At 31.8% G+C, this 52,165-nt stretch overlaps 7 protein-coding genes across 9 annotated transcripts; 4 read left to right on the top strand and 3 right to left on the bottom strand.

Annotated features, from left to right (window-relative positions):
• The first annotated feature begins 1,346 nt into the window (after window positions 1–1,346).
• LOC114170638 (actin-like) lies at window positions 1,347–4,280 on the top strand. The gene is made up of 5 exons (XM_028056162.1): window positions 1,347–1,690; window positions 2,653–2,727; window positions 2,840–3,233; window positions 3,352–3,965; window positions 4,097–4,280. The coding sequence occupies exons 2-5, from the start codon at window positions 2,668–2,670 to the stop codon at window positions 4,160–4,162; spliced, it is 1,134 nt and encodes a 377-aa protein (XP_027911963.1). The 5' UTR covers window positions 1,347–1,690; window positions 2,653–2,667; the 3' UTR covers window positions 4,163–4,280.
• A 1,830-nt stretch (window positions 4,281–6,110) lies between these two features.
• LOC114169203 (U-box domain-containing protein 33-like) lies at window positions 6,111–10,823 on the top strand. Of its 2 annotated transcripts, none has more exons than XM_028054243.1 (7): window positions 6,111–6,473; window positions 6,674–6,792; window positions 7,060–7,172; window positions 7,403–7,874; window positions 8,481–9,032; window positions 9,576–10,298; window positions 10,482–10,823. In XM_028054243.1, the coding sequence occupies exons 1-7, from the start codon at window positions 6,311–6,313 to the stop codon at window positions 10,662–10,664; spliced, it is 2,325 nt and encodes a 774-aa protein (XP_027910044.1). In that variant the 5' UTR covers window positions 6,111–6,310; the 3' UTR covers window positions 10,665–10,823. The 2 variants fall into 2 exon arrangements, with proteins under 2 accessions (XP_027910044.1, XP_027910045.1); XM_028054244.1 differs by having other exon boundaries at window positions 6,113–6,473; window positions 7,046–7,172.
• Window positions 10,824–11,525: 702 nt separating this feature from the next.
• LOC114169204 (epsin-3-like) lies at window positions 11,526–13,396 on the bottom strand. Its single transcript, XM_028054245.1, has 4 exons — window positions 13,025–13,396; window positions 12,748–12,870; window positions 12,491–12,652; window positions 11,526–12,375 (listed from the first exon to the last, which is right to left on the bottom strand). Exons 1-4 carry the CDS (start codon window positions 13,129–13,131, stop codon window positions 11,775–11,777), a joined length of 993 nt encoding a protein of 330 aa, XP_027910046.1. The 5' UTR covers window positions 13,132–13,396; the 3' UTR covers window positions 11,526–11,774.
• Window positions 13,397–17,335: 3,939 nt separating this feature from the next.
• LOC114169472 (probable protein phosphatase 2C 4) lies at window positions 17,336–20,527 on the bottom strand. The gene is made up of 4 exons (XM_028054632.1): window positions 18,724–20,527; window positions 18,520–18,633; window positions 17,847–18,111; window positions 17,336–17,747 (listed from the first exon to the last, which is right to left on the bottom strand). Exons 1-4 carry the CDS (start codon window positions 20,359–20,361, stop codon window positions 17,632–17,634), a joined length of 2,133 nt encoding a protein of 710 aa, XP_027910433.1. The 5' UTR covers window positions 20,362–20,527; the 3' UTR covers window positions 17,336–17,631.
• Window positions 20,528–32,350: 11,823 nt separating this feature from the next.
• Window positions 32,351–33,871, top strand: LOC114168539 (mitochondrial import inner membrane translocase subunit Tim9). Its single transcript, XM_028053403.1, has 2 exons — window positions 32,351–32,629; window positions 33,440–33,871. The coding sequence occupies exons 1-2, from the start codon at window positions 32,535–32,537 to the stop codon at window positions 33,624–33,626; spliced, it is 282 nt and encodes a 93-aa protein (XP_027909204.1). The 5' UTR covers window positions 32,351–32,534; the 3' UTR covers window positions 33,627–33,871.
• Window positions 33,872–37,591: 3,720 nt separating this feature from the next.
• LOC114169806 (probable serine/threonine-protein kinase PBL9) lies at window positions 37,592–40,684 on the top strand. 2 transcript variants are annotated; one of them, XM_028055120.1, is made up of 8 exons: window positions 37,592–37,829; window positions 38,029–38,097; window positions 38,377–38,702; window positions 38,833–38,868; window positions 39,116–39,251; window positions 39,330–39,472; window positions 39,563–39,686; window positions 40,032–40,684. In XM_028055120.1, exons 1-8 carry the CDS (start codon window positions 37,607–37,609, stop codon window positions 40,466–40,468), a joined length of 1,494 nt encoding a protein of 497 aa, XP_027910921.1. In that variant the 5' UTR covers window positions 37,592–37,606; the 3' UTR covers window positions 40,469–40,684. The 2 variants fall into 2 exon arrangements, with proteins under 2 accessions (XP_027910921.1, XP_027910922.1); XM_028055121.1 differs by having other exon boundaries at window positions 37,597–37,893.
• Window positions 40,685–42,149: 1,465 nt separating this feature from the next.
• Window positions 42,150–44,848, bottom strand: LOC114168165 (serine/threonine-protein kinase PCRK1). The gene is made up of 3 exons (XM_028052901.1): window positions 44,113–44,848; window positions 43,211–43,333; window positions 42,150–42,985 (listed from the first exon to the last, which is right to left on the bottom strand). Exons 1-3 carry the CDS (start codon window positions 44,734–44,736, stop codon window positions 42,413–42,415), a joined length of 1,320 nt encoding a protein of 439 aa, XP_027908702.1. The 5' UTR covers window positions 44,737–44,848; the 3' UTR covers window positions 42,150–42,412.
• Between the last annotated feature and the right edge of the window lie 7,317 nt (window positions 44,849–52,165).

A 52,165-nucleotide genomic window follows, 5' to 3' on the forward strand; every position in this document is an offset into this window, starting at 1 on the left:
TAGGATGAATATGGCAAAAATATCAGAGGTAAATATAAGAGAAGTTATACTTTATGAATTATTGTATATTGATTTGTGATTAAAGTTGAGTTGAATTTGAAATTGAATGACTAAGTTTATACATTCGTGAAACTATAAATTTGATATCAAGTAATTTACTTAATATTGTAACAAAAGTTATATTTGGTATCAAATTCTTAATATCTGTGAATTCCTTTTTCTCAGTTAACTATACCAAATGGTAGGGTTAAAATATAAAATGTTAATTTCCGATAAATATCCAACAAGAATTTGTGTTTTTCATTCATAACTCATATTTTATAGGTTTCATTACTTTTTTGTTTTGTGATTTTGTGGTTGCTTCTTTGACTCGTTTCTTGATTATAGAACGAAAGAAACAAGGTTGTGCTAGGTTCTTAAGACCAAGCCCAAAAAGCAGAGAATCATTATAAGAGTTGAGAATTGGGCCGAAAAGTTTGGGCTTGAGTGCTTGTTCAACCTTCAATGGTTTAAATCAAGGTTTGGATATACATGTTTTTTTTTTTTTTTTAATGAAAAACTTATATAACTTTTGTTTATCCCATTTATGTTTTCAATGGACAAAGTGTGACCACGAAAATTTTCATTTATTTTTTATTTTGCAGTTTAAGAAAAGTCTGTCCATCAATTTTTTCTTGAATATTCTCTCTGTAATAGAAAACGAAACAAAATTATCCAAATACGTTTTTGCTCATGTAATTTGCACAATTTCGTTAATCATTTAAGAAAATAATAATAATAGTTTAGGCACTTCAATTAAATATGCAAAAGTAATGCATTTAAAAAAAATGCAAAGGTAGGAACTCCATGCATGCGTCTCATTTTAGGTTTTAGCGAAAAGTTATTTAACTGTCTACGAAAAATATCAGTAACATAAAAATTAACGGTAAATAAAATTGAAAATCAGTAAAAAGAAAAGCATAGGCAAAAAACAAATGGCTGAAAGCAAAATCAAACTAATAACTAGGTAAAAAAATCTATTAGAAAATCATAATATTTTTTATTATATAAAATCCAAGACGTTGATTATATCTCTTATTTTGTTTGTCAAAACTTCTAAGATCGAACAAATGAGGTGGATATAGTGTTATCCTTCTATCTTTCTTTTTCTTCATCTTCTCCGCAAATATGGTTATTGTTTGATACCCACACACACAAAAATGTGATGTTAAATATTAAACATAATTTTCCTTTTCTATTTTTTCGGTACTAAATAGCTTTGACCGGCAAGGAGAATTTAATTAAAATCCAAAAACGAAAATTTATGCCCATAAAAAAAGTGTGTGACCGTGAAGAATGGAAGTTAAAGCCAAATTTAGGGTATGCGAATAGAAGCAGATGAAGTAGGGCACATTTGAAGAGTCACCGCTCGTTAGATTTGGCAAAGAGGCAATAAGACAAACCAGCTTTATCCGATGAGCCATAGATCGAAGGGGACACGTGTCGTGCGGTAATTGAATTGTGGAGAAATGGAAGGAACGGTGGTGATGCGTTACGGGTTTGTGGTGTGGGAGGGTGAAATCAGGGCTTTAAAATCGTAAATTCTCAAAGGATATTACATCCGTTCACAATTCAGTTTTGAACCTAAAGAGCGGGTCGCTGAGATCGGAGAAACCTTTCTTCCAAACGCCATCTCCATCTCCTTCTTCAGGTCACACTCTCTTCTCTCCTCTTGCATTCGCCGTTTCCATTTAATCACCGTCGTTATCTCGCATTATGCTAGTTATGGTGGAATTCTGATTCGTATGTTCTTATTGTCTCGAGTTTTTTTTATAACGAGTCTATGAAATCTGTGTTCGGATTATGGAATCGGTGGGATTTGTTGAATTGTTTATAGTTATGCAGCTTAATATAACCTGTTTGATAATATCGCAATCTTCAAGTGTCAGAAATGGCTGTCTGATTGTGTTTAGACAAGTCTCGTTAAAATCATATCGAAAAAATAGCTGCTGAAGTTGCGGTTTCGTGTAATCCGCCGAAATTGCAGAAAAATATAGCTGCCGCGGCTGCATTGTTATGCATGCTGCAAGTTGTTTTTAAAAATCTTGAATCTAATGTGAAGGTTCAAGTATTATGTCTCTTCTTCCGATAAAATAAAATAATATATATAATAGTATTTATATAGAATTTAATTGTGATTCGCATTGAATGTGTATATTTTAGTGTGAATAGTTTATGTGTTATTTGCATTAAAAATAAATATTCAAGATTAACGAACGCTGAAATGGTTCTCCACTCTAATTAAATTGAATGTGAGAAAAGTTTTGAAGTGTATCAGGTTTATTTTTTAAGGAAGCTTCTCATTAAACATTTTAAGAAAAAAATAAAAAATGGAATTAGTTTCTATTTAAAAAACAATCTCAGACATAAATTCCTGTTTTATTAACTAAGGGTGTATCTAGATTCTTGGGTTATTTAGATATAAAAATTTTCGGATGACCATGTGAAGTAAAGATATCAAACAAGAGAATGATTCCCGTGATTTAGGCCTCTTTAGGTTATATCATAAATTCCCGAGATTGCATTGCATGTGCAACATTTGTTTAGATTGTGTATGTGAAATGTCTCTGTTCTCAACGTGCTGAGCGGCTTTTTTTATCTTTATTTTGTCAGATCTTTAAATAGAAAATGGCAGATGGTGAGGATATTCAGCCACTCGTCTGCGATAATGGAACAGGAATGGTCAAAGTAAGATTCCTTGATGGTTATATTTCTAATACTTTTTGTTTCATGAAGTGATTAACGGTACCTTTCCCTTTCATTTGATTTACCGCGAGTCTAATGTATTCCAATGTTTTAGGCTGGATTTGCCGGGGATGATGCTCCAAGGGCTGTGTTTCCCAGCATTGTTGGTCGTCCCCGTCACACTGGAGTGATGGTTGGCATGGGCCAAAAAGATGCATATGTTGGGGATGAAGCTCAGTCCAAGAGAGGTATATTAACCCTGAAGTATCCCATTGAGCACGGTATTGTGAATAACTGGGATGACATGGAGAAGATCTGGCATCACACCTTCTACAATGAACTCCGTGTTGCTCCCGAGGAGCACCCAGTTCTTCTCACAGAAGCACCTCTCAACCCAAAAGCTAACCGTGAAAAAATGACCCAAATTATGTTTGAGACCTTCAATACCCCTGCCATGTATGTTGCCATCCAGGCTGTTCTGTCCTTGTATGCCAGTGGCCGTACAACTGGTTAGTCATTTCTTCTTCGAGAAAAATATTCTGTTCCATGTTAGGTATTGTGTAAAATTGTTAAGCTGGTCAATCATCTTTAATGCTCTAAGAAGGCCCTTTTTATTAATTTGTGCAGGTATAGTTCTGGACTCTGGAGATGGTGTCAGTCATACTGTCCCCATTTATGAGGGTTACGCTCTTCCTCATGCCATCCTCCGTCTTGACTTGGCAGGACGCGATCTCACTGAAGCTTTGATGAAGATCCTTACAGAGCGTGGTTATTCCTTCACTACCACAGCTGAGCGTGAAATCGTAAGGGATGTAAAGGAGAAGCTGGCTTATATTGCCCTTGATTATGAGCAAGAGCTTGAAACATCAAGAACTACCTCCTCTGTTGAGAAGAGCTATGAGTTGCCCGATGGACAGATTATCACCATTGGCAATGAGCGTTTCCGGTGCCCTGAGGTTCTCTTCCAACCATCCATGATCGGAATGGAAGCTGTTGGCATTCATGAGACCACTTACAATTCAATCATGAAGTGTGATGTTGACATTAGGAAAGACTTGTATGGCAACATTGTTCTCAGTGGTGGTTCTACCATGTTCGCTGGTATTGCTGACAGAATGAGCAAGGAAATCTCATCTTTGGCCCCTAGTAGCATGAAGATTAAGGTCGTTGCTCCACCTGAGAGAAAGTACAGTGTCTGGATTGGTGGCTCTATCTTGGCTTCTCTCAGCACTTTCCAACAGGTAAATAATTATTTAAAGACTAGGAGTTATTTTAATTGAAATCAAATATTCCTGTGAATAATATATACTGCAAATTGCACAATGTGGGGATACTAATATACTAATATAAGGACATCATGTTTGAAATGCAGATGTGGATTGCAAAGGCTGAGTACGATGAGGCTGGTCCATCAATTGTACACAGGAAATGCTTCTAGTTTTTATATTTTATAAAAATTTTGGGTTGTTAAATCAGTTAGTGGATTGATGACGGAGTAAAATTCTTTGATTTTATATTTTTTAACATTGGCAATTGAACGGTTGATTTTTTTGGCACGCCTCTCCTCTTACTCTTATACTTTCATCTAGATGATAAGGATAATCTTAATTATTATAATGGGCTAGCAAACTAAAAATTACTAATATAGCTGCGGCTATCAGATATATACCTTTTTTAATACAGTTTTTAGTATTAAAATTTATTAGACACATTAAATTCGAGGATGAAATATATTTTAGTTTTTTTTAGACAATTTATTATATTGGTTCACTTTTAATAATAAATTTAAAACAATATAATACATAAATAATTTAGTCAATTTTTTTTAAGTAAAATAAAATTAATTGTAAAATTGAAATTGTTTAATTTAAAGGTCGAGTCACTTATAATTGGAAGAAAAGTTTAGATCATTAGGGCTGGTGTATTGAATGCATAATAAGAAAAAAAAATATTATGATATGCTAAAATACGACTATGAAATGATGAAAATAAGTCAATTTCAAACCATATCAAATGTTTAATACACAATAAATTATGTTTAAATGAAACTCTTTTTTTATTAAAATTACATTTATTTTTCTCAAAGTTGTCTTTTAATTCAATTTTTTTTCATAAGTTATGAAAATGATTATAATTAATTAAATTTTAAATAAATTATGGAACATGATATTTTATTTATATACCTAATTTTAGTTTTGTAAAGAATTTATATAAGATTTTAAATTTTAATTAATATCTAATAATTATTTAAATTAGTATTTTAATAAATAATATAGTTTACCTTTTTGTGTCAGAATAATATATATATATATATATATATATATATATATATATATATATATATATATATATAATTTTATTTATATAGTTCTCTCCCATTAGATCTAACTGAGCCGTTTGAGGGATTTTCAAAGGTATGAGTAATTCAGTTTTATGTATCTTAATCAAAACTCAAGTGAAGAGTAGAGAGGAGGTTTTGCTTGTAAAATATTGATGGTGCGACTATGTATGATAAAATATATTAGCTTATAAAATATTAAGTAAAAATATAATGTTCTCAATTTTCTAAAAATGTGAAAAATCATATTCCTTTAGATCCTGTCGACGAATGGTTAAACGATTAAAACATACTGTTTTTGTTAAATATAAAACTTAATGAAAAAATGTGATTGAAAATAAAACAAGTGTAATCTAAAATAAATAAAAAATGTTTTTAGATAAATCTGAATACACACTTATAAGTAGATTTTATTGGATAGAAATCAATCTTAATTGTAAACAATTCTTTAATAAGTAAGAAATTTATAACCATTCATTCAATTTGATTATAATGTTTTTTTAATGGTATAGTAAGAACCAGCTCCCTACAATGTTGTGTAAAATACATTGTTATAATGGATTACTTCACAATACAAGTAACATTTATAAGAAAATTATAACTACCTAAAATGCTGCCTAAAATACATTGTTAGAACAGCTCAGTTTACACTTAACATTTATAAGGAAAACACTAAATTATTACACAAATCTTATTCCTACTTATAAAGCTAATCAATCTTCTATTCTTCACTATTATAAATTGACATCTAAAAAAATCTTTTATTTTATTTTATTTTCTTCTGTCTAATACCAAAACCTTTCTTGACTAACTATTTTATTTATTTATCATCCAATCAGAATCTATCACACACAACAACTTTATCAACTTTTATAGAAATGAACTCAACTTTTTCACAAGTCTTAAAAAGATTAATCTACCAAAAAGCTACCTAATTTTTGTTTCCTTGAGACCACACAGCACAAGCAAAAGCGCGCACACACGAAGTGATGACATACACGCGGCATCATCAAGTCAGTGCAAAAGTCAAGCTTTGTTCTTTTGAAAATGATCCATCAAACACACCCTTCAATGGAAAATCATCACTGAAAAAAAAAAAACAAATAAATATCCATCAAACACACCCTTCAATTTTCCCTTACTCTAACTTTTTCATAAACTATGGTGGACCTTCTTCGACCTTCACATCTTCTTCTTCTTCATGCCTTCTGAGACGCTCTGCACTTCTCAACTCAACCACCCCACCTCATGGCCATGGATGAGTATGAATGTGATGAGAAGGTCCACGTGGCAGTTGGGAAGTCCCTTAAGAAAGGCACCACTTTGATTCAATGGTGTTTCACCCATTTCAGAAAAGCACAGATATGCTTACTTCATGTTTACCAACCTTCTACTATGATCCCTACACTGTGTAAGTCTTCGTCTTTGATATTCATGTATGTGCATTTCTTTTGAATTTGGATATCTTTCTCCTTTGAGTTTTGCTGTCAATTTAGCTCCTTTTCTATTTGGGCACTTTGGTAGTTGAATTATGGTATATTGGTTATTTATTGAGAAATTTTCGTCATATCCCATGATTTGATTCGCGTAAAGTTGAAATCTTGTGTGCAGTGGGAAAATTGCCAGCATCCCAAGCTAGTCCTGAAGTCGTGTCTGCTTATAGAATAGAGGAAAGGGAAGAGACCAAGAGGCTTCTGGAGAAGTACTTGAGCCTTTGCAGTGCAGCTAAGGTATTAATTTTGATGCTGATTTCTGCATGTTGATCTTCACTATGGTTAATTTTTTTGTTGATTTCACTTATGATGGAAGAAGCTGCTTATTTTATGGCTTTTGGAAATGTTATCATGCTGTTTTTATGTTTTCTCCCTTCAGAATATATGAGTATCTATAACTGAAATTTGCTTTTGTTAAAATTATCTCATTATGTACTATATGTAATGCAAGTTGTGAGAAGACTTGAATTATTAATGGTCTTTGTTAAAGTAATTTGTTTTCAGGTTAAGGTAAGTAGTGTCGTTGGTGAAGCTGATCAAGTTCAGAAAGGGATTGTGGATTTGGTTACTGTGCATAATATCAGGAAGCTTGTTATTGGAGCAATAACCCCAGAAAAGTAAGTGATGCCATTGATCACCAATAAATTCTGTCAGACAGAGGGAATGATTATTCACTTCTATAATCCTTCATAGTTCATAAATGTTGATGCTATTCTCTTATCTCTGTGTTTATTTCCTATGCTCTTATAACTTGAACCATAAAATATACTCCTGTTATTTTCTCACCTTTTCTGTCATAAAAGGGGTTAATAATCTTTCCTTTTTACAAAAAAATGGAAAAATGCAGTTGCATGAAAATCAAAAGGAATTCTAGTAAAGCAAACTTTGCTGCCAAAAATGCTCCTCCATTCTGTGAAATATGGTTTGTCTATAAAGGAAAACACATATGGACAAGAGAAGCTTCTGAAACTCCTTGTTTTGTACCTTCGCATGCTCAACCTGAGACTACAACGGCAGAGAGCTTGAGTTGTAGATCTTTTCAATATGGTACAAATGAATTAATCCATTCAGAATGTCTTCAATCAAATTCTGCAAGGGCTACAAGAAGTACAGTTCCAAATGTAATCATTGAAGCAGAATCCACCTTTTCATCCAAATCATCCAGTTGTAGTAGTCATTGTTCTCCCCAACATTCAGAGCTCGAGGAAGAAACAATAGATAGTCAACTTATTGAAGTTAATGCTGCAACAGACAAGGCCCTTGTGGAGCTGTTGAAGTGCAGAGCGTTGGAACTCAAAGCCATTGAGGCCATTAGTAAGGTAAGCATGGCCTAATCTAGAAGTTTTGGGCTTCTGATTGTACAGACAAATTATTGTTTGCCATGAGGGTTCAAGTATACTTTCGTACATAACTAAGAAACATTGGTAAAGAACTAAGGCATGAAGACTCAAGAGAAAAGCCATTTGAAAGATACTAGGATTCTGTAAATAAATTTTCTGAAACATGAATGTTTAGTAAAACTTGTAGAACAAACCAGTAAGTAGGTAGCAAGAACTGGTTTCAACAGATTCATTAAAGTGCCAAAATTTATGAGTCCAGACTCATAACTGGAATTTTTTTGGTGTTGTCCTCTGCTTAGCATTAACAATACATTGATGTTGGTACTTTAAAAATCTCTTTGATATATTTCAAAACATCAAAATCAGAACCAAAAGTGTATTTTAAAGACATAACACAGGAGAAACACAGAAAAACCCAGAGAATCCAAATTCCAAATTTATTGTTGTGAAATTTCATGGACACAAGGCAATGCACTTTCACTACATATCTCCAAATTAATGGCTAGTGGTGATATTTAGTATATAGTTTTTTTCTGATATTTCTCAGGGCTTCTATTCCAACACGAGTTATTAATCTTTCATCAGGTGAACTTGTTTGAATCTGCCCATGCACATGAAGCAAAGCTCAGAAAAGAGGTTGAGGATGCAGTGAGCGCTACAATAAAGGAGCAACGGATGTTGTTGGAGGAGAAAGAAGAAATTGCTAGTGAACTGGAAAGGACCACAAGAAGTATTTCCCTTCTAGGAAATTGTGCACATGAAATCAACAGTAAGTGTGATGAAGCTGCAAAGGAACTATCACTAATTCAAGCATCCTTCTCAAGCTTGCAGAATGAAAAGCAGGAAATCAGGCGACAGAAAATGGAGGCTCTGCACTGGCTTGAGCGGTGGAAAAGTTGTGGACATGTTGGAGCAGATCACTGCGATGGGATTATTGGATTTGCCGAAGAATTTCCAGAGCTGGCAGAATTTCCATTATCAGATCTCCAAAACGCTACATGCAACTTTTCTGAGAGTTTCAAAGCTATGGAGGGTGGATATGGTTCTATTTACAAGGGAGAAATGTTGGGTAGAACAGTTGCTATAAGGAAGCTCCATTCACACAACATGCAAGGATCGACAGAGTTTCAGCAAGAGGTCAGTTTTCCCATAACAGCCTTTCTGCTTTGAGATATGTATCATAAATTCTTTAGAGTATCAGTGATGAAAACAGAATTTAGAGGCTTTTGTATTTTCAATTGGTTTCACAGCTGCAACAACCACAATTCATCTCCTCAATAATCCTTTCAAAAGGTAATTTAATTAGGCCCGTAATAGCTTGTCTTATAAACACTTAAGTAGTAGATCCCAGACCAATCCTATGAAATATATATCCTTGCATAACTTTGGATGATATTGGTTTTTGTATCATAAATACCATCTAGTAATTTCACCACTGAGAATGGTTATATGAATGGAAACAAATCAATGGATTCTCCTTCTCCATCACCATTATAATGAGTTAAAGTATCCTCATCTTTCGTAACTGGTTTTAGTTACAAAATGTATGAATTCTATGAACTGTGGAAAATGAATTTCTGTCTTAATAAGTTATCCTATTTCTTCTTTTGTTTTGACTGTCTAACGTATGCAGATAGCATGCTTGTTTGATCCAACCAATGTTTATGCTTGTGTGACCAGGTTCGAGTTCTTGGTAGGCTCCAGCACCCTAATCTGGTTACTTTGCTTGGTGTTTGCCCTGAAGCCTGGTCCTTTGTATATGAGTACTATCCCAATGGAACTCTTCAAGATTACCTATTCCGAAAGGGAAGTCTTCTCCCTTTGACATGGAGTATCCGAGCACGATGGATTTCTGAAATTGCCAGAGCTCTCTGCTTCCTACATTCTTCCAGACCTGAAACTATTATCCATGGCGGTCTGACACTTGAAACTGTCCTTCTTGACACTGGACTTGGTTGCAAGCTATGTGAATTTGGGTTCAGCAGGCTGGTGAAAGAGGAGTCACTTTCTCTTCCTAGTTTTCACTTGAGCACCGAGCCAAAGGGTTCTTTTTCATATACAGATCCTGAGCTTCAGAGAACTGGAGTACTAACTCCTAAATCTGACGTATACTCTTTTGGACTCATCATTTTGCAAATTCTCACTGGTAGGACACCAGTTGGATTAGCTGGTGAAGTCCGCAGAGCAGTTTCATGTGGAAAATTGTCTTCGATTTTGGATTCTTCAGCCGGAGAATGGAATTGCACCGCGTCAACACGGTTGGCTGAACTGGGATTGCAATGCTGCCAACTGAACAGCAGAGACAGACCAGAGTTAACACCTTCTCTAGTGAGGGAACTGAAGCAATTGTATGTTTCAGAAGAGCCACCAGTGCCATCTTTTTTCTTGTGTCCAATCTTTCAGGTAACTGTTCCTTTTGTTATTTATAGAACTAGATTTAGTGGTAATATTAATGCAATGGCTCAAATGAAATACATACATAGTATTGGCTATAATATTAATGCAGTGAGTTGAAGAGAAAATTTACAAGATCTTCATCACAGTTGTTGTATTCATGTGGGTCATGTTTTTTGGTGCATTCTTCAGGAAATAATGCATGATCCGCAAGTTGCAGCAGACGGATTTACTTATGAAAGGAAGGCCATAAGTGAATGGCTGGATAATGGGCACGAAACTTCTCCTATGACTAATTTAAAGTTGAGTTACTTGCATCTCACTCCCAATCATGCACTTCGACTTGCTATTCAAGGCTGGCTTTGCAAATCTTGAGGTTCCGTTATTAATTCATCTATCAATGTTGTAAATATCTACATATCTATTTTTTACATCATTGTATGGCCTTTCTTTATTGCATTCTAATTCAAATCAATCACTCTTTAGGGTTTAATCATACAAGGCATGTTAGGGTGGGAGAGATTGTAGGTTCAACTACTCATGTTAACAAAAACTAACAACTAACATTTACCGATTAAAAGGAAAAAAAAAGAATACAGGTTTGTTGGTTTCTATTGTTTGTGCTTTCCAATGATCAGAGATGATAAAGCGGATTAAGTCTAATGGGCCAATTTGCTTGCTCGTCATTAATTTAACAAGGTGATTAACATTTTTAGTAAAGATACTAGTTATCTCCATTTATAGGATTAGATATTAATCAATATTTTAAAATATATATGGGTGTGGTGGATGATTTTGTCATGATACCAATGGCCAATAACCTTATCCTTCTCTAATCATTATATATTAGTCCATTCAATCATGCTTTTGGTAGACTAATAGTGATGGACTGAAAAAGATTGATATTCTTGAATTTTGTAGTGTATGATTTACTGACACAGTAAAATCTTATGAAAATGCTTTAATCTATCTTGAACTCAATCAAACCATTAATACATTCTTAATAAACAAGATGCCATTTTGCGTAGTTAATGAATGGCTGTCTGTGTCCCAACTTGAAGACAGTTCTTTGAGCGCCTATGTGATTATGTTAAAGTAAGGTTGAATGTCTGCACAGATTATGGTCTCCCATGTGTATTTATAGAAGAAAAATATAAGAACAATAAATTTAGTTTCTTTTCTAAGTTAAAATTAATCGACACTCCAAATTTGGAGGAGTGAAACGATAGAATTTTATTAAAGGTTAAAACCACTTAGCTCATCATATTTTTTTTTTCTACTTGCATGAAAAATTATCTGAATAGATTCAAAATATGGAAAAATACATTACAAAATGGCAAAAACTGTCATCTTTGTTCGGTAAAAAACCGTGATATGGAGGGGAAATTCTGGCAGTAACACAATGGTTACCCATATTCAGGAATGGAAAATTCAATTTGCAGACAACTTGGACTTGTTGGCTTCATTTAAATCTCCAAATTTGCTTCAACACCCTTGTAGTATTCCGTCTCTAGCAGAAAGCAGTGAGGCAGTGCCATGCAATTCAGTTGAATTAAAGGGGTGTTCATCTTCTGTTCTGATGATTCCAATTCTGGAATCCTCTTCACCACAATCCAAAAGGGGTTTGGACTCACCTTTCATGTTCCATAGATGGAACTCCTCCTTTCTAGGCTCCTTGTTTTCTTTAGCATTTGTTTCTGATTTCTGAAGCATTTCATTGTTGCCTAGATCATCCTGGTATCTCTTGTCTTCCACACTATCCAAGGACTTGAAAGTTCCACCTTCATGGCCAAGAGATTTCACAGCTACTGTGTCCACATCCACACCATTGTTTGAACAAGAGGACTTGTTTTCCTGATCTTCATTGTTGTTCAAGTCTGAGTCATATCTCTTGAGTGTTGCTGGCATTGATTTCTCACGTAGAATACCTTGTGCTGGAGTTGACCGATGGGGAAAACTTCCAAAACCTTCGATTCCTCGAGATAACCTTCTAGCTTGTTTTCTCTCTTCCTTCAGAAGAGTTACTTCTTCCAGCAGATTCACTATCCTCTCTGATTTCTTTCTGACAGTTAGGCCCCAATTAAACCTGCAAACACTCAAAATGCACTCATTTTGTCTTGCAGGACCAGTTTCAAGAGAAGGAAAATTAACAAGCATATATTTTTCTGTAAGAGTTGCAAAATAAGAACATACCCACTTACCCAGTGTCATCAATATACTGAAAACTTTTCATCTGGCTGATGACATTTTTGTCACTCTTGAATTCCTCAGCAACACTCTCTGGTCCTTGAGTCAACAGGTGCTCAAGCACGATCAGGGAATTGTAAGAGACCCTCCAATTCTTCTTTTCAAATTTCAGGAACCTGTTTCAGATTTCTAACAGTCATTCATCCATGATGGGGAAATTGACCCCAAAGTAGGAAGCATGTTCAGGAAAACAAAAGGGACCAGGAAAAACCTTTTATGCAGAATCTCCACAATCCTCCAATAATCATCTAGCTCAAAAGCAGCCCTTGAAATTGATCTGAGAGTTCTGGAATCTGGAGCCCATGGATTTCCACTAGTTGCCTCTTCTGTCATTCTGCAAATGGTAAAACACATCCACAAAGAGAAAAAAGAAAGATGTATCAGAAACCCTGGAACTAGTCTTGTTATGGAACAAATAAAAGGGTGATCATTGATCAAAATGACAAATGAAAATCTCACTGATGATGTCGTAAAAGAATTAGACTTACAGTTCTGCAGGGGTGACATCTGTTAGAGCTAATCTAGCAGTTTTGATTTTCTCCTTGAGGAAGAAAGAAGCTTGCTTTTTGAATTCATGGAACAAGGGCGTGCTCATTTTGCTGGTGCTAGTTTTGTTCAACGATCCTGGACATATCTAAACTTATTCCATTTGGGATGGCACAGAGTGAAGAAAAAAAAGGGAGAAGAGAAAGTGGTTTTGGTTTGAGTTACGACAAGTAAAAAAAGCTGAAGTTACAAGTTACAAATTATTCAACCAGACACCAAAATCAACACTATTAATTATCAAAATGACGTGAAACTGCGGCAATACTGATACCTCGAGGAAAAAATAATCAATCTAAACCGTACAGTGATTTATGAAAACAAAGTATGAGTGACTTTTGTGCTTGGACTTTGCATACACAAATTTAATTATTTTTTGCAGATTACGCTTTGTCAAGTTGCAATTACTCTAGTTTTTGATTTTTTTTTTCCAGTATTTGAAATTACAAACGCGTACGTGAGAATAAGTCAACATCTTGGGGATTGTTGGGGTAGTTATATTTGAATTTTGAAATTGATTATTGTGAATAAGTCAAAGTTTAAAAGTTTTTCCCTCTTTCCAGAAGGGTTATCAGTACGTGGGTGCTGGTTAGCCAAACATTAATGTCAAAATCTTGACATTGTGGACCACAATACCACATTCATTTTCATATTTTTTATTACATCATATGTTATTTATGATGAACATCTACATCGATTATTTAAATATAAGGCCAATCTATCGTATATAAATGGATATAAATCTCATTTTATAAGGTTCAATTAGAGATAAAGTCTATTTCTTAACATGATATTAAAGTTTTCTGTTAGAGTTTGTTTATCCAAACTCAAAATGTATATGTCTTTGCAAGAAAGGGTATATTGGATGTTCTATTTTATATCATTTAGGGATAAAACTAATTTACGGTATATTAATAGGTACAAATTACATTTTATGAGATTGAATTAGATTTAACGTCTGTTTCTTGACTATTTATGTTATTTTGTTAATATTTTACGAGCTTAAGCCATGGACACAGCACCGTACTTCATATGGTGAAGGGGTTGAACGCAGGTTATGTCCAAAGAAGCATGCTTCACGAGAGTTTCTGAGTTTTTTGGACATGGCAATTGAAGTGTTGAGAGGTCACAGTCAATGAGATATAGTTTATTGTGAGGATCCATTAGGGCATTGGAAATTTCGCCCAAATTGATTGAACAATGATTTCTCAGTTGTGGCGGCATCGAATGACACGTTCCTATTAATTTTATAACCCTAAAGACCGTCTTCTACTAAATTTCTCAGTTCTTGAATTGACTAGCATTACCAAATTATTGTTAGTTTTGGAACAAAATAGAGAAATTTCTGGTGAAACAACAAAAACATAATCAGCACTTTGCACTGAGCACCAATTGGTGGAGCCTGACGTAATTGCGTTATATACAATGGGTTATTATATTGCCTTCGTCTTATGTTTTTGTTATTTAACGTGACGTGTATTTTGAAAAATAATAATTTCATAAATTGACTTTTTTTAAATAATTGCATAAATTGACTTTTTTAAAAAAATAAAAATCCTTGTTAAGAGTGGCAAAACACGAGTTAACTCAGGAAGGACAACGATGTTTTTTTACTGAATGTAACCAAGTACAATAATGTTAAAGATCTCAGGTTAACTAAAAAATAAAACGAATTTATAATATATAAATAAATATAAGATTAGATTAGATTTAATAACTCAGGTTTTTGAAAAAAAAAATTAGGTAATTACATTGCCCACGATACAGACCTAAAGTGTTTATTGATTCAAACATGAGTCCAAACTACATGATTTGGACTGGAGAATTGATACTTTATATATTCTTTTTTGATATTTAAATGGTTAAATATATTTTTTGTCATTCAAGTTTTAGTAAATTTTGGTATTAGTTTCTCTTTAAAATTTTATTCCAATTTAGTTCTTTATTTTTAAAAATGCGTAAATTTAATTATTCTTACTAATTTTTGTTAAGTTTACTTGACATTTTAAACACATTGTATGATAATATTTGAATTAATATTGAAATGAAAATGTGTCAAACAGTTTAAATAATTCAAATACTATAATGAAATGTGCTTGAAACGTCAGATAAATTCAATACACAATTTGGTTAAAATGATTAAACTCACGTATTTTTTAAGATAAACGACTAACTCTAAGTTTCACTTGAGGATAAAAACCTATTTAACACTTATCTAAAAACTAGCTATATTGGATAAGAAAGAAAGGAAAAATGAATTTATTTATTGAATTAATAGGATGAGTTATGGTGAGGGAGAGAGAATGCGAAAAATTGGATTTATTGCAGATGGATGGTTTTCTTCTCCATCAAAATGAATGCATATGAAACAGTGAAATGGAATTTAATGACACTTATAAAGTGACAGATAGTATTCATTTGGTGCGTATTTAATTCTCTCTTAAATGGTAGTTACCAGTTACTACAATTTTTAATTAATTTCCTACCTCGGTAGTATAAGTAGTAGTAGAAATAGCACACCTACGTGTCTTTACAAGGATTACCAATCTTAATTATCAATTTCACTTATTTCAAAAATCAATAAAGGAGTAGGAAAAGAATGAAAAAGATAACAAAATTAAAGGAACTTTTTTCATTGCTATTTTTATCCTTGAAAAAACTATTTTAAAATATTTTTCGTGGAAATTGTATAAATTGACAGGCTTAGATGGTTGTTTCCAACCGTGTATTTCAATACATTATTTTTTTCAAAATTTTAAATATTAACCATTTTTATGAAATTACATTAATTTTAAAATTTCTGATATAAAAATAGTATTATAAAAAGTTTTTAGTTATCATTCTCTATATAGGAGTGGACTCAAAAGTGGCCACATTAAATTGCAAGACTAATCTTTTAAGGATCTAAGAAAACCAGTTAATAAGTAACTCCCTAAAATATTCAAAAAACTATTTGTGTCATACATTGTAAATTTGGTAAAATTAGGTCAGATATAATTCTTTCAGTTTTTAATATTAATTTTAATAACACTCAATATATATGACTTTTACCTTTTCTAGATACCAATTGTCATTAATAATTATTTATGCATTTTTATTTTTTTAATTTACATGTATTTTTAGTTCAAAACATAAATAGACAATACTTTTATTTAATGAAATCAAACACGGTTAAATTTTACTAGTACTATCACAGGAAATAAATCATGTACAAAATCTAAGATGATTATTGTATTTTCTTTTATGTTCATGTTTTAATAATAACTTATAAGGTAATTTAATTTATAAATTGCAAAATATTTACCCCGTGGACCCTCTCCAATTGACATGGCCTTAAATTCCTAAACCACAAGGCATTATTACAAAAGTTTGATCATCACTTGAATTGTCGTTTGAGTAGGAGCAACCTGCAACGCGCAATTCAATTTTTGTCCCAGCTCATAAATTAACTATTGGGATGAGTGATTATATTATATCATATATATTTTTTGTGTGTTGCATTGAAATTTTAAAATTGAAGTAATGTTTATAAAATAATGGAGAAAATAAACTACAGAGATATGAATTCGATATACTGTCAAAAGTTTAATAATGAATGGCTTTATTTAGAAACATAGCATTCAACCTTTTATTTATGCATAAGAAATTATTTGGTCAAAGATAGTTTTTGAATAGACTTGCGTACGGTGATAACTGCAGAAAATGGACTAATGCTTATTTTGGTGGAGATTGCTTACTTTCAATTCATGGTTCATTGAACCCTTTCGTGTGCAATTTGTAAGTGTCGTCAACGACTGAACCCTTGAATGGTGGAAAAAAGAAGAAGAAAGAAGAATTGAGGTCAAATTCTAAAATTCAAAGTTGATTGCGATAAACAGCGTGCCTAATACGAAATCGCACCACATGTTTCCCTTTTATCAGAAATGGGCAACAACAGAACAAAGCATCATCTGGTTTAAATTGGACACACGTAAGAGAGGGAGAAAAAAGACCCATTTGGGTGAAGGAATATCGCAACACCAAAAAACAAATGCCATATTGCAAATAGTGCTTGATCCACATCAAATTGAAAAGGCAAACAAAACCTGCATGAACCTTGGGGCCATGCTGTAGTAGGCATTTTGGAATATGTTGTATTGTTTTTTATGTTTTGAATGGAAAAAGATGCTGATGCACAGATAACTAGCCCTGCCATTTGCCAACCAGAGTTGCAGAAAGTGATGGAGGGGCCTAGTGCTTTCTGCACGACCAAAACATTGTTAAGGAATGACTTTTATTACAAAAATTACAATTTTATGTGAGTTATAATCAACAAAATCATCCAGCTTTTACAACTTTACAGTCCTCACCACCCACTTAATTGCACAGCTAAGTACTCTTCTCAGACCTTAGTTGTTATTTTACAAAAAGGTGAGTAGGGAGGGGAAAAACAGCAAAAAGGATTCCTCACCCTTCGGCACTATATATAGATATAGATATATCTCATACCTCTCTCCCTTTCCATTTTTTTGGTATATGATAATATATATGGTTTTCATTTCAGTATACTTATTTATACACATGATCTCCATATTCTTCCTTCCAAAGAAATAACAATGATGGAAACATCATCATGGTAACGGCGCCTATCACCCTGTGGAATTTCGAGCAACTCGTGAAAGACCAACCCTGAAAATAAACATGCCAAAAACATCAGTTTGTAGAATCAAATTGTGAGATTTTTGAAGTGAAATTGTGGTTTGTTGTTGTTGTTGTTGTTATTAGTACCAGCTTTCTTTGCAGCACGAAATAACACTTCTTCAACCAAATGCTGAGCCGGGTCTCCCTCGGGTTGCAATGTGATGAAATGCTCAACTTCAGCCACTGCTTCTTCGTTTGACAAGTACTGATAGAGCCCATCGGAGCATAGAATCAAAAATTTGTCCTTTGGACCTAATCTGTGGTGTTTTAGATATGGTAGACAGCTGATGTAAGAAGAGTTTCCCACGTAGTCTATTCTAAACATCTCTAGAAGTGCGTTGTTCCACTTGGGCTGCAAAAGATTACCACCACAAATAAGAAAATGCAGAAGAATAGTGTCCATTTAGAGCATACAAAATGCTGCACACATTTCTAAAGATGCACTTCAATATTCCGCTTTCTGATAAGAGGAACTAAGTTACCAATGTGTGACTAATTTTTCACTCTGCGATCTAACTTGAGTATCACAACTAATACCAGTAATAACAATTTTATAAATCCTTATAATCCAAGGATCAGGCTAGTTATTGGATTAAGTAACCTTCTGTGGCAACAAAAAGAAATGTCGAAGAGGGTATAACTTGTTATAGCAATATATGAAAACCATTTCATTTGTTGTTGATTCCCTTGCCGTTCATGTTAAAGACACATATGAATAATTGAATACATTTGGATATATCAGTAAACAATAGGTACCAACCTGTTTGAGAAACCCGGCACCAAATGCTCGTGTAACCTTGAGAGAACCCTTAACACGGTCATTTACAACAGCACACGGATCATCCGGGTGCTCCTTTTTAATTCTCTGGATTTCCTGAAATAGAAAGCAGAAACTCCCAATAAAGACATGCAGCAAAACAAAAAACTGCTAAAAAAGGTAATCAAACAGAGGCAAACAACTTACTTCTTCAACACTAGTGCTATGATCTTTTGTGAGCTGAATCGCACTAAGACTTGGAACCAAGTTGGAGTTATCAACATCCCAAGATTCAAGATCATTCATCGTCTCCTCATTGATCCTCTCCAAGTCCTGTCTGATCTTGCCGAGCCAATAATCAGGCTCAGCCTTCTGAGCCAGCACAGCGCGGCTATCCCCCACATTCATGACGTAAACATCCTCCCCCTTCATCAACATCACAAGAACACAAGAACCCATCAAGGCAAGTTCAGGATTCTCCATCACCATCTTATCCGCAACATCAAGGTAAGACTCCTCAGTCTTCCTCAGAGCCCGTGAAAGAGCTTCCAAAACATCCGCATGATTAATAGAACTTGCTGCTCCACCACATCCTGATCGGCTTGAATTCAGTTGCTCCTTCAATCTCCGATCAAGCTCTAACCTCTCCCTGTCCCACTCACACTTCCACCTCCGTTGATTCTCCTCCCACTTATTCGCAGCACCTTTGTACTTGTTCCTCGAATTCCTACCTTTCTTACTAGTACTCTTATTACAGTTACTATTTTCATGTTCAACACAGTGAGAGCATGCATCTACTGCATCTGCAACGTCTGTGACATCCCGCAACACCTCCTCTTTAGGCGTCGAATTTTCCGGGGCAGACCCATCATCCCACAACAACCCTTTCAGCTCCTTGTGCACCGCCGTGTAGAGATTCGAGAGAAGGTAATCGGGAGCATCGGGTCCGTTGAAACCGTCATAGATCCCCACGAAAACCCATCCGTGTTCCTCAGACACAACAACATGGACACGATCTTCCCCTGCTTTCCCCTGAGCCCACTGAAGATTCTGACTCTCCATAGATTCATCGTCCTCCAAGCTCCCCTCACTGCTCAAATTCACACTCAGATTCTCATTATGCTTCTCCGCCGCAGCCACCATCCACTCCGGCTCCTTTACAACCACTCCTTTGATCGGAGCCACAACCGAGTTCTGCCCCCGAGAGAGAGTCTTCGAAATCGCCCTCTGCAAAACACGAATCCACCGACCCTTCCTCGTTCTCACTCTCAAACCCAATCCCAACCCTAAACCCATCCCTCCGTGCGAGAAGCTTCTCGGGAAATGATCCGATCCGTTTCCCTCCCTCTCCATCGGCCCCGAAAAAAGCCCACGATCGATGGGCCCCGACATGAACCCGCGCTCGATGGGGCCCGACATGAAACCCCTCTCCAGCGGGCCCGACCCCGGAAACCCACCACCGCCCAGGTTCCCCGAGAATGGCCCCGAGTTCACCAGGTTCCGCGGAATCGGTTGCAGAGGAAGCGACGCGAACGACGTTGAACTCTCGAAAGCCGCCGCTCGGTCTATGCAACCGTATGAGTACAAGTCCACGAACGCCGTCGATAACGGCGTGGATGTGTTAGCGCTCACCGAAGCGCCAGAGATTGTTCTGAACGTCGTTGTTTCCTCCGAGTGCACCTTCGATGACGATATCCGGGTCGGGTCGGGTCTAACGTAGCAGAAAGAGTGACCCAAACCCTCGTCCAGAGGCTCCGTTATTAAAATGGATATATCCTGCTTCCGACGTCCCCCACCGTTATTTCCGGTGAAGCACACCGTTAACTTCCCTATGCCGTTTCCCATCGGAACACAAAAACCACCAAAAAAGAAAAAAAAAATAACACAAGCTCTAACGTTTCTCTCGCTGTTACTCGCTACAAGACTCTGCTCATGGTGGATTGGTAGAGAAGATGAAGAACTTGAGAGAGAGAGAGAGAGAGAGAAGAAGATGTGAGAAGAAAGAGAAGTTGAAGTTGAAGTTGAGATGAGATGAAGAGAGTTAGAGAGAGAGGGCGTTGACTTTGGAATAAAGTTTTTTTTTTTAATAAGAAAATGCACTTGCTTTTTTTGCTTGGTGATTTTATGCACAGAAGAAATTAAAAATTGGGGATATTTTTGGAGTGGGGCGTTGACTATGTTGAAGATAAAGTAAAACTCAAAGGTTTATGTCCGGTTTTGCTATCTCGTTCAATGTTCGCGTACGTTTTGTTTGGAGCGTGGAGCGCACGCGCTGCGGCAAGTGGACGAGATTCGCGTGGGAGGGTCACGGATGGGAGCGATGAATGATTCTGATGGCGAGAGCGTTGTCGTGTTCGTTTGTTGTGTCTTGGGAGAAAAAATGGAGGGTGAAATTTAAATGAGGGTCATAAATTCTGGTTTAGAATCGAAAAGTCAACACGGGAAAAAAATGTTTTTAAAGCTGTTTTTTTTATCAAGATCTCGTAAAGCGTGACACGGGCGCCGTTGGATCAAGCGGAGGGTGTCGAAGACATGAAGGTTGACTGTCCACGTGTCTCTCTCCGATTGCTCTCGTCTGATAATTTGTCAACTTTAGGTTTCCCGAGAGCTCGTAATATATATATTTAATTTATTTGAAAAAAGAAAAAATAGAAATAAAAAAATGTCAAATATTTCGGCTTTTTGTTTTAATTGAAATGAGAAAAGGGTAATGTAGAGAGAGAAGGAAAAAAAGTTGGGTAACCTTAATTGAATGTGCTGGTGGGGTGGTTTGATATTAGTAATGCTGCCATCACTGCATAGCCTGAATATTTAGGTAATTTGACTAATGTTGATTTAAATGTAGCCCATTACTCCATTGACTTTTTTTGTAATTACAGATTGAATTCAATGTTCATATTTGGAATGTGTTTCATCATGTTTGGCTCTCAACCCATACTTTATTTGTTTATTGTATATGTAATGTTGCATTACAATTTCAAGACATTTTTTAATATTTGATAGTAGAGTGGATTATTAGCCTAGTTTTTAAAAGCTTTTCTGAGAGTGGACTTTTTAAGTACATAATGTAAACATATTTAGGTGCTTCCACGTCAACAATTAAATTCTGTAATGTAATTAAGTCTTATAGAAGAAAAAATGAACTTGACTTTTGCAATCTGCCAGAACATGGTTCTCAAGATTTTTCTTACTTTCAAAGTCATATAATTTGTCCTTCCCAGTTACACAATTCATGAAACGGGTTTTGGGATATGGTATATTCCACTAAAAATTTCTTCTTTTTTTAAGGATCTTGTTGTAAATATTTTAAATATAGTTTTACATAATACTTTTACTAAAAAATTATCAATTTTTTACTTGACTAAAATTTATCAATTATAAAAAGTACTTCTTACCTATCTTCTTTTATTTAATTTAACATCGGTTTTCGCGATTTCTAGATAAAATTCCGAGTTATACTTGCATTGGTTTATTATTATTATCATTACTATCATTGATTAGAAAGAAAAAGAGAAGGGTCTGAAATCGATTATAGTTTTGTTTTGACATTATATTCAAAACCGCGTGTCATGATTAGATTTTGCAGTGTAATTTTCACTGTAGAGGAAATTTATATTGAAGAGGCAATAAGGGTCATCAGTTTCTAATGATTTTTTTTCCACGATATTGGAGTATGAACTTAATTCATAAAATATATTAATTTATTTGTTTAAGATAATAAGTTTTGAGTTTTCTTTAAATTATTTAACTTTATCATTTTAATAAATATAAGATTTAGATTTATATTAAGATAATCGACAAAATCAAAATTTATAATTAATAAATAAAAACATGGATGAGGCCACCATAGTTTTTGCGTGAAAATTAAGTTTTCAATCTAATTTATAAACACTATACTTATCTAACATGTATTACTTGTACCGTTAACTGAACATATTATTTTAAATAACAAAAACTAAATATGTTTTAATTATTAATCGCATAAACGTAAAAATAAAATCTAGAAGTTTTAATGCCTATTTAAACATTTTCCTTTTAAATATTTGAGAATGTTAATTTCGTTGTATGTTTTTGAAAATAACATTTAAAAAAAATCAAAGCAAATATTTACTTACACTTTTATTATACATAAAAAAAATTGTTTAGTTTTCAGATTTAGATTTTTATTTTTACTTTTACTTTTTTTCTAGTTTTCTCAAATTTTGGAGTTACACACCTCTTCTTATTGAGAACTAATTTCCAATAATTAATTAACTAAAATTAACACCAAACCATTTAACTTGAGTTTTTCATTAATTGTTTGACATTTAATTTTTTTTTTAAATTTGCATGTTCTAATTATAATTTGTATTTCTGATTCTAAAATTAAATAAAAAATGAATGAAATTTTAATTTGAAAATTACATACAAATTACATTAAAAATGATTGCACTAAAAATCATATTTAATTTTATTTGTATAATTTAACTTAATTAATTAGTTGAATTGACTAATTACTTAAATTTGGATTTAAATTTTTAGTAAAGTACCGTTTTCACCCTCCGTTACGTTCTAATCTTATCTTCCATTTGGTACATTTCAATTTATTTCAATTCCTAAAACTTTAAATTACTTTTTATATGAAAAACATTAGAAATTAAATACAATTTACATACCTATTTATGAATTGACATAAGTTGTATACTATATCACAAAAACAATATTATAAAAATTTAAAATCTTTGATTTTAAAACCTAACCCTAAAATTTCCCCAGATCATTTTTTTTTTATCTTGCTTCAAAGTGTGTTATACCCAGTCAAGTTAATTAACTTTTGTTACACTTCAAACTAATAATATATACTACATTTGTTCCCTATCCATTTACTAATAAGTTAGTTCAAACTTTCACATCTTAAAGCACTTTTCAACAAGTTTTGACATAAGTATTAAGACATCAACACATGTTATGTTCGCTTCAAATCAAAAACATATTTATCTTGAAGCTCACAAAGAAAGAAAATTATAGCATGATACAAAGTTTTTGCCGTGATCTGTGAAAAAAAAAATGTTAACTTTCAATCCATATAGACAAAGTTTATTAGTTTACTTTTGCTACGAATAATCAAGATTTTTCAAAAACCATGATGAACATTGTGATGTGTCGGAAAATTGCGCACTAAAAATCAATATCTTCAAGTGAGAATTTTTTGGTAATATAAATTTAGGTTAAATATATTTTTTGTCTCTCAAGTTTCGATGAAATTTGAAATTAGTCATTTTTTAAAAATTTTGACCAATTTAATCATTCATTTTTAAAAATGCGAAAATTTAATCATTTTAACCAAATTTTGTTAAGTTTATTTAACGTTTCAATTACATTTTATAATAGTATTTGAATTATTTACACCTTTTGACACATTTTCGCTTCAGTGTTAACTCAGATATTATCATAAAATGTGTTTAAAATGTCAAATAAACTTAACAAAATTTGGTAAGAAAAACTAAATCCACGCATTTCTAAAGATGGAAGACTAAATTGGTATAAAGTTTCAAAAAGAGACTAATTCTAAAATTCACTGAAACTTGAGAGACAAAAAATATATTTAATCCTATAAATTTTTGAAAAAAAATTACAAACATTCTCGTGATACACCACTTACTTTAGATCCGATTCATCCAATAAGCTTATTGAATTGGGTTGATAATTTTAAAAACAACTTATTTTTATAATATTTTGTTCGTTACTCTCTTTTTTTTTATATTAATCAATGTAGAATTTTAATAAATACTCAGATGAAAACCAACATGAAAAAATACTACTCACAAAAGCATTTACTGTTTACTGCATAGAATGAGAATAGATTACTTTGTTCTTTGAATAAATCCTGCGACCTAGAAGGAAGTCTGATTTGGCCGTAGTAATCTTCCGAAAATATACCAATTTGGTTGTAGATGGAACATATAAAATTCAGACACTTGTCAACTCATAAAAATCACTGTGTCTTATTACCAGACAAATCAAATAGACAAATAGTTTTAGGTAAGTGATTGCTTCCTAACTCCAATCCTAAATAATTTTTAAATGTAGGGTGCCAAATTCTCCCACGTATCTTACAATAACAACAAACTATTCTTGGAATAAAATGTTTCACATTCTTTTAAATATTACTAAACACTGCACAAATCAACTGTTAAACAGATGAATTCATATAAAAAAAGAAAAACATTAGAAAGAAATTCAATGCCATCATCATTGATTATTTGCAAGTGGCAAGACCTTTCCCTGCCACCTTCTCCACAATCCATCTGCATGACCCACCTACCCTTTTTCTCTTTTGTCTTTTTATCAACAGTTGCACAAACATGGTCGATTCAACAACCAAAAAAAAATCTAAATCTGTACTGTGATCAACAAGTTAAAAGTCATGAGTTAATGTTGGCTTCTCTCAAACGAGTTTAAAGCTGTTAGAATTTTAAAACAAACCAAGGAATGAGTTACTTCGGAAGTAAAATTCACATAGCATGATTCCTTGCCTCTTGAACTTATTGCATTACTTGTTATCATATCGTTATCGCACTATTAATTAATATTTAGTTTCATACTTAATAATATTTAATAATATATCTAATAAGTCACACATCTTTTAGAGTGAAGATCAAACACAGTTTAAATAATTCTTCTTTCTTTCACTCTCTAAGACGTCTTTAAGAACAAGACTTGTTGAAAGTCCAACATCGACTAAATATAAGGACAATTCACAATATATAAGTAAGTACAATCCTCACCTTATAAGCCGGTTTTGTGAGGTTGAGTTAGGCTTAAAACTCACTTCTAACATGGTATCAAAGGTTAGAGCCTATTCTAGTGAATTTTTTTGGACCTTTTGTTCCACCCGATATCGAGATGACGGTTTTGTGGAGTTAAGTTAGGTTTAAAACTCACTTTTGATAAAAGTTAGACCCTATCCTAACAAATTTTCTTGAACATTCTGTTCTACCCGATATCGAAACAGTTTTGTAAAATTGAGTTAAACTTAACACACTTCTAACAAAATCGTGATCGAGTTTTATGTGAGAACAACTCCTAACTCTCGACTAAAATTAGTGTGAAAATATATATATATATATATATATATATTTAAAATCTCATAAACGATTTTATAATATGTAAAATGCAAATTTCATTTTATATACTAATTTTATAAGATTGAATCTAAAGTTCAATTTTTGGGGAAAAAAAATACTGTGGTAGTTCATATTCGTTTTGATAATGATATCACAATCCTTATACATGAGTATTAAATTTGAATGCCAGATATTATATGCCTCAAAAAACTGAACAAGTTGCGCATGCAAACGATGTTTAATTGGAAGAACAATGGCAATTGGAATTTTTTTAAACTTGTCTAGAAGAAACACTATGGGCTAAGACATTGAGTCAGCTGCTTGGTGAAAGGAATGTTAATAATTATTATAATCTAGCTTTGGATCCTTAAACTTGACTTCAATTTAATATTATTATTATTATATGCTATTAAAAATTGTTCCACTTGAGAGAATTTCAGACTCCAACCATTGCTGTCATTCTACCTTTTTTTTTCAGAAAGAAAGAAAAAAACATAATTAAGGTTAGTGCGATGTCTCTTATTACATGGTGGACCTTTTTGGTTCTCTACCCAAAACAATTTGGTTTGCATCCTAATGCTCTCCACTTCAACCATTATGTCTAATATGGATTCATGCTTAATTATCTTTCACATTCTTCTTCTTTTTTTATTGCAATGTCAGTATTTGCTTTCCCTACAGCACTAAAATATGATTACCCTTGGTAAAACCCTAAAGTAATTTAAATAGTTAATCATGATTTGCTCAGAACTCAAGAGATATATATATATATATATATATATATATATATATATATATATATATATATATATTTTTTTTTTTTTTTAATTTAATTTTTCTTGAGCATTAAAATGCAATTGATTAATGCGTTGAACACAATTCGATATATAATAACCACTTTTCATTAGTCAAATTATCTTCATTCTCTCACCTTCTTTCCATAGCCATAGATTGGTCTATTCAGGATTTTTGTTTAGAGGCCAAAATCTCCAAAACTTATCTAGGTGTCAAATAATGTTGGATCCAAGATTTATAAACTTCAATTTCAAGATTTCTTTAGTGGATTTTTTTTTTTTTTTTTACTTAAAAGTTTTGAAAACACCGTTTGTCTTGAAGAAAATCATTGTCTTCTGCATGAATATAATATTTACAACTGCATCATTTATATAGATTTTATATTGTTGTAAAAAGTTTGGATTGTTTGTTGCGTTTAATAAACTTACATGTAGAAGTATCATCAATTTTTTTTTTAATCTTTTGTATAAAACAATTTTTGCAAAATTTTTTTATAAAAAATATTTTATAATTTTATAATTTTATAAAAAATAACTATCCACGCATAAATTAAAACTTGACTCTTTCTCCCTATACATACATAAATTTCAAAATTATGCTTTAAGAGAGTTGACCTCTTTTTCATGGTTCACAAAAACGTTTACCAATTTTAAAGGACAAGAAATCAAATGCCAAAGTTGAAAGTCTAGACATCTGAATACCAGTACCTGGACTTATTGTTAGCTGAATTTTCTTTGTTCTACACTAAACAAGCTTTTTTCTTTTTAAATAATTTTACATATATTTTACTTCACTCTTTCTTTTTATTTTATTTTTGTTAAAAACAAACTCCTAAATGGTTCAAAAAATTGATTTTCAAGTTATCGCATTATATTTTTTTTATACAAGTTCTCATTTAATACACAAATAATATTCAGAATCCAAATTAAATTGTATTGTCCAGTGATTACAGGCATTGAACTACCGTGGTCATCAAAGAAATGTATTCTTATTAAGTATTTTATTTTAATTATTTTTAATTTATTATTTTAATTATCATTAAATCATTTGTTTTAATTTTTTTTAATAATGTGATATAATGATCTAATCGTAATTGAAATAATAAATTAAAAATGGATAAAAAATAAGTTCGATTATTCCAAAGTGATTTTAAAAGTTCATTTTGTGAACAGACATTGGAAATTGTGTTTGATGGTTGAATGGGCAAAGAGAATGTCGGAAGTTCAAAATTTGAAAGTCAAGAAAACTGTGTGATGTGCCAAAGAAAACACAACTAGAAATAGAAAGAGCAATAGGAAAGAGTGTTGAGAGAAAAAGATGAAGATAGAATGAAGAAGTTATAGTGAGAAAGAGAGATATTTTATTATTAGAATGCCAGCCATTGAGCATACACAATCCATGAGATTTGACCATATTAGGCAATAGCTACCCACCATCGTCATTGTCAATCTCAATCTCATTCTCATTAGCTTCAACAATTACAATTACGCGTTTTCTCTCTCATTTCATTCTATCTATATGCCATCAACAACTTTCACACTACCATTTCAATGTTTCTTCCATCATTTGTGTCACCCTCTCAAATAGTAAATTCTTAACTTCATTCAAGGGAACAAAGGTAGAGAAAATGCTCTTTTTTTTTTGGAGGGCACACTTCCATTTTGCCAAGCCATTCATGGATCTAGGGTTTACTAAGGTTGGACTTATTGCTGTTTTTTAGTTGCATCATAGGGATCATCTTTAGATATAGGTTAAAAAAAGTAGGATTGTTATTGGGTTAATATAGCCTACATTTTTTAAAGGAATGGATAAATATACAAATCGTCACTTATATATTTGTTTAATTCTAATGTAATAAAATGTAGTTATTAAAATTGCGGGTATCAAAATGAATTAACTCAGTTCATATGAATTGACTCATTACTGATATGTTTGTTTCGGGTGAAGTAATGTGTACCAAGATTGATTTGCGGATGTTTGGCATGTTTGTTTGTAGAGAGATTAGGTGAATTGCCAGCGTGAAAATGTGACTTACCACTCTCCTAAAAAATGTGAATAATGGAAGAAAAAATGAGCTCATACCGGTGCATCTATGTATATGTCCCTAAGAACTTAAGAATTCCCTAAATTTGTTTTTTTTTTTGGCTTTACGACCAACTAATGAGAAAAGTAATATTACTTTAATTTAATTCTTTATGATAACTTTTTTCAATTTAAATAAAAAATTAAATTTCATTTTAACATAATTTATACCAATTACTTTTAAATTTACAACGCAATTTCTCTCAAGAGTATTTTAATAAACATCTAATATTATCCATTATAACATTTTTTTTAGTATATTATACTGATGACATCATAGACAAACTTTCATTATCTCTCACTTAATCTAAACAACCCCGACTTTACCCCATTTTCCTCCCATTCAAATCCATTCTTCCAAATTCATCTTTTAATACAAACACACCAAGTTAAAATAGAAACAAGTCAGCTTAACTCGACTCTTTCTTTAATAAATTAAAAATTTTGTATCTCAACTTGACTGATCACAAGTTATGAGTTCGATGGATTGACTCATTTAATGATGATTTGTTATTCTAATTTATTTTATATATTTATCGTAACACAGTAAAAGTGGATTGACTAATTTTTTTTATAGTATTATAATCAATATATTCACTTATTTAGTCGAACATTATTATAAAGACACCAGTTAAAAATTAAGATGTCAACGACAAATAAATAAAATAAATATTTAAACTATTCAAATATTATTAAACAATATTCTACTATTTAACTAAAAGTAATAAAAATTATAACAAAAAAATGGTAAAAAGCAATATTGTTGTTAGTGAGTTATAGATTAATACATTTAACTTACTCCAATCCATTTAACCTAAGAATCAAGTTAATCAAGTCTAATTTGATACACATTAAAAAAAATCTATCTCGTTTGATCTCATTTTGATATTTTTACTTAAAATGAATGGATAAAATTATCTTATTTTTAGTGAAAAAGGCGGAAAAGAAGATGGAATATGTGAGAATTGTAAGAAATTTTATACATGTAAAGAGTGTTAAAAAATTTTCTTCTCTTATTATATATTTAATTGAGAAACTAAATGAAACAAATTAAAATTTGACCGAGAGCTGTGTTTTCTAACCATGATACGACAAAAATAGTATACTCAGTGGTACAAAGATGGTAAAAAGCAGAGGAGTTGATTTAGTAATATTAGAAGTTAATTTTATTGTTGATAATAATAAAAGGAGTAGCAAAATGTAAAACAATATAGTGTGCAAATGAGAATATATGGAAAATAAATTATGAGAATATGACAAGTGTCACCTGATATAGTTTTCTTGCACAGCTGGAATTTTACTTCTGATTGATTACTATTATAAATATAAATTTTTTTTATTTAAAAAGTATTAAGAGCAAATGAAATTGATTGTATATACTCATTGATTTATATTTCTGCGTAAGTAACTAATACTGTCGGGTCTAAAATGGATTTTTGTCCAAGTTTTTAGGCTTTAAAATAAGGGTTTCTCTTCGTGCACCCCCAATTTTTCTTTCTGCACCTCTAAATTTGATTGTAAAGACCGTTATATTCTTAAAAAAATAAAAATAAATTATAAATTAAATATTTCTCCAACTTGCACTTCCATAAATGAAATTCGGTATCCCAGTTTCTGAAAGCCGGTAACACCGATTTCTGAAAGTCGGTAACACTGGATTCTAAAAGCTGGTAATCCCAATTTTTGTTTTTAATTCTTTTTATATATTTTTATATATTTTAAAATTATATTTATATGTAATTATATTATTTATATTAAGTTTAAGAAAATTTATAATAAATTTATTTATATATTTTTTAGTTATATATCTTTATTGTTTAAAAATAAAAATTAATTTGATGGATGTTGGTTGATAAAAGCGATTAAGGTTCTATCTCTGGTCATAATAAATTATTTCTCAATAAGTCATCAAGAAAGTATTAAAGTAAAAACGAAAAGTAAGTAAATAAATGGTTATCCTAATATTTATCATAAATCATTAATATTTTATTATGATTTATGTATCTTAAATTTATGATTCTCCTATAATATTTCTTCCAAATTAAGTTTTACCCAAATTAGTATGAACCCTAATTATGATTTTATGAATTCTTTTATCAAATTGGCATGAACCTTAATTATATTTTTACTCAAATTAGTACAACCTTAAATTATGAAATTTAAAGGTTGTTGTGTTTTCTGCTCTAATGATAAAATTTATGGATATATCTTAGGTTGCATTTCAAATTTTGCTACACATAATGAATTAGTTGGATAACCTTGATTTGGAATAAAAATATAGAATATTTCTGTTGCGTGAATTCAATGATTTAGAAATATTAAAAACTGAATACGTGAATCATTCTATAAAAATGGTTTAAAATGGTTTAAGTAAAGAAAATGAAAAACTTTTTATTTAACTAGAAATTTAATTTATATATAAAAAAATTAAATTTGGCACCCCTAAAATTTTTATTTATATTTCACTACTGTTCGTATCTTGAAAATCAATAAAATCGGATTCTGAAAGCCGGTAACACCTAGTTCTGAAAGCCGATAACCACAAACCAAAAGAGTAACAGTGGAATTATAAAAAGGTTGGGGGTGTAGGAAGAAAAATTGGGAGTGCAGGAAGAAAAACCCTAAAATAATATTGTCCCAAAAATAATTCTGGATTAAGCGGCTTCAACAAAGGCGTTACGATTTTACTTCTTGCACCCCTACATTTCTTCGAGCACGTATCAAAATGTGGAAATGACCATTTGTACTGCAAAAAAGTGATTTTAGATTACAAATTCCAAAAATTTGCCAGAATTAACTTCTTAGAATTTCAAAGCAGTATTTCTGAAACAAGATTTTCGGAACATGATTTTCGAAACAGAATATACAAAGCGCATAAATTTTTTTTTAATTTTTTTTTTCAAATAAGAATGTCGAGAAAAGCTTTCTAGAACTTACAAAAATATCTTCGAGAATAAGTTTTCCAAAGTATTTGTACATGAAATATGTTTCGAGAAGTGTTTTCCAAAATTCAGAAAATAGTTTTTGAAATGAGTTTTTTTCTGCACTTTTTCTCTTCTTCTTCCGCAATCTCCCTCCCTTTTCTTCTCCAGTATTCTACCTCTCTTCTTTTTTTCAAGGCGATAAAGAATGTTTGACTTTTTTCATATTTTTCCTATTACTGTAGAATGTACTTTCCCGAATCAGATTTATAAACTTAAGAATTACAAGCTCTAAAACTAACTGGTAAATTCGCAGAATAAATCTTTATTTTATATAGTTAAAATTCATAATAACTTTTTTTTTATCAATATGTAATTATTGTATCATGATTAATATTTTTAACAAATATTTTTTAACGTGAAATTATGTCTTATATTTATGTAAAAAAATTATACCGTGATATTTTTTATTTTAGTTATTGATAGACTTTTTTAAAATATCAAATTTAATTTTAAACTGTTGATATTAAAAAATATGTCAGAATTTAAAATATCGTAGAAATATTCTCATGAATAAAAGTCTTACAAACCCTTTCTTCAAACAAAAATGTTACCAAAAAATATTTTATTCAAGAGTATGCGTCTAATTTGTCCATTAGTTTAGACTAAAAAAAATATGTAATTAGTCTATTATATATATATATATTATAAATAAATAAAGGAATTAAAGTACATTTATTGGATGTATGCTTAAATATTATTATCATGCGGTATTGAAATCTTTTAAAAAACAATTGATTCGTGTTTTTTTAGTAAAAAAAAATGTAACCTGGTACCCTTAGTCTCTTAGAAAGAAAAACATAAAAAACAAAAACAAAAAAAAAAAAAACAAAAAGGGGCAAAAACGAAAACACAGAGGCGGAACGATGCGTTTTGGTCAAAAGCTGAAGCCCTGAATAATTTTAGGTTAAGTGGAAACTGGTGGTGCGACCTATATATACCTTCATCCTCTTCTTCTTCTTTCCCCACAGTGTTAGGGTTTTGTCTCCATTGCGGTTTCTTCTTCCGTAATTTCTCGCAAAACCCTCGACGGTGACTGATCAGTGGATCAATTATGGACAAAAGCATGTTAGCGGATCTGGAATCGCTCCCTGAGGCAGATAGGCAAAGAATGTCTGCCATGATGGAACAGCTGCAAATCCGTGACAGGTAATTTCGTTTTGCTTCTTATCACCTTCACTTTGTTACATTCATTCGTTTTCCATTTTCGAACTTGGAATCTAGGTATATTGTATGAGCTTGTGTGTGTTGATGACTTCCTTTTAGATTTGGGGGCTTCATGCTAATTTGTTAGGGCAGCACTATTTTTTTATAGAATATCTGTGTGATCCCTTTCCATGAAGCCCAGAGCGAAGTTCTCCTTAAAACCAGCGCAGCACGTGAATGTTGCTTCTGGACGTTTTGGGAACTACATTTCTTGGAACTGACCTAGATGGTTTGAAATAAGTTCCATTCGATCAAACCAACCCTCTTTATTAGTTTCCATTTTGTAATTGTGGGAATATACTGCTGAAATTTTGGTGATTGGATGTATTTTGAAAGATCGAACAATCAATTTGGTATACTAAATATCAATTTCCTTCCTAAATATCCCTAAAGTAATAAAACTAATATGGCGTTTGATATATTTGACTACCATGGTTTAATCATGGAGGTTCTTTCAATACTGGATGGACTACTGAGAATGGTTTCTAATAATTGAAGAGGTTTACTGTTCATTACTTCAGGAGCCCTTTAGGGGATATATTATTTCTATTGAGTATGAATTTAATAATTTATTACGGTTTAAAATTATGCCTGAATGTTTTAGTTTGGGACATTTTGACAGTTTATTTTATCTGTGAGAGGGAAAATTTTGGAAAACCATTGTCAATCATGGTATAGCAATTGTTTGTTTAGTTGATCTTGTGCTTGTGGTATGTGATGGCGTTCCTGATCATGGTTTGGGTTTCATTGCAGTCTGAGAATGTATAATTCACTTGTTGAGAGATGCTTTACTGATTGTGTTGACACTTTTAAGCATAAATCTCTGCAAAAGCAAGAGGAAACTTGTGTCCGAAGATGTGCAGAGAAATTTCTGAAGCATTCTATGAGGGTTGGCATGAGATTTGCCGAGCTCAACCAAGGAGCTGCAACACAAGATTGATATCTGTCAACTTCTTTAAATGAAAAACTGTTTATGGTTATTCTGAATGCACTTTGCTTACTTACATTTTTGGGTCTTGAGAAATGAGATTACTGTAGAGAACACTAATTTGCAATTAGTACGCAACAATCCTTGTTAAATAAATTTGTGGTGATACAATCACAGTGCTTTGGAATCCTGACACTTGTTTGAATGAGTTTTTAGTGTAACTACTCTTTATCCATTGTGAAGATCATTGCTGTTAAGGAGTTACCTCCTTCCATTCAATAAGGTCCATATCACATATTACTGGTTCAATACTATCCAGAGAAAGTCTATGCCACTAACTCCATTGAAATGTTTTTTAAGATGAGATTTTGGTTTTATTGTTATAAACATTATGATATTTACTCAAATCATTGAGTCGTGCTATGTTGTTTGGACTCTCCAGTCTTATTTTTATATTTATTTGGGCCTAGGGAAATAGTGTTTTCTTGCGACCCAAAATGAATTTGGGTTATCTCACTTTTGTAATGGATTACACGTTCTTTAATCGTAGGAATAATGTTCCATCTAGAGAATTGTTCTTGCTTCATGCTTATGATGGATTATTTTTGTAATTTTTTTGTTACATAGAAGAAAATGTCTAGCTTTTTGTTTTTAAAATTAGTTAAATAACGTAATAAGAATAGTTCATTTGTATATCTAGCCTTAGACACAATTCAATCACTTCATAGATTATTTTCTTGCTGCATAATAGGCGACAAAGATCTGTTGCGTAATGATAGGAGAATGCAACCATCGTACTTGTAATAATTTTTTTAATTAAAATGCGCTATTAATTAAAAAAATGAAAATGATTAAATAAAATTGTTAAATTTTTTTAGTTTGTCGTTTTATATAGCAGGGTAGCTAATTATAATTGGAAAGGAAGACACCTAACTTAAGTGTTCCGAAAAGACTCCAAGTTTAAAACTGCATAAACTTTGTTTAAAAAAAATTATATTCTAAGACTCTTAAGTCTTCAAAGAATAAGAACAAGTTTCTATATTATATATTTTCATAGAGTAACGGTTATGTATTGCGTGAGTTATGTATTGCGTGAGTTTTGTACTCTGTGCATGATGTTGTGGTTCTTAGCATAGGAGTTTTTGTTGTATCATGGAAAGTATGTATAACAAATAATATACCTCTCAAAAGTATCCTTAAGGTCCATACTCAATCATGACTTAAGAAACCACCTTCTTTGTCTTCTCACCTAACTTCAACTACACACCTCATCATTCAAAAATTTATTTTAGTAATTCTACATTCCAAATCAATTTTGATTTAAACTATCCAACATTATACAAAAAAAAAAATCACTTTTACTATACAAAAATTATGTTACTCAAAAATTAATTTTAATTAGGTTTAATTACTCTTAGTCCTACAAATTTTCAGTTGTTTTGTTACACCAACACTGTGATTATTTTAAAGTGACCTATTTATGTTTAAAGATTGCCCTATCAAAATTGTCCCATTTATTCTATTTCTATCTGTCTTATTATTTTAAAATCAGTACATATCTCTTTTTTTTCTTAATTCAATGCATAAAAGCTGGTTTTTTTTATCAAATAAAATTAATTATGTTAAATAGAAACTTATTCTGGCTGTAATTGATTATTGAAATAATAAAAAGTTATATATTCCAATCACACTAAATATGTAAAAATGGATAATCGTATGTTCTGTTATTTGTTTAAATATTAAACATTTACTTTTAGTTTTGTTGTTTGTTCTTGTAACTATGGCCCAGGGCTTTGAAGAGAAGCAAAGTGGAGAAGACATCACTAAAGTAAAGATAACACAAAAGGTGAAAAGGGAAAGAATGGAAAAGATAACAAAATATCCTTCATTTTCTTGTCGGAAAGAAGATAGAAAATATTTTTTGTTAATTAAAAGATTAAAATAGCTAAATTATACTGTGACATTATTCAGAAGAAATGACTTTACAAATAACTTCATAATATTTTTCTTACTCTTTATGAGTTCTGTAGAATAGCAGACAAATATTAAACCTTTATTATGGTTGACTTTATTGGACTAGACAACCATTAATGAGGAAAAAATTAGTTAGATTTTTAAGACTATTGATTAAGCTTTAAATTCTTTAATTAATATAATATCATATGAAATGACTAATAGTCTCTCTCTATATAAATATAGATATATATTTATATATTAACATATATTGTTTATGTTGTCCTATATTATAATTTATCATAAATTTATAAAATATAACCTATGAGAATTCTAAATCAGATCAGAAAAAAAAAATTAATGAGTCATCCAAGCCGTCCAAAAAATATTATCCACGTTTTATTTTAAATTGTTGTTGTCAATTTTGTACTAATTCGAGTCCCTCCATAGATTATAAATATAAACGAATCTTAGTTTGAGAGCATCACACCAAAATCTCTGTTTTTTTTTCTTTTCTATGTTGATGCTAACTCGTTTTCTTACGTGAAAACTAATTTTTTATATATCAAACAAAATCAATTATCTAAAATGACATTTCAACTAACTTACACACACGAAAACTAAAAGTTAAGCATAAATTTTTTCTCTATTTTTTTTTTCAATTCGAAGTTCTGGTTATTCCATTTAAATAAAAAAAACATGTTATTTACTTATTTAAAAAAATGTTATTTTAATATACTTATCAGTTCTCTCTATTTCTAACATTATGAAATTATTTTTATGATGTTTTAAATGCAAATATTAAATTTGAGATTGAACCGAACTAAAATAAAATATAATTCAAACTAATAATTGAATCAGAATTACCGATTTTTTTAATAGAAAAAATGAGGAACGTCTTTGAAAGACGCGAAAAGAGGAGATTCCATCATATACATGAATTTTATGAATTTTCCACTAATGAATTTTGTAGTTATTAAAAATCGAAAAGAAATCTATATAAAAAGATGTCTAACTCTCAGATTAATAAAAACTTCTAATAAAGAACATAAAAAATAATTGAATATTAAACAAGTAATCTATAATATTCATAAACAATAAAAAAAAAACATGATTGTGAATAAATATTTAAATATTTACTTAGGATTTATAAGAATTAGTACAATCATAATTATAATAATATTTTAAGTGTGTGTAATTAACTATTAAATTAATCTAAATTATGGAACACAGAAAATCTAGAAATGGCACGAGGGTATTATAAAATTAGGATATTCCGATATGGGACATGGATAATGAGAAGCGAGCGTGTTGAGCATCACTTGCGTGAAGTGTGGTTAACATTAATCAGCAAGTGGCAAAAGCTGAAGGGGTCCATTTTTTCTCAACATGCAATGCTACAAAACAACCAAGCTTTCTTCCAACTTGATGTAAGACCCTACCCTCTTCAAATCATTCACACCCACAAACACAACAAAAGCCAAACCAGGAAACCTTCTATCACCTTATCATAGATCATAAATAAATGCCAACCTAACAAAATAATAATCCAACTCATTCACAGTAACTTTTTCTGTAGTTTCTGCATAAAGTGAAACAACTAACCAAGATTCTACTCTTTATGCAGCATATTTTTGTGAAATCATCATGTTGTTTATGTAGTATTTTTTTCATTGCTTTATTTAATAAAGTGAGTATGGTTTAAACTAGAAGCTGATAAATTAGCACAGATTTTTTTGTTTGCTGATAAATCAGATTTTTCATTGCTGGCAGATTCATGCACTGGTGTGACACTTTGTCCACAAGAAAGTACTGTCAAGGTCTTCATAAAATTAAGTTAAACTGATAATTTTCTATATTCTGAAAAAAAAAATCATCTGTGATTGACTGATAATACAAAAGAATAAACAATGACTAAACTGTAGGAAAATATCTGAACATCTTTCACTTAATTTTTGAAGTTAAGTTTATCTGTAAGTTCAAAAAATCTGAACCAAAAGAGTTCCTTCCATTACATCAGGCCATGCAATGCTACTTGAATGGCCATACCCACCTTCTTTAGTCACTTCAACTTCTTTATCTCTTTGTCTTTTCTAATCCTTCCAAGTTTTTATCTGAAACTTTGGTCAACTTGCTCTTTAACTTATGAATGGTCTTTCTGTTCTCTCTCTAGGGACCACACACAAGTTAACACTAATAATAAGGTCTACATGTCAGCAAACTTGTGTTTCTCCCTTCCTGCATCCCCTGTAGAGGCTAGCTGTATGTACTTCCTTCTATTCTCCTTCTTCCTATAACCCCTGATTCAGCTTTGCTTCCTAAACAGGTTTTCTTGAACTTATGATTTATTCTTCTTTCCATTTTTTTATGCCACATATTTCTTTTTCTCTTTCTTTACAATTCATGATCATGGTTTCTTCTGAACCTGATGTGTATGAACTCACTTTGTTGTGATCTACAGGCAACAAGGCTCAAGGAATTAGTGTTCCTTCTATCATGGGAGTTTGTTTGAGCACCAAAACTAAAACTGGTATATATATATTCAGATTTTTTTTCTTCACCTTTGTTTTAGCACCCTACTAGCTACATGCTTATGAAACGAGTTTAGATCCATGTGCTTCTGTGTTGATTGGTTTTGGTGTTCTTCACCTTAGAAGACTACATGGGAATGTTTTTAACTTCCTTGCTATAGCTCTTGTTCAATGAGTTTGGTTTGTCTAACTAAAGTCCAGTTTTTTCGGCTGAATGTGATATATGTTTGATATATGCCATGTAGTTTATGAAAGTTGAAGTTTGTATATCATCTCAGGGTTAAACTCAAAGCATGTGAGTGCCGATGCCAAAGATCTCAGTAGCAGAATTAGTAAGGTCTCAGAGGTTTCGGTGCCTCAGAGTCTTGAGAGTGAGGGTGAGATGTTGAATTCATCCAATCTGAAGAGCTTTAGTTTGACAGAACTTACAGCTGCCACAAGAAATTTCCGTAAGGACAGTGTCTTAGGAGAGGGTGGTTTTGGTTCAGTTTTTAAGGGTTGGATTGATGATAACTCACTCTCTGCAACCAATCCTGGCACGGGGATTGTTGTTGCTGTCAAAAGACTTAGCCAGGATAGCTTCCAAGGTCACGAAGAGTGGTTGGTGAGTTTAATCTATTTCTTTAAACTTCAAACACTTTGATTTGGTTCACTTCTGCTAAACAAGAAGCAAGCACTGCCTCTGTTAAATGCTTAACTATGAATTCATGTTTCAGAATGTTTTTTCTTTGTAGGCAAGGCGCAGTATAACTCAGGAAGCAAGTCTCAAGGTTCTTATCTTATCCATGTTTCTCTTCTAAACTAAACTCAAGTTTTCAACATGACTCTACATACTGTAGTGATTGGTATATAATATATGCAATCATGCAGTGTAAAAGTTGTTTGTAATGACATTCAATTACAACTTTTTTCATGCATGACGAGTTTATGATTCTGATTTATGAAAACTTGGAAAATGAGGATTAAGTGCTACCCTTACACGGGTTTGGCTTACAGTGTTTAAATTTATTGTGTTAGGATGAAGTCAACTGTCTAGGACAGCTTTCTCATCCTCATCTTGTGAAATTAATTGGATATTGCTTTGAAGATAGAGACCGTCTTCTGGTCTATGAATTTATGCCTCGTGGTAGCTTGGAGAATCACTTGTTCATGAGTGAGTTCTTCATCTCCCATCTTTTCAAATCGTTGACATTGTGAAGTGTGCCTAAAATCAGCCACATTGTTGCAACAGGAGGTTCATATTTTCAACCTCTTTCTTGGGGCCTGCGTTTGAAAGTTGCTCTTGGTGCTGCCAAAGGGCTTGCATTTCTCCACAGTGCTGAAACAAAAGTCATATATAAAGATTTCAAGACCTCAAATGTGTTGTTGGATTCGGTATGTGCCCTTCACAGACCCATGGCTATTATTAGGTTTCAAAATTATTTAGATATCATATCTGAAGATTCCCTTGCTCATTTGTTTCAGCATTACAATGCAAAGCTCGCTGATTTAGGGCTCTCAAAAGAAGCACCTACACTTGACAAAAGTAGTGTCTCCACTAGAGTAATGGGAACCTATGGATATGCAGCTCCAGAATATCTAGCCACAGGTATTGTGTGTGCGGTTAAACAAAAATGAGTTAAATTCGTTTTTAGTCTTTAAACTTTGATGCAAAATTGAATTTCGTCTTCATTTAAAACTTCGATACATGTTGGGTTATATATTTTTTCATATGTTTTGGTTATATATGGGTTATGGTTATAGTCATTAAGAGATTGTGGTTGCATATGGTTATATGACATTAGTCTTACACAACATTTGACACCAGTTTTACACCAAAACCTTAAGACAATGGTGTTATGGGTCTTTATTTTTATATAGTGTTTAACTTTGTCTATTTTATCGAATGTGAGACTTTTGACTCACACTTAGACTTTTCCAACATTATGTGAAGGTCATGTGAGTGCTAAGAGTGATGTGTTCAGTTTTGGAGTAGTTATGGTAGAACTGTTATCTGGTAGGAGGGCTGTGGACAAGAACAGACCATCAGGGCAGCAGAATTTGGTGGAATGGGCAAAGCCATACATGGCAAACAAGAGAAAGCTTCTGCGTGTGTTGGATAACCGTCTTGAAGGACAATATGACATAGATGAGGCTTTTAAGGTTGCTACTCTCTGTCTGCAATGCCTTGCAACAGAATCCAAGTTGAGACCAAACATGCACGAAGTTGTCACAGATTTGGAGCAGCTGCAGGTTCCTCATGTGCATCATAATCGTTCTGTGAATACCTCACGTGGTCGTAGGAAAAGTGCTGATGATTTAACCAATGGTAGAAGCGTTAAAGCTTCAGTTTCCCCTCTCTCACATGACACTGCAAATAAACGTCCTTGAAAATTGTATGTTACCACATCAACTTGAACACGTTCATAGCACACATGTTTATGTTATAGGCTTTACATATCTTAGTATTATTGCTTGTACATATTCTAGGCTCTGTCTGTAACATAACCTTAGTCAAAATATCTGCACCTGCATATACTTTCTTGTGTAACTCTGGTTAGATCAATTTTGTTGTTTTTTCCTTATTGTTCCTTCTCTGTGTTCTTACACTGAATTGCAATGTGGGGTTCTTTTCGATTTCAAGTTGTGCTTTATTGAAACTATCACAACACAAGTGGGAATAGTGGAAATTGTTTGCATTCAAATCGCAGTCACTAGGACCGTTTGTCGTGTGACAAATTGAAGAGCGACTTCACGCAAGATTCACGATCAATTAAACGAGATTTGGACACGCTCTGGAACATTTATTCAACTGTGTGTGTCTGTATCCAATTATATACTTTTCTTGGAACAACCATAAAGAAAAAATGGGTTAAATATGTCTTCACTGTACTAATTTTCAATAAATTTTGGAATTAGTTCATTTTAAAATTTTAGACCAATTTAGTTTTTCATCTTTTTAAATACGTGTAATTAATTTTTTAATCAAATTTTATTAAATTTATTTAACATTTAAAATGTGTTTTATAATAATACTTGATTTAACATTAAAATAAAAATATGTCAAATAATAAACAATTCAAATATAATTTTAAAATAAGTATAAAACACCAAATAAATCGATATGAACTGAACTGAAGTTTAGTAAGTACATAGGTTTCTGCAAACTGATGTGAACATGTTTTTTGCGTTCTCTCAGGTTCTTCTGAGTCTCAAATTTTTTTCTAATTATAAACTATGACAAATGTTGACCTAAAGATACTCGCTGTAAAGACCCTAATAAATCAACTCCTCCATCAATTGAATGTAAATTTATTACAAAACACCCTCAACTTCTATTTGGAAGTTTTCATTAAATGTAAATTTATTTTATTCAACCATTTTGCGTGTGAATTTCCTTCCAATTTTGAAAATTTGAAAACCAATAAACACGGAACTTTATTTTCTTTAAGGAACTAAAAAAGTCACTTACCAAATAAATTTTATTAATAGCTAAAATTATAGAACCACATTTTCTTTTACCCTGTCACTTCTGAAGAAAACGGTGTATCTGTCATTATTGAAAAAAAAAATCTAGTTGTCTCTTATTCTAAAACTTCTAGTATTAGATGTAGATCTCATTGTATGTTCTAAAACAAGAAAAAAAATACATTTGTTTAGTTATTATACCCCAATCAAAAGGAGAGAAGTTATATATACAACATCAAATATATAAATAAATAAGAGATAAAAAATATTTATTACAAATAATCTTATATAAATGATGAAAATAATATAATTTGAACACTATATATTTAACGTCAAATAAAAAGAGAGAATATATATATATATATATATATATATATATATATATATATATATATATATGCATTTATATAAAACAAATATTTCATCATCCACAAAAGCCCAAAAGAAACCTAATTATATATTTACATTAAATCAAACATACAGAAGTGAAACCAGTGCGCTGTGCTGTTGCAGTAAATGGTAGCACCTTGTTTTATTAATAAAATATTTACAGTAATTTATTTCAAAAAGAAAAAATGATAAATGCAAGCAAGGCTCAAAGAAGTACAGATGAAACATTTAATTCCAGTTATTGCCCAAATTTGCATGACTAAATTCGTTGTTAGTTTGAGAAGGCAAAATCATCAATAAATCATAGCTTTCCTCAAAATTAACCTGTACATAACATTATTAATTGATACAAAATTGGGTATATACCAGCAAGTTAACTGTGTGCCTGACAATGTCGATTTCACTGACTGAAAACTATGTGATCAACAAACATTGCGAATTTGCTATTAGCAGGTGACTGACTGTAAGATCACTTAATCACCAGCTTCTTACTAGCCCAGGCGCCCAACTTTTCCAATCCAACCTTCCAATAGACTTGTTTCTTAAGCTGACCATGTCTTTGAATTCAAAAACCTTCTTCAGGTAATTGTTCCCTTGTTTAGCTGGTTCAGGTTCAGTTTCTTCTACAGATACCTTCTCTTCTTTTTCTTCTCCGGCGGCTACAGCAGCTTGGGGGAAGCCTTCATACCGAGTATCAGTCTCAATGATAATGATTCCAAGAGACTCAACCACCTCACTCATTTTGGGGCGAGACTTCGGCTGTTTTGTGAGGCATTTGTTTGCCAGGATTGCAAGTTTATGGGCTGATTTGATGCAGTATTGTCCCTTAAGTCGAGGGTCTACAATATGATGGAACTTCCTAGGATCAGAAACATAAGATCTAACCCACTCTAAAAGCTTCTGTTCATTTTTAGGTAGGTTTCTCTCTACAGCTCTCCTCCCAGTGATAAGCTCGTAAAGAACTACACCAAAGCTCCACACATCACTCTTAGCAGTTAGCTTACCAGTCTGAACATACTCTGGTGCAGCATAACCTATGGTGCCAACAACCTTTGCAAATAAACAAGTCATTTACTTAGCATAGCAGCAAAATATCAGGATCAAAAACAAAGATTCAGACTTCAGATCATCAGTGTGGCTTTTCGTAAATTGGACTTGTTCACATTGAAAAATGGTAAAATATGGTTTAATTTGCAAATCTTTTAATTTCCAAACAATGTTATGTATAGTTGTAGAATATAATGAATTTTCCCCAGAGTACAGACAAATTCTTACTGCTGTTGATACATAGCCGGACCCCTCTGAAGGTCCTTGCCTAGCCAGTCCAAAATCAGAAAGCTTTGCATTGAAGTTTTCATCCAGCAAGATGTTGGACGTCTTAAAATCCCGAAATATTAGCTGCACCAGTAATAGTGGCAATCATCAATAGTGTGTTTCAACAAAAATTCTCTATGGTTTTTGGCAGATGTGAAATGCTGTAAAAGATATCTCTATCCACACTAGAAACCATCCACAAATATAAAATAAAATAAAAAAAAAGTCGAGCCAAAATCTGATGGGGCTTGTAAACCACTATTAATCCTAAAAAAAAGCCAAAGAGGGATGTCTTAAGTCACAGAATTCTTCAATCTTCACAATTCTTTTATATTCTACTTCACTCTAAATCCTAAACAAAAGAAAAAAAGAAAATCAATTCTCAACATTTGCTTTACTAACAAAAATTTCAGAGCACTTAAAATGTCCTTAATTGCATGAATCCAGATCAACGATTTCCTGCTCAATGCGGTTGTAGATTTGGTACACCCATATACAAATGTGCCCACCAAATAATCCTAAATTCCTCATGTTACATTCTCCTCTACTTTCAATCCAAATAATCCTCATCTCTTAAACTTGATTCCACACCAAAACTAAACCCATTGTTATGAAGCAACAAGCATTCACTTCAGCAATCCATGACAAAAATTCTCTACCAAGTATCGTTTTCCATAAAAGATATCCATCCATCCACAACATATATATCACTAATGAATTCGTAAAATAAATAAACACAGTCCAACAAAAAGTACCCATTTCTTTTCAATTTAACCAGAAAGACCCACATGTTCGTTTTGAAAGAAAATCACATAAATGACGACACGACAAGGTAAAGTCACAATCCATCACACACAGAGTACCTGAAAATCCATTTCTTCATGAAGATAAGCCAAACCGCGAGCCGCATCTTGCGCAATTCTCAACCTGGTCCCCCAAGGCAGAACCGTGGAAGGGACTCGCGCCAAGAGATGCTCCTCCAAGCTCTTATTCGGCATAAACTCGTAAACCAGAAGCCTCTGAATCCCTCTTTCATCGTCCTCAGCACAGTACCCTACCAACCGCACCAGATTGGGATGCTTCACCACTCCCAACAAATTCACCTCGTTGATCCACTCCTTGTGCCCCTGCTGCCCGTTGCGGTTCAGCTGCTTGATCGCCACCTCCTTTTCCTCCACCACGCCGCGGTACACGGACCCAAACCCCCCCTCGCCAACTAGGAGGGCGCGGCTGAACCCGCGCGTGGCGCACTTCAGCGCTGAGAATGGGAAGAGGCGGAGGTCGTTGGCGCGGCGCTGCACCAGGAAGTGATGGAAATCCACCGTGTCGGAGAATTCCGTGGAGTCGGAGTCGAAGTTGGAACGGCTGCGCGTGTCCATGAGACTGAGCGAACGCGCCCATGACACACGCGAGGTGGAACCGCGCGAACTCGGTGCCGCTGCCACGCAATCTTCGTCCTCTGCGTTGGAGAAGTAGAAGCACTTCATTTGCGGAAACCAATGAACAAACCCAAAAACATTCCAATTTCGCACACTCTTCTGTTTCAACGTTTCATTGTTTTCAGACTCAGAATGAAGAAGAGAAAGACGAAGAAAACGAATAATTATAATAATAGTACTAATAATAAGGGATAAAATAAAATGTTTTTTTTTCTCTCTCTCTATGATTCAATTTTTATTATTTCTATCATTAAATTTTACTTAATTTATTATGCTAATTGCATCATGTAAAAAGCCGTGACAACAAATGTCACATTAAATATATTTATTTATTACATTGTCATGTTTAATGGATCAGTTTAAAAAAACCTGACAAAATATTCAATTCAAGTGTAACCAAAGCGTTTTAAAAGAGGAAACTGAAACTTTTCATTATGTTGAAATAATAAATGCCAAAAATATATTATAACCGAGTGAAATGTAATTATAGTCCAACTAAAATTGTATTAAGATTATTTAAAGATCTCATGCTTTATCAATGAAAATATAATTAAATATATTTTTTTCCCTAAATTTAACTGAAAATTGAGATTAGTTCTTTTTCAGAATCGTAGATCAATATAGACTTTATCTTTAAAATTGTGTGAATTTAGTCATTTTAATCAAATTTTGTTAAGTTTATTTGATGTTTCAAATGCGTTTTACAATAATATTTGAGTTAACATTAAAGAAAAAATATGTCAAACGGGGTAAACAATTTAAATACTATTATGAGATAGGCGTGAAACCTTAGATGAATTAACAAAATTTACCTTAAAAAATTAAATTCAAACATTTCTACATATGAAGAATTAAATTGGTCAAAATTTAAAAAAAAGACTAATTTTAAATTTTATTAAAACTGGAGAGAGAAAAAGATATTTAACACATGAAAATAATATAACTCAAAAGGAATACTTTTCTAAAGAAAGTATACAAAATTTTATAAATAAAATACTCTCACTTACTTCTTAATTATCTGTTTTATTTGTGATTTTTAAAATTGTTTGAAAACAAAAAACAATTAAATGATTGTCTTGGTTTTGGTAAAAAGAAAACTTCAAAACGACTATTTGTGCAAAGTAATGTAACTAACAAAACTAATAAAAATGTTTTTTCTTTAACCTGGCTGAACTTGTGACCTTAACATATTTTCGATGAGTCAAATTCTTCCTTGAAGTCAAATTAGTTTATTCAAAGTAATAAATAGTTATATTGAAAAATAATAAAAACTTTGTACATATAACATTGCGGAAAATGTGAAGTAATATGTTTTTTAAAAGAAAACGATGCGTTTTAGGTAAACAAATTCTGTTTTATTATTTTACCATTTATGAGTGATGGAATAAATTATATAGGACCCAATTACGCTAATAATACTTTTTTATATGCTACTTGTAATCTATTTTATTCTCACCTGATTATAAGAGAGGTAAATTAGATAATAATAAATGTGCACTGAAATATTATACATGCGAGAAAAATGACGGAAAACACTAAAAGTTATTTCCAAAGTGGAAAGAGATTATTAGGTTTGTGGTATAGAAAGAGAAAGAAAATGAAACTATAGCGAAAGGGAAAGTATATATTATAAGAGAAAGTGTCATTTTTTTTGTTTTGTTTTCTTTGATTCCTTGTGGAGTAAGAATCCAAGTCTTTAACATTACTTTAATACATAGTCGATTTTAAATTATAACATTGTAAACATGTTGTTTTAATATTTAAATTCATCATTTTTTAGTAGGTAATTCGAATAAATCCTATTAAACTAAGAGAATTAATATTGTATGTGCTCAGAATTTTTAATTTAATGGATGGAGTATTTATATGAGCTTTAACAACGTGAAGTAATTTTAGATACTTATTTACTCATAAATAAAAACGTATTGCTATTTTATTATAATTATTTTAAAATTTATATATCCTATAAAATCTTTTTTTTTCTCCCATGGTAGTCATGTTTCGGGAACATGGAACACAATAGTCTGAATTTTGTGGTGACCGTTGATCGCTGTGGCTGCTGTCAATGGTGGGCGCCTCGGCAGCCGTTGGATCAGAATTTATCATCGCATTCACCGGACACCCTTGCGGTGGGGCCCATTTCATGGAGTAGCTGAAACTAAAGTGTGCTGAGAAAATTTGCTTTTTCTTGACGCAGTCTTCACTTATCTGTTAAGTCCTTCAAATCGCGTCATTAAATAATTATTTCTTCAAATACCAAAAATCACTGCTACCGCTTTTACTATTTTCAATGTTTTATTATTAAAAAAATAACCTGCAAAGTAAGTTGTTTTAAAAGTAAAGAAAATAAAACTCACGTTATCAAACAAGTATTTTTTTTTTCCAAAATAAAAGTAGAAATAGAATTAATGTATTGACTCTTCAAAAGGAAAATAGAAAAGAGCAAGACTCCCATGGTGTCAAAGTAATATAAAAAGTATAAGCCGTCATGGGAGGGAGCAAATGGAAGTCTAATACGGTGTTCTGATCAACATTTTTTTTAACTTGTCGGAGGTACGCATTTTTATTTAGATGTAATGATTTTATAACTTTTTTTAATAAGATATCAGTTAAATTTTAATTTTTGAAAAAATATCTCAGTTCAAATAAAAGTTATTAATATATTTAATTTTATTTGTAATTTTCATCACTAAATTTTAATATAAATATAAATATTTAATTTTGTAAATTATTTTAAATATTTAATTATGTTAATTTTTATTTTTTGAAAGAATTTAAAATATTTTTTAAAAAATTGAAATTCAATTAATATCATTTTTAAAAAAATACCAAAATGATAGAGTAAAATTAAGTATTATCTGACTAATTATTATTCTTTTTTGTGAAGCACAGTTGCACAATCTAGCATTTGTTATGTGAGAGTTAATGATACTGTGGTTTCATGGTGCAGGGACAGAAGGTGATTATATCAAGAACGAAGGTAATTAAGGGTTGTGATTAGCAATGACCCCAATATAATTATGGACATGACTTAAACTTCAACTTTACTTCTGCTTAATCATCATCACTACACAGTGATTGTAACTGATAACTACGCATGCAATGTTATGTTGTTTTCTTTCAAGTAAAATCCACTTTTTTAGTTAAAAGTTTCACATAAGTGGAGAAGATCAATTTATAGAAGTGGATGCGATCGTAAAGTTAATTTTTTAATATTTTATATAATAAATTTTGTTTTATTTTTACAAAAGTTAATTTATTAGATAAAGATTTATTTACTTATATAACATAAATTAATTTTATTCATAGTTAAGTGAGATTTTAAATACATTTTATGTATGTTGAGACACGTGGCTTATCTCATTACATCACAATAACAAATAACATGATAGAATAAGAGACGTTGATATTCAATAAAATAAATTCATGTTGTTTATTATGAGATTTTCTTATGAAATTTGAAATTTTGATGCGTTGGAGTATAGGTTGTGACGATGGATAATTGATTTTCACAGTATTCGATAGATCTTAGGTTATGTGAATTGTTTTCAAGGAATGTTGGGTTGCATTATCCGGGCATTTTTTAAGGCCCAAAATCTAACTCCTATTGGGAACAGATTAAAATAGAGGGAGCTTCTTCCTGCATCCCATTGTTTTCTTATTGCACCCCCCAAATTTTTTAAAATGTTTAAATTAGTCTTTGACCTTGACTAGAGTGTAAAAACCATATTCCAGTTAACTACACCCTAGATTACATAATTGGGTTACGATGCCTAGATCCAGGGATTCGAACCGGATTCCATATTCCGTACCTTACACCCATAAATTTACAATTTCAAATCAAAATTTTACCACGATTCAAATCGGTGAACATGAAGATCGCACCTTCTTAAAGTAATCCCTCTATTTAAAATAATTTAAAATAGAGAAGAAGATACAAATAAATTAAATAATTTAAAATATAATTACCGAAGAAAAATGGAATCGCAACAAAATTTATATATATATATATATATCAATGAGATTATATTATATTTGGGAAACGACGTCACATTATCCTTCTTCAAACTTGAATTTCATGAAATTAAAAAACATCATGATTTGCGGGTGAATGATGAGATTTTATTGAACTATCGATGAAAAAAACATCATGATGGTGGCAATATAGTGCAACCAACATGGATAGAACATGAAAAATGGGGGTGTGTGATGCAAAGAACATGAAAGAAAATGAAGTTGCAGCGTCAATGGTGCATGAAGGCAAAAACAGAATTTGCTCCAAGGACTTTTGGAACCAGATCTAATATTTTGGAAGTGTAGAATGGAACCAGTTCTGGTTATTTTGGAACATGTTCCACTTTCTATTATAAAAAACAACCTATCCTATTCCAAAATTCCAACTTCATGCATCAAAATATTAAATTTTTTATATCAACTATATTATAATTTCTATTTATTTCAATTAATAATTTTATTTATCATAAAAAAATAAAAAATATTTACAACTCATCTAAATATCATTTTATTATACCTTTTAACACCAAGGACAATTAGGTCATTCTACATTTTCATCTATTAAATTTTTTTTTAGTCACATTAGTCAAATTCTTCACAAACTTTCACAAAAATTACTCTCAAATTCATTCTACTATCACTCTCAAATCCATAAAAAAGAACAACATAAATATCACATTCTAATCAACCCAAATCAATCATTTCCCTCTCCCTCAAATCATCACCCACAAAAGAACACACCCTAAGGGATGTTAATTTTCCTGTACATCGACGTCATTTCAAAAATTAATGTTGATCCATTCTATTCGATGTCAAATGTGTTTTATAACACAACGCGAGACCATTTTTCTTCCACTATTCTTTCTCTTTTGTACTTTTCTTCTCAAGCTAACCAACGGCTACGACGACCTAGGCGAGGATAAGATAATATGAGTTTTGCTTCATTTAATGTTAATAGTTATATTTTATGTTAAAATCTTTAGTTTTGATATACAATATGTGCTAGTAAATTTGCTGAGTTGTGCTAGAATATTTTTTGCTTTTTAGGGTTTGAGTAAACTATAAATACAAACAAAACATAAAATAAGACAACCTTTGATGTCGAAGCTATACCATAGCTGACATCCTTTGACATCTATTAGTACACTTTCAAATTTCAAATGTCCAAATTTAGTTTGAAATTGAGTCATTGAACGTATGTATGTTGTGGTGTCCATCGTTAAGACATGTCGGACGCTTACCTAATTTGAAGTCTCTGGTCCAGATAAATAAAGGGTAATTAAGCCTTAAAACCCATTCTATTAATTTTTCTTTTATTTGAAAGTATTTTTTGAAAAATAAATAAATAAAGAAGCCGTTTTAAAATTATTATAACTAGTTTTTTAAAACCTATATGAGAAGTTAAGAAAAGAATAAATTTATCTGAATTAATTCTCCCGCCCCCAACAATTGTAATAGAAGATAAAGGATTAAAAGATATTGCGACTACAAAACACCGATAAAAGAGGAATGACCTTAATTAATAGTGAAATTAAAGACATGTAATCTAATAATTTGTTCTATGTTTTAACTTATAGAGAGAGTAAATAGTTAGGTAGCCAAAGTGGTTCGAAGCACGTTGGAGTGTGTTGGATAGCATTTAAGAATGAACCCCACCCATGTGCATCATCTATTCAACCACTTACGCTACCAATCATCTCACCCATTCTCTCCCTTCCTTTCATAGAAAATTCTATTACTTTTACAAATTAAATTATATATTTCACTAAAAATACTTAAATTTTGTTTCTAAAAACTTAATTAAATCTTAAAAAAATTATGAAAAACCTGAAATTATTTTATAGAAACATTGAACTTTAAAAAGTTAACATCATGTATTCATTCAAGATCATTTTCATTTTGGTGACTTAACGTTATTGTGTTTTTTTATAAGTTTTGAAGTGAACAAACAACAAAATTACTTTAGAAGATTATAGATGATCTGTAAGACGTAAAAAAAAAAATGCAAGCCTATCTGTTTCGAATTGGTATGCATTTGGTATGTAAAAAATAGATTGAACTAACTCACCCTGCATATAAATATGGACTAATTTTTCTGATCCGTCCTGCATAATACCTAGTCCACGAGTCTATAGACCAACCCACATAAAAATTACTTATTTTTTAATTTTATTATTTTGAATTAAAAAGAATAATGCATTGCATCCAAAAGAAGAAGAAAAAAATTAAACATAACCAATTAAATATTTGCTCAAAATAAAATAATAATCATACTTTTTGAATCTTGATTTTTCCAGTTCTTGCTATTAAGATTTTTTGTTATTGAGATTATGAGCATTATTAATCATAATGATTATATTCACGTATATATTTGAATGTTTAATTAATAACCCTTATACTTATATGCCTATAATGATTACAAATGACCCTCATTATGGAGTATTTGTCTTTCCATTTAATGTTCAAAAATTATAATTGTTTTTACAATTTAAATTTATGTGATTCGGCCTGCGATGCTCCATATTGGTCTTCGTGGGTTGTAGGTTATGCATGGTGGGTCAAAGTGGGTCAATAGGCTCAAAAACTCAGTTTACCCCATGCCTTTTTCTTGCAAGAATGCAGGCTGGCCAGTCCACACGGTCCGCTCTATGTTGTCAGTCCTAAGAGGAACTATGGTCCATGCTCCATCGTTGGTCTGCATGAGTTGTAGGTTATGTAGGACATGCCAAAGTGGGCTAAAAGGCTCAAAAACTCAGTCTGTCCCACACTTTTTTTCTAGTGGGAATGCGGGCAGGCCAATACACGATTTGCTTTGCGTATTCATCCCTAAGAGGAACTATGGTCGCTTAGGCCACAAAAGTTTGAGGCAATAGCAAATATGTGATGTCCTTAGATGTTACGGGTCACACACACACACACACACACACCATGAGACTAAGAAAACTTGTTAAAATTTACATTTGTGGCTTATTTGACTATCAAGATAGGAGAGTTATAAAATCTAAGGTCTTTTATGTGTTTGAGTAACCAACAACCACATATCTTTAACAAAATTGGCAAAGCCTCCCTCAACCTCCATTATAATCCACCATTGGTAACGAGGAATTATACATTTGTCTATCTTGGAGTCAAATTTGCTAATTTGATCCTTGGTGTTAAGGAGAAAACAATCACAATTGAAAGGAATGCATAAAGTTCATTGATATCATTACGAAAGTTTATGTTGTTGGCGTAGTCATAAAATCGACTACAACTAAGGATCACCTTTCTCACTTATGAAAGGGTATTCAATAAAGTTAGAAGGCACAATATGCACCTTAATCCAAAGAAATGTTTATTTAGAGTCAAAAGTGGTAAATTCTTTGGATTTGTGATAACTCGGTTGGACATAATCCTTTTCATCTTTCTTTTTTATTACTTATTCACCATCGAACTCTCATTAGTATTTAACCTTTGATAGAAA

The sequence above is a fragment of the Vigna unguiculata genome, chromosome 11 (genome assembly GCF_004118075.2).
Source record: "Vigna unguiculata cultivar IT97K-499-35 chromosome 11, ASM411807v1, whole genome shotgun sequence".
Classification (NCBI taxonomy): domain Eukaryota; kingdom Viridiplantae; phylum Streptophyta; class Magnoliopsida; order Fabales; family Fabaceae; genus Vigna; species Vigna unguiculata.

Bases quoted from the DNA above. Each gene is read 5' to 3' on its own strand.
- LOC114168165 (XM_028052901.1), bottom strand. From the start codon at position 44,736: ATGAAGTGCTTCTACTTCTCCAACGCAGAGGACGAAGATTGCGTGGCA. The intron at 43,334-44,112 runs GTACTCTGTGTG...TTACTGGTGCAG, and splicing joins ATGAAGAAATGGATTTTCAG to CTAATATTTCGGGATTTTAA. The intron at 42,986-43,210 runs GTAAGAATTTGT...TTATTTGCAAAG, and splicing joins CCGGCTATGTATCAACAGCA to GTTGTTGGCACCATAGGTTA.
- LOC114169204 (XM_028054245.1), bottom strand. From the start codon at position 13,131: ATGAGCACGCCCTTGTTCCATGAATTCAAAAAGCAAGCTTCTTTCTTC. The intron at 12,871-13,024 runs GTAAGTCTAATT...TACCATTTGCAG, and splicing joins GATGTCACCCCTGCAGAACT to AATGACAGAAGAGGCAACTA. The intron at 12,376-12,490 runs GTAAGTGGGTAT...GAGTGTTTGCAG, and splicing joins CAGTATATTGATGACACTGG to GTTTAATTGGGGCCTAACTG.
- LOC114169806 (XM_028055120.1), top strand. From the start codon at position 37,607: ATGGCCATACCCACCTTCTTTAGTCACTTCAACTTCTTTATCTCTTTG. The intron at 38,703-38,832 runs GTGAGTTTAATC...TTTTCTTTGTAG, and splicing joins AAGGTCACGAAGAGTGGTTG to GCAAGGCGCAGTATAACTCA. The intron at 39,473-39,562 runs GTATGTGCCCTT...CATTTGTTTCAG, and splicing joins CAAATGTGTTGTTGGATTCG to CATTACAATGCAAAGCTCGC.
- LOC114168539 (XM_028053403.1), top strand. From the start codon at position 32,535: ATGGACAAAAGCATGTTAGCGGATCTGGAATCGCTCCCTGAGGCAGAT. The intron at 32,630-33,439 runs GTAATTTCGTTT...GTTTCATTGCAG, and splicing joins CAGCTGCAAATCCGTGACAG to TCTGAGAATGTATAATTCAC.
- LOC114169203 (XM_028054243.1), top strand. From the start codon at position 6,311: ATGGCCATGGATGAGTATGAATGTGATGAGAAGGTCCACGTGGCAGTT. The intron at 6,474-6,673 runs GTAAGTCTTCGT...TCTTGTGTGCAG, and splicing joins TACTATGATCCCTACACTGT to TGGGAAAATTGCCAGCATCC. The intron at 7,875-8,480 runs GTAAGCATGGCC...ATCTTTCATCAG, and splicing joins CCATTGAGGCCATTAGTAAG to GTGAACTTGTTTGAATCTGC.
- LOC114169472 (XM_028054632.1), bottom strand. From the start codon at position 20,361: ATGGGAAACGGCATAGGGAAGTTAACGGTGTGCTTCACCGGAAATAAC. The intron at 18,634-18,723 runs GTAAGTTGTTTG...TTTCTATTTCAG, and splicing joins ATAGCACTAGTGTTGAAGAA to GAAATCCAGAGAATTAAAAA. The intron at 18,112-18,519 runs GTTGGTACCTAT...AATCTTTTGCAG, and splicing joins GTGCCGGGTTTCTCAAACAG to CCCAAGTGGAACAACGCACT.
- LOC114170638 (XM_028056162.1), top strand. From the start codon at position 2,668: ATGGCAGATGGTGAGGATATTCAGCCACTCGTCTGCGATAATGGAACA. The intron at 2,728-2,839 runs GTAAGATTCCTT...CCAATGTTTTAG, and splicing joins ATGGAACAGGAATGGTCAAA to GCTGGATTTGCCGGGGATGA. The intron at 3,966-4,096 runs GTAAATAATTAT...TTTGAAATGCAG, and splicing joins CTCTCAGCACTTTCCAACAG to ATGTGGATTGCAAAGGCTGA.